Source organism: Rhinatrema bivittatum, unplaced genomic scaffold (assembly GCF_901001135.1).
Source record: "Rhinatrema bivittatum unplaced genomic scaffold, aRhiBiv1.1, whole genome shotgun sequence".
In the NCBI taxonomy this organism is placed as follows: domain Eukaryota; kingdom Metazoa; phylum Chordata; class Amphibia; order Gymnophiona; family Rhinatrematidae; genus Rhinatrema; species Rhinatrema bivittatum.
This window is the reverse complement of record NW_021821266.1, coordinates 18,403-88,176: the sequence shown is the minus strand read 5'-3', so window position 1 is coordinate 88,176 and position 69,774 is coordinate 18,403. Positions and strand designations below refer to the sequence as shown.

At 42.2% G+C, this 69,774-nt stretch overlaps 1 protein-coding gene across 1 annotated transcript; it reads left to right on the top strand.

Moving 5' to 3' along the window:
* Positions 1 to 16,098: 16,098 nt before the first annotated feature.
* Positions 16,099 to 40,219, top strand: LOC115082563 (cytochrome P450 2K6-like; the record flags this gene model as incomplete). The annotated part of the gene is given in 4 exon segments (XM_029586779.1): positions 16,099 to 16,237; positions 27,890 to 28,074; positions 37,882 to 38,044; positions 39,324 to 40,219. Coding segments are annotated over 4 exon segments (669 nt in total), but the record flags the coding sequence as incomplete, so codon positions are not given.
* Between the last annotated feature and the right edge of the window lie 29,555 nt (positions 40,220 to 69,774).

Sequence of the window (69,774 nt, the reverse complement as noted above, 5' to 3'; positions counted from 1 at the left end):
CACCATTGGATAGAGAAAATATCATGAAGAAGTTCTTACAAAATAGATCTGTTTTATATCTAAACCAGAAGGTATGGATATACCCTGACGTTTCTAAGGAAACACAAAGAAAAAGGAAAAATTTTTGACATTGTTACCTATAGCTAGAAGTCATGGAGCCCAGATTATTCTGAGGTTCCCATGCAAATGTGTTATGAAAGTGTCCGGGAATAGATATTTTTTTATGAGCCAGATCAGCTCGGCAATTTTATACAATCACATCAGTGGACATTAGATCCAGGCTGATTCAGCGAATTAATATATAACTGCCTAACTCTCAGTTTTCCTTTTCTTTTATAGTTTGATAAATTGCTCTAAAGTGGAAATGGATCTCTCTCATGTTGTATAAAAGTAACAAGAGCAATAGTATACTATATTTTAGTTTTCCATCTCTGTTCTAAATATAGTCTTCTTAATTTGTATCTGATGGCACTATTAGAGATTTGGATAATTGTAAAAAGTTACCTTAAATAATGGAAATATTATGCTCATTTGCTGGAACATGTAAAATGTTTTGAGTTATTGAAATTTGCAAAATTAAAAAATTTAAAAAAAAAAACTACTCAGGAGAGAAAAAACATTTTCTTGCAATGTGTCATGAAGGCCTTTCTTTGGGTGCTATTTTTCTTCTTAGATATACATGCAAGTGTATGGTTTCATATGCTGACAACAGATGTCACATTTTGCTTCCTGACCAGCTTCATTTCTTTTTAGACCAGAAGAAATCTCTCCTCTCAGCATCTACAGCATCTAATGGCTGCAATTGGCAAATTTAATTTCCTTCAATCTTAGACATTTTTTACTTTTGGCTCTCCCTTACCTTTAGGTCCATTTCTTTTAGTTGTAGACTAAGGACTACTGGAGATGATATGTTTTTGCTTCAATAATGACTTAATTGATATTTTTTCTTTTTTTTTCTTGTGCACTGTTCTCCTGCCTCTTTTACCATTATTATGGCTATGTAATTATAAATGTTAAAATATTTATATATATATATATATATATATATATATATATATATATATATATATATATATATATAATGGTCCAAATTTATGTCGTGGATCTACCAGATAGCTAAGGTAAAATTCCCTTGGATCCAGCCACAGTGTTGTTAGGATATAACTTACATGTTCTTAGTGTGGGTTCCACTCACCATCATTAGTTACTTACTGTATGTAAACTTGGTAGCAGCAAGATGTCTTATTGCTTTACATTGGAACTCTCCTTCTAAAACTTCCTAGTCCTTATGGTTCCAAAATTAATAGCATATTTATGCTATTGAGAGGTTAACACAAAAAGGCAGAGACTATTATCCTGAGGTCCCTAAAATGTGGAGACCTTTTCTGGATATGGTAGATAGGAAGGGGATGGGTTATTCCTAGGGATACTGGTTGGCCTCATTTTTGTCCTCAGTTCCAACAATATTTTTTTATAATGTATATTGTTTTGGATTTAAGAACGGACTTTATTGTGTTGGTATCTGTCTAGGATTCTATGCAGTTATATATATTGGCTTTTGTTTAGTTTTTTATTTTGTATTGGGTTTATATGTTTGTTTTGGTTTTATCTCTATTCTATTCACTTTGGGGCAGATTTTTAAAATTACGCTACTCGGATTTTTAAAATTACGCTACTCGGCGCGCACAAATGTACACCCAATTTTATAACATGAGCACGCTGGCGCGCATGTTATAAAATCCAGGGTCGGCGCGTGCAAGGGGGTGCACACATAGAAACATAGAAATGACTGCAGAAGAAGACCAAACAGCCCATCCAATCTGCCCAGCAAGTTTCGCACTTTTTTTTTTCTCATACTTATCTGTTACTCTTGGCTCTTAGTAACCTTTTGGATCTATTTCCCTTCCGCCCCCACCATTAATAAGAGAGCAGTGTTGGAACTGCATCTAAGTGAAATATCTAGCTTAGTTAGGGGTAGTAACCACTGCAATAAGCAAGCTATACCCATGCCTATTTGTTTACCCAGACTAAAAACTCAGTCCTTGTTGGTTGTTGTCTGCCTTTAGATCCACCTTTCTTCATTCCCCCTGCCATTGAAGCAGAGAGTTATGCTGGATATACATTGAAAGTGAAGTATCAGACTTTCTCCCCTGCCATTGAAGCAGAGAGCTATGCTGGATTTGCTTGAAGTATCAGTCTTTCTCCCCTGCCGTTGAAGCAGAGAGCTATGCTGGATATGCATTGAAAGTGAAGTATCAGGCTTATTTGATTTGGGGTAGTAACCACCGTAACAAACAAGCTACTCCCCGCTATTTTGTGAATGCAAATCCTTTTTTCCCCATTTCCTCTTGCCGTTGAAGCTTAGAGCAATATTGGAGTCGCATTAACCATGTGTGTTTATTGAATAAGGGTATTATCTCCAGGTAGTAGCCATCATTCCCGCGAGCCACCACTCTTCATTCACGTCCTCTAGACTTTATGGCTCCACAGTGTTTATCCCACGCCCCTTTGAGCATGTTTATCCCACGCCCCTTTGAACATGTGCACCTTGCGCACGCCGAGCCCTAGGGGAGGCCCAATGGCTTTCCCCGTTCCCTCCAAGGCCGCTCCGAAATCGGAGCGTCCTTGGAGGGAACTTTTTTTTGTTCCCCCCCCCCCCCACCTTTCCATCCATTCCCTATCTAACCCACCCCCCAGCTCTACCTAAATCCCCCCTACCTTATTTGTTGAGTTACTCCTGCCTCTGGCGTAACATGCACGCACCTGCTGTCTGCCGGTGCGGCAGGCCAGACACAGGCCGCTGTGTTGGGGCACTCGGCCATGCCCCCATACCTCCCCTTGACCGCGGCCCCACCCACGCCACACCCATTTTTGCAAGCCCCGGGACATATGCGAGTAAAATCCGCCCCTTTTGGTTTTTGTCTGTGATGATGTTGGTTTTTCTCTTTTCACTAAAACTGTTTAAAACCTTGAAAAAAAAATAAGTGCTTAAGGAAGCCCTATGTTTTGGACAATGGTTTTGCTATTTTTGGTATCAGTATATTTTTAGAAAACTGAGTGTAGAGACCCTGTTGGTATCCACTACATGGCTTAGTTAAACCTTATATGGGTAGATTTTCAAAGGGTTGCGTGCGTAAGATACGCGCACAACCCCTGAAAACCTCCCCCTGTGCGTGCCGAGTCTATCTTGCATAGGCTCGGCAGTGCGCACAAGCCCCGGGACGTGCGTAAGTCCAGGGCTTGAAAAAATGGGCGTTCCGGGGGTGGGGCCGTGGGCTGTGCGCCGGCCTGGGGGCATTCCGGGGGCAGGATCGAGGCCTCCGGAACAGCCACCGCGCCGGTTTGCGAGAACAAATCTATGCCCTCATGCATGTTATAAAATCTGGCCCTATGGGTACAAAGCTTAGGAAAGTGGCATACAGCTCCTGAGGAATAAGGGAAAGGAGTTTAGGTTGTGGCTTAGATAGAGATTCTTTTTGAAGGATCAGAAGTGGTTTGGGGATTCTCTCCAAATTTAGGCCCCGCCTAGATCAAGAAGGGAGAAGCATTGCCCTGCCAGACATATTTATATTTATATGCTGCCTATATCCCCCTCCCCTCAAGTTTTGAGAGGGGTTTTTTTCTGTCAAATATCTGTGCCATTCAGGAGACTGTTTCCCCTGCCTAAGGAAGCCATGAGGGATCTGTATAGCTCTTTACCCAGATCCAAATGGGTTGCAATGAAATCCAACTGAAGAAAGAAGTTTTTTTGCTTTTGTCTTCTTGAGTTTAGAGGAGGAAGTTTATTCTGCTACCTTTCTTTACTCTAGCAGAGCAATATTAAAAACAGTCTTCTTAAAGAGAGGCCTGTTCTCCAAGAAGGTCTTCTGCAATCCGTTTTTGAGAGGAGATCCATAGAGAAAAGAAGAGTTTTGACATCTGGAACCCTCTCAAAGGAGTCTTCTCCTTGGGACACAAGACACTGATGGGAGTTGAAGTTATGGAGTACAATTTGACCTCAGGTTTTGGTCCATTTCTATATCTAAGCCACCCCAGCCAATTTGGGACACTTATTCTACTTCCTGGAGAGTAAGCAAGTCTCAAGGACCCAGTACTAAGGAACACTTCCACAGAAATAGAGAGACCTCAAATCTGTACTCCAATGAGAACTGTTAAACCTAGATGTAACTGGAATTCATCTTGTTTATACAACTTAATTATTTTTGCACCAAATCCAGTAAATTTTAATTTGAACACCCAGTGAATCCAGTCTGTTCAGTCAGTGTACCTTCCTCAAAGAGCTATAGTAACACATAGAAAAGGCATTCCATTCAATCTCTGGGCCTTGAAGGACATCCTTCCACCCATAGATCAAGAACTCACTCCTCAGGTTAAAATGACTAGTGGCTGTTACATTAGGTTTCAGCCCCTGGATTGTTATGGCCCCATTAGAATTCAGACTATACCCTAAATTGGGGTTACATTGATAATAAGAAGGGAGAGGGAACATGGGTATTGGATTTAGTGTTGGTGTTGTAGAGATCCATTCACCTAGTAACTCGAGGTGAAGTTTAGGTATTAGTGTAGGGGTTAGGGGCCACTTTGACATTCAAAGTGAGACGTACGAACAGAACAGTGCTCTCTTCTCAAAACTTGATGACCTTCGGAGTGAGGAAACTCACCCAAAGATGAGATTTGTGCAATGTTCTCTCAACCTAGCTTGATGGACTCTCTACCTAGGTAACATCAAACTAGGTTGAGAGAACATTGCACAAATCTCATCTTTGGGTGAGTTTTCTCACTCCGAAGGTCATCAAGTCTTCAGAAGAGAGCACTGTTCTGTTTGTACGTCTCACTTTGAATGTCAAAGTGGCCCCTAACCCCTACACTAATACCTAAACTTCACCTCAAGTTACTAGGTGGGCCTCCCATAGAGATATAAATACCTGTCTAGTGTGAGGGCATTCATTCTCTCTCTCTCTCTCTCTCGCTCTCTCTCTCTCTTCTCTCTCTCTCTCTCCTGAAAACATCACAACACATGATAAAGCCCTATTGCATGGCTTTATACAAATAAAAAAGGAATAGAGTTAAAGTCATGTGATAAAACGTTGCATGTGAAAAACCCATATAGTACTTTGATAAATGACCCCCTAAGTTTGCAAAGTTATGGATGGTCAGGACAAGAAGAAAAGGGGGCAATATTGTAGGGGAAGGGAATTTGGCAAGAACTTTGAACATAGCTGGAGCAGTGGAGGAAGTACCCTAAGGTACCAAGACTGGCTTGGCGGTGCTGGTAATTCTTAAAAACTGGAACGATAGAAGCAGAGCAACACAGATAGCTTTAACACCCCCAAAGGCAGTTCTTGCACATGCTTAGAGTAGGGGAGCTAGCATTGCAATGTGGCAAGACTGGCTTGGAATGATGGCAGCAACAATGGTACTGATAATTCTTAAAAACTGGAATGGTAGGAGCAGAGCAACACAGTGAGAAGGTTAGCCATAATACTTGCATAGGTGTACTTGAGTCAGTTTCATGTAGCTTTTGGAAAATACCTCTGCAAGCAGGAAATATTGCATTCTTAAGGACTGCAAAGTTTATCTGAGATTATTAATGATCCTGAACCTTTCTAATACTGTTTTCAAATGAGTAAGATAAGATATGCAAGCATGGCCATAACTCCTACAGGTAGACAGCCTCCTTACTCCTTGGAGCCCAGTCCAGGGCCTACTTCACTACTAGGTAAAGGGTATGAGCAAATATCAGACACTCTGAAATCCCCATTGGATATTGCCTTTACCATTTTTGAGCCATTGTCAGTCACAAAAAACCTGCATTTCGACTCCTGGCTAGCCCTCCAGCACCTAATGGTTGCTAACGTATTGACCCAAATATGACCCAAATCTGCACCCTGATACTCGGTCCCTTCTAGAGCTATTGTCTACCCCTGCCTCAGCCAAATCCCATCAGTGTGCCATAAGAGAAAGGAAAGAGTGTGAAATATTCATAGTGGTAAAGATGTCACTGGTGAAATGTGCATTGCTCCCCTCTGCCTTGTCCAGCAGAGCCTGGATGTGACTATGGCACTGGATATACAGGCTGGGGATGACCTTACTACTAAATATGGCCCTGGAAGTGACTTTGTAATTTGGGGATAACACCTGCAACAAATGCTTGAAACCCACACTCTCAATCCCTACAGGGGGCTGGTCATCAAGAGTAATCATTTCCCCCAGTACTCCTGGTTACCACTTTTGATATTGCCTGCATCTTTCCCTGGGATAATGCTACCAGTCACCACCCCATTTCCTCCCTTGTGGGTTGTCACTTCTGATGTATGGCAGGGGGCTCCTGGCCTGCCACCTGGCTAGTAGATGGAGCCAAGGGCATAGGAGCAGCTTGGCGAACACTCTTCCCCTTTTCAAACAGTGTCTTCTGAATGGAAGAAGGCATTCCCCCCATTTGATAAATGTCTCACTTGCTTGCCTCAGCAGATACCCTCGGCGCAATAATTATACTGAGCTAAGCATGGGTCTTCTCTGAACTGGAAGTGCCTCCAGATCAGCTTTCTTTCATTTTCCCTTGCCTGCATTCTTGGGGATGGATGCTGCTGGCACTGGAGTAGAGGTGGAGGTGGGTAGACCCTGATAAATAGTGGCAGAGGTATCACTTAGGCTCTGTAACTGCACTGTCACCTGTTCTCCCTCACCATCAACAGTTTCTTCTCTCTCCTCCATCACTGAAGTGGAGGTTAAGATACTGCTAACTAATCCTCTAAAATTGTCTTCAGCTATTAGCTGTCTGATTTCTTCTCCAGGAAATCCTTTAAAAGGTGATTTTCCTTTGATTCTGACGATGCTGATGCCAATGCTGCTTCTGCTGCATCTTCGAGCACTAACTAAAGAAGATTGTGCCGCTGGTGATTTTAGGACTTGCATTTCCACCTCTATGCCTTGCTGCTGCTGCTACTGCCTGCCCTTTCTCTCCCCTCAAAAAACAACAGGGAGAGAAACAGGTGGAGATGGCACATCCTCTCCATATTTCAGTTTCTTCCGGCTGGAGCTGTCTGCCTTTCCTGCCATATTTGATTTGAAAAAATCCCTCTGTATTTTAGATGGTTCCCTTAGCCTTTACCTTTTCCTGCCATGATATGATTTAAATTGTCTCAGCAGCGCCTACTGGGGATTTGCATAATAGGGATTTTTTTTTTTTTTTTAAATCTTTATTACTTTGAATGGAACTAATTGTGATTAGTGTTAGTGTACAACAGTACTGACTGTATCACACAGTTTAAGAGTGAACTATGTATGCAGCGACAATGCAGTGTTATCCTCTTCACTAGTGCACACACAGCACAACTGAAACTGCTACGCTCTGTGCACTACTGACAGCCACAGGATCTACAAACAAAGTGGCCACCTGCCTGCTTTCTTGCTGCAGTGCACGCTGCAGTCCCGGGAAACACTCTGTACTGGCACTGTGGCAAAGCTGAACCACTGCAACTGGTCCCCAATCTCTCCAACCCTGCCTGCCCTCACTCTACCAGAATGGAGAGGGAAAAGCCTTGCCAAGCAGCCTGTCACAAGCCTTCCCTTCTCGTTGGTTAAGTGTGACAGTAAGATCTCAAGACCAGTGCAGAGGAACAGCAGCCAAAAGAGTTGTAAATGTTTCTAGTGTTTTATAAAGGCAAAGCCTGTCAGGCCGATGCAATAAAGTGTGCCCAGCCTGTCGCACAGCTTAATCATGAGTGGTTGGATGCACGTTTTGAATGCGTGTTCATAACCCCCGATGCAATAAGGGGATCAGCGCTTCCAAAAGCGAGCCCAAACAAAGGCCTAGCTAATAGCGCTCATAACATGTAAATGCAATATAGGTGAGGATATAAGCTATTACACCACAATGCAAAAAATCCCCTTGGGCCGAGGAGCATTTTTTAACCCTTAACATTTTATGTCTGCCCTGCAGCAGGCATAAAGTCTTCCCGCAGGTCAAGGACTCAAAATAAAAAAAAAGTTTTTTTAATATACGCTCCGGGCCATGTATATTGTGTGTAGGTATTGTAACAGTAAAATAGCTGCAGCAGGAAAAAACGGACGCTCGTAAATTGAGCATATGTTTTCCTAACCCACGCACAGTCACATCTCCTGAGCACCCAATGCCATGAACATACTAGGGGCGCACAATTTATCCCTAGCGCATCCTTTTTAGTGCGGCAGCTCATTTTCTTATTGCATCCAGCACCCAGGAGAGGTGATTGTTCACGTGTTAAAAAAACATGCGCCCAGTTTGGACAACGTTTTTAGTGCAGCAAGAATGCATCAACCTGTGTGAGAGCACAACCAGAAGCACACCCTTTCCAGAAAATCTCCAAGAAGAAATGCACTGTCTTGAGTCCTCTCTTTGCACATGCTCAGATGCCAGGAACAGCTAAATTGTAAAAATATTTCACTCTGATATGTTGGCATTCGGGTCTCCTTATTGACACATCCTTGCAAGGAACTCATTATTTGAGCGTCCCTTTTCCTAGCCTGACCGCCCACACACTTTAAAAAAAAATGTATTTTTTTTACCTAACTCCTTTTTTCAGTTCCTCCAATTTAATATCACTCCTGACCAGGTGTTAATTTCTGAGATTAAAAATGTGCTTGTCTGGTGCACATTATTTTTTTGCATCGGGGTTGGATGCGCATTTGGATGTGCTAATCCCCTTATTGCATAAGAGGTTGTTGACTCGTGTCCAAAATGTGCGTCCAACCTTCGGTTAACCAGTACGCTCGGCTGAGCACACTGTATTGCATCTGCCCAAATGAAGGCTAAACCTGAGGAATGAATAAGTTATGTTTCACTTCCGGGAAGTACCCCATTCATTTCATAGTCCCCACAAATAAAATGAATGGGGTCCTTTTTTTTTAATTTCTCATTCATTTTAAATAAATGCACATTCATTTTGGCTAGTTATAACTTTTTTCTGTTCCGTATTTGTTTCATCAGTCTCGCATTGCTTCTCTAAATTGTAAATCCTTGATTGCAAAGCATTTGCTACTAATTGCTGGCTCTGTTTTTTTCTCTTGTAACAATTTATTGACTTTAACTGTTCAGTAAGGACATTTCTTTCAGCATTTAAACTAGGGATGTGCAGGCAAAACGTTTTTGTTGCGTACGTGATCCGTATTCGTGGGGGTCAATTCCGTTTCATGCGGAAGTATGGAGAATGAAGTTGTCGATCTGTAAATACATTACTACTAAATTAACTACAACCCCCCACCCTCCTGACCCCTGCAAGACTTACCAAAACTCCATGGTGGTCCAGCGGTGGGGTCCGGGAACTCACTAAGATCCTCGGTGCTAGTTTCATCACGGCGCCGATAGCCTTTGTCACAGGGGCTACCGGTGCCATTGGTCAGCCCCTATCACATGGCCATCGGCACCATCTTGTGCTCCTACCATGTGACAGGGGCTTACCAATGGCACCGGTAGCCCCTGTGACATAGTATGGGCAAAGGCTATCGGCACCATTTTGAGTCCGGGACCCCAGTTGGACCCACAGGGACTTTTGGCCAGCTTGGGGGGCCTCCTGACCCCCACAAGACTTGCCAAAAGTCCAGCGGGGGTCCGGGAGCGACCTCCTTTCACGCCAGCTGCCCGATCCCAATACTCAAAATGGCGCCGATCGCCGCCATTTTGAGACTCAAAATCGCCGTCCCGCCAATACTCAAAATGGCGCCGATCGCCGTCATAGTGAGGGCAAAGGTGATCGGCGCCATTTTGAGACTCAAAATCGCCGTCCCGCCAATACTCAAAATTTTTATTTAGGCCGAATTAAACAGAAATCTGTTTAATACGTGGGGAGTCACGATGCGTTTCGCCTCCCCACGTATTTAACAGATAGCAAAAATAAGTTGCGGATTACAAATACGTGGAAAACGGATGCACACTTCTAATTTAAACTATCCCATGAAGCAATATTTAAATCCATATGAATTATTTAGCATTTAAACCATTCATTTTATCCTCAAATTCATTTATTCTTAGTTTCTGCCTCTATTTTTTATTTAGAACTTATAGAAAAGCAGTCTGTGAGCCAATAGACTTCATCTTGTGTTGTTACTTAATTCACTAATTTCATCCAGTGCAGTCTGCAATTTTAATTCAAGTGCTGTATCATTGACAACACCTTTCATCGGTTCTAATTCAACAATTAGTTCATTTTTATTGCCATTTGCTCATCCAGAGAAGCAAGCTTAAGCTAGCTATTCTTGCAAAATCCCATTTTATCTGGGTTTTTTCTGCATCTCGCTCAAACTGACATTTCACCATCTCATCTGCATTTGATCTAAGATTCAAAACTTCCTGCTTCGTGATTCATTTAATGCTAACAATGTACAATGCCATTCCTCAAAATTTCTCTCAAATATGCAACACAATTGCATACTCCAGCACGGATTACTGTAATGCCCTGCTGCTAGGACTACCAAATACCGTTAAGACCACTTCAAATACTTCAGAACACAGCAGCTAGAATACTAACCGGAAAAAGGAGGAGGGACCACATAACCGAAACCCTAGCGGAACTACATTGGTTACCGATTGAACACAGAATTAAATACAAAACCCTATGTACCATCCATAAACTAATTCATGATGAGAAATCAGACTGGCTAAACACAGCATTACGGGTACACGTCCCACATAGAAATCTTCGATCAGCAAATAAAGCACTCCTAACCATCCCTTCAGTTAAAATAGCAAGACTAACCCAAGTGAGGGAAAGGGCCTTATCATTAGCTGGACCCACAATTTGGAACACAATGCCTCCAGAGATCAGATTACAAAGTGATCTCAAGGCATTTAAGAAAAGTTTAAAAACATGGCTTTTTAAACAGGCATTTTACAAGGAGACGGGAGAATAGAAATTACTCAGGAATAAGCAGATAAGCACCGACACACAGTAATTAGGACAATACAGTAGAGTAGTCTATGAACCCCACATCACAACTAGCATATTTATAACACTATGTATAATAAATTTACCCGTAAAAGTACTTTCAGTACACTCGGTCATGACCCACTTCTCTAAAACTTATTTTGTCTAATGATATATTGTAACCGAACCTTTGACGGCACCTGTTAGAATGTACTATAGTACACTTTTACCTACATTAAATATGTGCCTACATGTAAAACCGTTGCGATGGTATATAACTTAGCAACGGTATAGAAAAGATTTTAAATAAATAAATAATAAATAAATAAATAAATAATACTCAGCCTGTATTTTAAGATAATGCTTTGGCTTAGACAAAACATTTGAAAAGTGAATACATAAAAACTTTGGGCCATTCAATTCTAAATATATATTTTGTAAATAATCATGGAATATGCTGTGAGACATGTTCCTTTTTTACAGTATACTGAGGCTACTTCGCTCAATGCATCATATTCCAGCTTTGATAATGCTTCCTGACTAAGCTCCATTTTCGTTACCCAAGGATAATATAATCCTTGCTGGAACATCCATATGTAGGCAATTATTTTACATATGTCATAAAATATTAAAGTTTAATTGATATAAGAGTAGTTCAGAATAAAAACTTTTGGTTAATGGTTTTCTACCACTACAAATTTGTCACAAGAAAAATAATGGTTGTCAGTATTAAAATGATACTTATTCAGAAATTGTTACAAATAAGAAAAATATACCTTGGTGTGCTTTTCGAATTAAGTCACTAGAAAATTAGATTAACTTAAACTTGCACTTTCCCAAATTTAAACAGTCTATCCCAACTTTCATGAGATTAAAAAGCCCAAATCTTATAAATGCGTTCGGTTGTCAGGAATGCATCTTTCTGTTTCCTTCTCCATCAGGACTCACTCCATCAGGCCGATACAGTAAAATGGCGCAGAAAATGGGTGCTCACGCTTTCCTAACACGCGCCCAGCCACACCACCTCTCCTGGGACAATTGTGTACCCCTAGTGCGTCCATGGCAGTTCCGGAGAGGTGTCTGTCAGCGGGTTAGGAAAACAAACGCTCAATTTTACGAGTGCCCATTTTTCTAACGTGCACAGCCATGGGTTAGGAAAATGGACACTCATTAATTGAGCATCCCTTTCCCTAACCTGACCACCATCAATTTTTTAAAAATGTTTTATAACCTTTTGGTTCCTCCGACTTAATATCACCATGATAATAAGTAGGAAGATGTACAGAAAAGCAGTATTTTCTGCTTTTCTGTATCCTTTTCTGTATCCTTTTTCTGAGCTTACAAATATGTGGATCAGAAGCACATTTATTTTTTGTATATGGGGCAAATAACCAATAGCCTCATCAACATGCATTTGCTTGTGATGAGCGCTATTAGTTTCGGGGGTGGGGGGGGGGATTGAAAATGCGTTTTGACACTCTAAACCCCTTATGGTATAAGGAGTTGAGGACAGGTCCGTCTAACTACATGTTAAACAGATGCTTTACTGCATCGGCCTACAAGAGTTTAAGAATGTATTACAGCCCCACCTTGCAGTGCTGAGTTTCTGTCTTGTGAGAAAAGCAGGGGCAAACAGCATAATAAGGCTGGGAAGAGAAAAAACATTTTCTGTAATGTTCAGTGCTGCCTGTTGGTGTTCATTCTTTTGTTTTTACCTTTTGAAAAGCCTTACATTTGTATTTTTCAGTTTATTAATGCAAATTAATAGGCTACAAGATGAGCAGTATAATAATTGGTTCAGTCTTTTTTTTTTCAAACTGCTGATTCAGCTTCTGAGCAAACATACATTTAACATATGGCTGCCGGAGATAGCTCATTGATTAGTTTACCATCTGGGAAAGACTCAAGTTGAGACTATCTGGTGCTGTGACTGTCTGGTAAGCAGCTAGACAGGTTTTTGTTTTTGGTTCAGAACCATGGTGAAGTATCCCAGACTTCTTTGGGACATGACTCCATGTTTGGTCAGTACACAAGTCTGAATGTTTGTTTGTTTAGGCATTGCTCCTACAAATATGCATCTCCCTATGCTTGGTGCCAATCCAAAATGCCCAACAGCTCCAAATCACCTTCGTTTTCAGTTTTTATTTTTCTTGGGAATTTTAATGTTATTGACAAAACAAATCTGTGAAAAAAAAACTTTTTCAAGGAATTTTCTCCTGTTTATTATAACACGAAAGTCTTAAGTATTCAGAAAGAAGAAAATATCTTCCTCTCCAATAAATCTGAGAGTCGAAAGCAATAATCAATGAACAATTTATTTATAAATTGTACATTGACTGTGAGGTTCCGTCCATCATTTTAATGATTTAAATAACCAGCTGGAGGAAGCCAAGAATTTAGCCTTCCATTTTGCTTAGGTGATAGCTAGCACCACCCAGCCACAAATATTTGAATGTTTATTTTTTTGTTAAGATTTTCAGGGGTCCTTTATGGTTTATCTTAGTGTCTATATGCTGGTGGTGTGTGCATCCATGTGCCAAGCCTAAGTGCAGGAATGTGAGTGGCTCTGTGCAGCATGGATGCTGGTGGTGTGCATGTGAGATGAAGTGAGAGTAAGAACTATGAATGGGAGAAGCAAGTTTGGAGGGAGGCAGATGTTTGGAGATGATTGTGTAGGAGTTAGGGGCACTGACTGCTGCTTTGAAAGACAAGTGCTGTAATATGCCGTGACAATAGCAGGACTGTCTCTTTTAAAAGCATCAAGACACAACTCACAGGGGTCAATTTTAAAAGCATTAGTTGCACAAAAAGGCCCTTATATGTGAGTATGCGAGCTGCGCACGAACAGTGCAGATTTTAAAAGCCGTAAAGTATGTGCCTATATGTGCGTGCATGAGCAAAAAATAGGGGGGTGGAAAAGGGGCGGGGCCATTGGGCATTCTGGGGCGGGGCCAACAAGTATGCGAGTAACTCCATATTTTAAAACCAGAGGCTGCGGCGCATGGCGGCTTGTTAGCCGTGTATATTTACTGCAGCTCTTAATGAGGAACAAGTCTGCAGAAATCACATTTTAAGGTTTCCATGACAAGGCGAGGGTTTTTAGACAAGTGTGGGGGAGTGCAGGAAGAAGAGCCAGAGTTTGGATGTCCTCAAGATTGAATGGACAAACAAGTGGACCGATTGGACGAACACGGAGTGTCCCTTGCACAAGTATATGTTAAAATCTGCTTTATATATGTGTGCCAACAACCTCCTAGTCAAGATATCTGAAATAGGTTTGCTCGAGCAACTGCTTAAAATTAGGAGCAAACCTATTTCAGATATCTTGACAACCCTCGCCTTGTCATGGAAGCCTTAAAATGTGATTTCTGCAGACTTGTTCCTCATTAAGAGCTGCAGTAAATATACACGGCTAACAAGCCGCCATGCGCCGCAGCCTCTGGTTTTAAAATATGGAGTTACTCGCATACTTGTTGGCCTCGCCCCAGAATGTCCATGGCCCCGCCCCTTTTCCACCCCCTTATTTTTTGCTCATGCACGCACATATAGGCACATACTTTACGGCTTTTAAAATCTGCACTGTTCGTGCGCAGCTCGCATACTCACATATAAGGGCCTTTTTGTGCAACTAATGCTTTTAAAATTGACCCCTGTGAGTTGTGTCTTGATGCTTTTAAAAGAGACAGTCCTGCTATTGTCACGGCATATTACAGCACTTGTCTTTCAAAGCAGCAGTCAGTGCCCCTAACTCCTACCATCATCTCCAAACATCTGCCTCCCTCCACACTTGCTTCTCCCATTCATAGTTCTTACTCTCACTTCATCTCACATGCACACCACCAGCATCCATGCTGCACAGAGCCACTCACATTCCTGCACTTAGGCTTGGCACATGGATGCACACACCACCAGCATATAGACACTAAGACAAACCATAAAGGACCCCTGAAAAACTTAACAAAAAAATAAACATTCAAATATTTGTGGCTGGGTGGTGCTAGCTATCACCTAAGCAAAATGGCGTATTTTAAATCATACACATGCAAGTGCGCATATGATTTAAAATTCCAGTGTATCTCTGTATACCCATATGAGCGCATATGGGCACACACACACATTTTAAATTAGCCTGTAAGATTGGACTTTTTATTTTTTACTTTTTCCAGAGCTGTTTTGTAGCTTTGATTTCAATGTCATGGGATGGAATGAAAAAAGTATGTAAGTCACTGTCTGCCAGCGTTTCCCATGGGAATTTGAATTACCCCTTTTTATTTTAAAGTTGCAAATAACCTCTGTTTGTAATGTTATTCTAATATGGTGTAATCCACTTTGGGTGAATCTTATGTCCAAAATGATGGGTAATAAATCCATGTGATACGTAAATAAACAAAGAAAAGTGGAAAAATTCATTTTTCCTCCCACAGGAAACAATGGAAGAAATTTGCTCTGAAGGGATGCCACCTAGATTTACTCCTGCCCTGATCAGAAGTAAATTTACCGTATGTGGGGTGGAGGACTTAGGGAGGCAGATAAAATCAGCACATATGTGAAAGTGAATCACCATTTGTGCGTGGCAACAGGGGCAGAACTGAGCACCACCTCTTGCATGACCTATATATGTTTTTAAGGTCATTCTGAATACCTTTATGGAAGTTTGAAAACACATTGACCAAACATCTTATTTTGCAACAGGAGATATATCTATCTATCTATATATAGATAGATAATATATAAAATCCTGCTTTGTGTCTGATATTGAGACCAGACCCACCAGGAGCTTGTCACATGCTTAAAGTAGCAAGCCCTATACTGTAGAACATCCTGCCTGAGGATATCAGGCAGAAAAGAATCTGCTCCACTTTAGGAAAGCTTGCAAAACCTTTTTTTTTTTTTTTTTTTTTGCAATGGCATTTTCCTCTTAAGGCCCCCTTATAGAGTCATAAAACAAGTTGGACAACCATAATTGTTAGACAGGACGCTTTTGTCAATTCCTTGTAATTCTTATTTTTATATGTTTGTGAAGTGTTTTCTAAGTTGTTTGCTGAATTATGATTATATATTTGTAATAATCACAAAGATTTGCAGATTACTGGAATATAAATTGCTCAAATAAAGAAATTATATGATGCTGATAGATTAAAAATTTATTTTAAATTATTCCTTAAAATAATTTAATTATCTTTGTTTCAATTTATAGGAAAAGTCTAACCTTACATATTTTAATGAAGAAAATTTAATTAATATTGTACAAAACTTGTTTGCTGCTGGAATGGGTACTACTGCCTCTACTCTTCGCTGGAGTCTTCTGCTAATGATGAAATATCCAGAGATTCAAGGTAAGAAACGTAATGCAAAACTGTCATCTAGAAAGGAAGTGATGGAAAATAAAAGTCCTTCTAATTTATAGAAGCATTATAATGTACAAAAATGATTTAAAGCAGGCAAAAGGTTTATTTCACAAACACATTAAGAAGGCTGAAAATCATCATAATAAACCATTCAAAATTGTTTCAATTGTTTCTTATCTATCAGAAAAGAAAAGAAGTACAACTTCGAGCAATCTGGTGAATTTTTCAACAGATATGTTGACTAATTTCTTTGCCAAAAGATAGCCATTGCAAATATCCAAAGAGAATTTTCATCTTTCTCATGCAGAAGGAATTAGATTTGGAGGATTTTGAAATAGTTGATCTTGCCTTCTACATTTTTGGAAGAAAGCCTTCATTTTTAACAAAATTTCAGAATTGAGTGTCATGGGAATTCTAAAGGAAGTGGGAACTTCTACATCATTATTGGATCCAATGCCCTCTAAACTAATCTTGCTTCCTACTTAGTTCAACGATCAATGCTAATTTGAAACAAGATCTTGTGCCTTTTGATTTAAAGGAATCCTGATTATTCTGCAAATTATTTTATTTTATTTTATTTGGGCATTTATTAGTCTACAGTCATCTATTGGGTTATTGCTATATGGTCTTTCCCAGGGTTCAGTATTAGCCCCATTTTGTTTAAAGGTGCATTTTCAAAGGCTTAATCTTGCAAAAAAGGGCATATACATCTGTATATGGCCCAAGTGTGTACAATCGTTATTTTAAAAAGGGATAGCATATGCATGGATATATGCAAGCACAAGTAAAAGTACATACATAAAAGGGGCAGTTCAGAGCATTCTGGGGCGGAGCATCATTTACTCATGTAAGTTGCTATTTTATAAGCAATTTACACATGTAGATTTGGCAGTTTACTCGCATAATTTACACCCGCTCTATATCTAGAGTAAGTGATAGTAAATATCTTAAAAGTAAAATGCTGATGGGTGGGGGAATCTTGGTGAATTGAATTGGGGTAGTTGAAGCTGAAGAGCTAGGAGGGTCTCAATGATCTGCAGATGGTCTGGGCAAACTAGTAGACTAATTGATAAAACTGGTACATGTTAGAAAATCTGCCTTCTTACACACGTAAAACCTGATTTACAAGGGTAAATGCATGTAAAATATGCTGGCAAATCTCCAATTATATATTTTTAGAATTAGACATAAGAAAATGTGGGTAGGTATAGCATTTACGTGCACTTATCTGAATACGTTTTGACTTATCCAGATAGGTCGCTCTATTTAAGACTTATCCAGCTAAGCAGCAGATAAATACCTTCCCCTTATTGATGGTATACTTGTATTATTGTTGCATCCATCAATCTTCGATGGCTTCGCCTCACCTACCTCTCTCTACTCTCGACTCCTCCCGCTCACCTTGGACTGATGGCCACCGCGGCTGCTTGCCTTTCTCTCCGGCTTCCCCGGACCGGCTTTGGTGCTGCCTCCCACCATTCTCCTTAAAGGTACCTCTAGAGCATGCTCGCGTATGCCGCCCACATCTATAACTCTATGTTGGAGCGAACCTCAGGGGCGTCCCCCTGTTCTGACATCATGACCTCCGGGTATATCTGCCTACAGTATTTGCTAGCTCGTTGAATTAGCAACAGGATTCGTACGGATGGGATTCACTCTCCGTTCCTAAGCTACTCTACCACTCCAGCGCTATCTGGAGCTCTTACTACCCTTCGGGGTCTCTAACGGGGTACCCGATCCTTGGGGGCCTCTCTGCTTCTTTCAGGTGCTATCAGGAAACCGGTACTTGCTCCTCGAGGGCCCATGTTCCCTGTGTCACTGCCTGCAACCTATACCCTTATTTGGAAGAACTAACTTACAGTTACCATCAGAGAGTACAGAAACCATCTCTCTCCACAGTACTGCTTCACTGGAACCAGGTACTCGCTCCTCGAGGGCCTGCTCTCTGCTCCGGTGCCAGACCTCTCATCTAGTGGAATCTCTGTTACTGCTAAGTGAGTACAACACCACTGTGTCTCTCTGCTCTAAGGGATCAGGTACTCACTCCTTGAGGGCCTGCGCTCCCTGTCTCAGAGCTTCTCCTATTTCTACATTGAGACTCTGTAATTAATCTTATTGTGTGCTCATAACTCTCAGTCTCTTTCCACTACAGCACTGCCTTGCAGAGGATTCACTGTTCCTGCGTACAGTGTGAGACACGCCCAGCCAGGCTGTACAACCAGTACTCACTACTGCCACCTCTGGTGGTCACTTAAACTGTCTAATAAAAGATTCAAATCTGTGTTTGTCTGTCCGGAGTCTAGCCTTACACCGTGGTCCCTCACGGGACTGCCCCCCGTGGGTGTGGCCAGCTGCCACAGTGTCCAAGGATCCACCCAAATACCATTAACCATAACAATTATATGTATTCATCAATGTGGAAATGGTTTGTGCTGGGAACTCTAAACTCACTGCTTGAAAAACACCTAAGCATTCATCAGGTTTTGTGGATGTACACAATTATAAGACATTTTATAGATTAACATACAATATAGGCATTACATAATAATCTAGCTCATGCATATTCATTGTGGATATCCAGAAAACCTGAATGCCTAGGTGTGTCCCAAACACAGGATTCAATTAAAGAGAAAACTATGTGGACACCAACAAGTTTTATGTCTCAGAGCAAATACAACTTCATGTTGGGAATATGTACATCATAGAATGGTGTCCCTCAACAGTGGCCCACCTTATCTTCTCTGCATGTGTGTGCTCCTGCCCCTTCCCATTCTTCTGGCCTCTTTAAAATGTTAGGATGCGAAAGAGATGCTGAGAATGACACTTCACAAAACTCTAGCTGTGAGGTTTGCTGTAAAGATTGCCTTCAGTCAGGGAACTTGGCCTCTCCTTGCCTTTTACCATATCTGGAAGAGCTTCAGGTATGCAGATCATAAGATCAGCAAGGAATGGCAGCTGTAACAGGCCAAGGAAAGCTCTGAAGGCTGCATAGCTCTGAAGGGTAGCAGACTCACAGAACCAGCAGGGGGCAATTAGAACTTTAGAGGGCTGTGCCTAGACAGGAAACATCACATTTGAGGGTTGTGCCTAAGCAGAAGAGACTCTGTTCAAGCATCTCACTAACAGATAAGGAATATTTCTGATTTCTACTTATTTCAGAGTACTTTGTGATAGAATATATTGCTGTCTGTACTTTCATATTTCTCCTCTCCCTCTGCTTTTACATATTGAGGTTGTATATTAATTTGCTGTGGGTTAATTGTTTCAAGACAAAAGATCAAAAACAAAAAAAATCCTCTTGAGATACTCTTGTCACTCTACACTTTAATCTCTATCTTTAACTACATATAGCTGTTATAAAAAATCACTGTTTGTCTAGAGATAAACATTGGGGCAAAGATTGATGTGGAGTAATTTTTAAGCAAAACTGAAAGCATTGCTGAAACAGCCTTGCTCTAACCAGTGGGCAGCAGACTCACAGAACCAGCAGGGGGCAATTAGATCTTTTGAGGGCTGTGCTCAGCCAGAATACAGGAAATACTAAAGCTTCTTGTGTCCAGCTACGTAAAAAGTTTAACATAGTAAGCCAATTGGGGGAGGCTATTATCAAACGCAATAGCAGATACAGGGTCCTGAGAGCAACCTTGATTAAGGGTAACTGTTTAACTCCCTCCCACCCCTGGGGTTGGGTTTCTGATATAATCTGCCTGAATACATAATTTGTCAACTATAGGCTGGTAATTTGGTAATTCCTTAAGTGTTATACATCATATTTACCAAAATGAGGACTATCCAATGCAACTGCTGTGGAGCCTTTATATTGAGGGTAATCATATGGAGACTTAAGGCTTGCCCATTTGTTCAGAACTCTCTACCTTGGAAAAGGAGCTGGCTGAAGTTAAAGCTGAATTACCTTCAATAAAGAAGTCTCAGCCACTTTACATTATTCAGGAATTAATTTCCATTACCACAGAATAACCAAAAGTCAAGGAAAAGAGATTTCATGTGGGCTCAGGTAGGATAAGACCTGTGACCCACAGACACCTGTTATTGATAGCTGTGCAGCCCACAAACTCTACCCCCTCACACAGGGCATTAAGGAACTAAAAAACAGTATTACAGTGGGCTCTGGTAGAATTAGACCTGTGATCCGGAAACACACACTGTATCAAGTGCAACTAGTACAAAATGCTTCTCTGTATTAAATACTGAAGAAGTTCTTGAGAAAAAGATTGAAGTGTTATCTGAAAAGAGAGAAGAAACCCAATGCATACAGAAATTCCAGATCAGAAACCAAAGAAAAAAGCTCACTGTGATGGATGACTGTCATCAGAGGCACTAATTTTCCCTTGCACAAATGCAAAGGGAAAAGTGGATAACAAAACTCAACTAAAGAGGTCACAAAAGGAGTCCAGGAACAGCAGTAACTGAACGAAGAAAGCTGGAAAGCTATGAGCACAAATGCTCGTAGTTTGGGCAATAAAATCCCAGATCTGCAAGCCCTAATGGTGGAGGCGGACTTGGTTGTTGCTGTCACAGAAACGTGGTTTACAGAATCTCATGACTGGGATACGGCAATACCAGGCTATAACTTGTTAAGGAAGGACAGAGAGGATAGGAAAGGGGGAGGAGTGGCTCTTTATGTCAGAAACAATATCCAAGCATCTGAGCTGCAAGGAAGATGGGGCAATGAAGAAGAACTATAGGCCGACCTAAAAAAAGATGGGGCATCCATTTTTATTGGAGTGGTTTACAGGCCTCCAAACCAAAAGGAAGACTGGACAGAGATCTGGTTGAAGACATCCAAAAGATAGGAAAGAAGGGAGAAGTGGTGATCGTTGGAGACTTTAATATGCCAGATTAGACTGGAGAATCCCATCTGCAGAATCTAATAATAGTAGAGAAATAGTGGATGCCCTGCAAGTAGCTTTGTTCAAACAAATGGTAATGGAACCCACGAGAGAAGGAGCTATACTCGACTTAGTGCTCACTAATGGAGATAATGTCTCTGATGTCCAGGTGGGCGCCCACCTCAGTACCAGTGATCATCAAACGGTATGGTTTAATATCACAAAAAGGATACGAAAAAGCACAAAGACCCAAGTTTTGCAGTTCAAAAACACGGACTTTGATGAAATGGGGAAGTATCTGGAGGAAGAACTAAAAGGCTGGGAGAACGAGAGAGATATGGATCAACAGTGGACCAATCTAAAAGGAGCAATTACCAAGGCAACTAATCTATATGTTAGAAAAGTAAAGAAAAGCAAAAGAAAATGAAACCTATCTGGTTCTCAAAGGAGGTGGCTGACAAAATAAAGGCTAAAAGAACAGCGTTCAGGAAATATAAAAGACGCCAAAGGGAGGAGCACAAAGAAGAATATCTGGTAGAACTGAGGGAGATGAAGAAATTAATCAAGACAGCAAAAAGTCAAGCAGAAGAGAGGATTGCCAAGGAGGTAAGAGAGGTGACAAAACATTTTTCAGATACATCAGTGAAAAGAGAAAGTTCAAAGTGGTATAGTGAAATTGAAAGGTAGAAAGAATCAATGTGTGGACAGAGACAAGAAATGGCAGAAATATTAAATGAATACTTCAGTTCTGTGTTCACTAAAGAGGACCCTGGAGAAGGACCGTTGCTAGTTAACAAGAAACTGGAGGGGAGTGGAGTAGATGTAACTCCATTTACAGTAAAAAAAAGTATGGGAAGAGCTGGAGAAACTGAAAGTGGACAAAGCCATGGGGCCTGATGAGGTTCATCCCAGGATACTGAGGGAGCTCAGAGATGTACTGGCAGGTCCGCTGTGTGAGACCTGTACAATAGATCCCTAGAAATGGGAGTGGTGCCTAGTGATTGGAGAAGAGCGGTGGTGGTCCCGCTTCACAAGAGTGGGAACAGAGAAGAGGCTGGTAACTACAGACCAGTTAGCCTCACTTCGGTGGTGGGAAAAGTAATGGAGTCACTGTTGAAAGAGAGAATAGTGAAATATCTAGAATCGGGAGAATTGCTGGACCAGAGGCAGCATGGATTCACCAGGGGAAGATCCTGTCAGACAAATCTGATTGACTTTTTGACTGGGTAACCAAGGAATTGGATCAAGGAAAAACACTCGATGTCATCTACTTGGATTTCAGCAAAGCTTTTGATACAGTCCCGCACAGGAGACTAGTGAATAAAATGAGAAGCTTAGGAGTGAGTGGCGAGGTGGTGGTCTGGATGCAAATTGGTTGACGGTCAGAAGACAATGTGTGATGGTAAATGGAACTCTATCTGAAGGAGAGCAGTTTTAAGCGGTGTACCGCAAGGATCGGTGTTGGGACCGGTCCTGTTCATATCTTTGTGAGCGACATTGCGGACGGGATAAAAGGTAAGATTTATCTTTTGCAGATGACACAAAGATCTGCAACAGAGTGGACATGCTAGAAGGAGTGGAGAGAATGAGATGGGATATAAGAAAGCTGGAAGAGTGGTCGAAGATATGGCAGCTGAGATTCAATGCCAAGAAGTGCAGAGTCATGCATATGGGGAGTGGAAACCCGAATGAACTGTATTCGATGGGGGGGGGGGGGGGAGGCTGATGTGCACAGAGCAGGAGAGAGACCTTGGGGCGATAGTGTCTAATGATCTAAAGTCATCGAAACAATGTGACAAGGCGATAGCTAAAGCAAGAAGAATGCTGGGCTGCATAGCAGAGGAATATCGAGTAAGAAAAGGGAAGTAATTATCCCCTTGTACAAGTCCTTGGTGAGGCCTCACCTGGAGTACTGTGTCAGTTCTGGAAACCATTTCTCCAAAGAGATAGACACAAGATGGAGGCAGTCCAGATAAGGGTGACCAGAAAGGTGGATGGTCTTCAGCGAATGACTTATGAGAAGAGATTGAAGAATCTAAATATGTACACCCTGGAGGAAAGGAGGAGCAGAGGTGATATGATACAGACTTTCAGATACTTGAAAGGTTTTAATGATCCAAAGACAACGACAAACCTTTTCCGTCAGAAAAAAAATCAGCAGAACCAGGGGTCACGAGTTGAAGCTCCAGGGAGGAAGACTCAGAACCAAAGTCAGGAAGTATTTCTTCACGGAGAGGGTGGTGGATGCCTGAAATGCCCTTCCAGAGGAAGTGGTGAAGACCAGAACTGTGAAGGACTTCAAAGGGGTGTGGGATAAACACTGTGGATCCAAAAGTCTAGAGGATGTGAATGAAGAATGGGTGGCTCACGGGAATGACGGCTACTGCCTGGAGATAATACCCTTATTCAATAAACATACACATGGTTAATGCGACTCCAACATTGCTCTAAGACTCCAACATTGCTCTAAGCTTCAACGGCAAGAGGAAATGGGAAAAAAGGATTGCATTCACAAAAAAGCAGGGAGTAGCTTGCTTGTTATTACCCCAAACCAAATAAGCCTGATGCTTCACTTTCAATGCATATCCAGCATAGCTCTCTGCTTCAACGGCAGGGGAGAAAGTCTGATACTTTACTTTTAATGCATATCCAGCATAACTCTCTGCTTCAATGGCAGGGGAAATGAAGAAAAGTGGATCTATATACAGACAAGAACCAACAAGGACTGAATTACATAGTCTGGGTAAACAAATAAGCATGGGTGTAGCTTGTTTATTGCAGCAGTTACTACCCCTAACTAATTAAGCTACATATTTCACTTAGATGCAGTTCCAACAGTGCTCTCTACATTAATGGTGGGAGTGGAAGGGAAATAGAACCAAAAGGTTACTAAGAGCCAAGAGTAACAGATAAGTATGAGAAAAAAAAAGTGTGAAGCTTGCTGGGCAGACTGGATGGGCCGTTTGGTCTTCTTCTGCCTTCATTTCTATGTTTCTATGTTTCCTCCGGTATGGTACAAGTGGACCTGGAAAGGTATGCTTTTTATGGCTATTGTTTTAGTTGCTCTCTTAAGGAATTTCTTCTTGTCATCTGTCTGCTGTATTGTTAGGCCTTTGCATGAAGACAAGCCCTTGTGAGGCAGGTGAGAAGTAGACTGAATACTGTCCCTTTACGGCAACTAGGCCAAGCTACTGAATGGAAACCAAACTGTTGCATTGATTTAGTGTCACATTTGTAAATCAGGGGACATTAACTGTACTTTATACATCTTTACTAATACCCTTACAGATGCAGCACAGTAAAATTACTGGTGGATGAGAATGCAGAATTTGTGGATTCAGGGGGAGAAAGACAAATAGGAGAAAAGTGATATGTGTTTTGTACCACATATTTCCACCATCTCAATAGTGTGTCTATAGCCATAAGTGTGGCCCCATTTCCCTGCACTGATCTTCCATGTTTTCCCTTCTTTCCTTAATCTGTCTGCTTGACCACTTCACCACTACACTAAATCTTGTTCCTTCTAATTACTCCCATGACCTAAAAAACAGCAAATACCCTTCCTGGTGTTCTTCTTCACATATCACTCTGATGCTATATTTGTTTTCTCCAGCCCCCTTCCCCAGATGTACTACCCTTTTTTCACTCTCAGCCTCATAGTCACCAGCAACATGGGCAGCAGGGCCTGGTATATAACTTGAAAAACATGTAGGCCACAAGTCCATATTAGCTGAAGCTGAGGTAATGACGTAGTAATTTCCTTCAAAGTTCCAGAGTAAAGTGAAAGCTCCTCGTCTGAGGAGGACAACGTCGATGAGGAGTTGTTTCCTGTGAAAACAAAAGCAAGTGTGTGTATCATATTGGAAGCTCACATGCTACAGAGAACGATGCACTGGATGAGTGAGACACTTAAAAAAATTGCTTTTTGAGGGAGAAGTGAAAGCAAAGGGAAGCATTGTATGGGCTAATCCTGTTATCAAGGTGCTGGCTAATCCTGTTATCAAGGTGCTAATCCTGTTATCAAGGTGCTGGCTAATCCTGTTATCAAGGTGCTGGCTTCCATATAGATAGGTGAATGGGCATCCAGATGATTGGTGTGAGCAGGAGATACATTGATGGAGGCCACTGTGTGCTAGAGGGTGAGGGTAATGTGCGACAGGGTTGACAGTGACCACTAGAGGTGTACATAGCAAGGCATGTAGATTTGTGATGCTACACATTGTTCTACTGGACCAGGGCTCAGTTATTTACATGGAAATCCATGTAGGAGTGGGATTAAAGTCCCCAAAGGAATGCTACCTAGGCTAAAGGGTGTCTTCCCTAAACTCTTTCAGGATAGTGGAGCCTGTGACAGAGAGACATGTAAAGGACAGTTAGTGAAAGTGAAGACCATTTTTGGCAGAGCTGGGGGGTGATTAGTGTGGTACTTGGCACAGAGAGGACATAGATAGAACTAATTGAATATTCCAAGTTGGCCTGAAGAATATCTTACTTCTAACCCCAACTCACTGAGTGCACAGCCAGTCCTTACAGTGCTGCCACTTCAGGCATACCTCCTGGGCCTTCTTCTTCAGGTTGATTTATAGGGCAAAAAGGATGACGCCCATTAATAGTGCACTGTTGCATTCAATGTGTCATATTGATATCTTACTATGGATTGTTAATCTTTAATGTAGGACACTCATTACCTCCTCCAGTAGCCCCCCCCCCCCCCATGCATGGCCTCACCCTCTTCACCCCCATTTTCCCCATTCTACTTACACCATGTGGTAATGAGGGACCGCAATTTAAGGCGGTCCGCAACTCCCACTAGGCAGTTGTGTTCTGCCGCAGGGTCCACCACTCTCTGGCACAAAAATGAGGTTTCCCTCATTGGCCACCACCAGGAATGCCAGCAGGTGGATGTCCCTGGTGGTGAAATTGGCCATGAGGGAGTTTGAACGCCCCTAAGGTCCGGAAGTTGTGTGTTGCTGAACCGGGCACATAACCCGCTTGTGCACACGTTCAAGCGATGTGTGTTGTGCGCGCACCTATGCACAGATGATATGCGCACATATTTGTGCATGATCATACTCACATTTTCATAAGTATGCATATAATTTGGCGCACCACTGAAATTTCCTTTATTTCCCCGCATCGCCCACTTAAGTGCGTATGTGTGCACACGTGCTCATTTTAAAATCCGCCTTTTTGAGGTACTTTGCCCAATGTCCTAATCTCTTTGCATGGTGTATTATCTTACTAAGGACCAACAAAAATTATGCTGTTGTGTATATGAGCTTTCGAACACTAAATGGGTCCTTTCTTCAAATGTGACTGCAAAACTGAAAGAATTGCAGTTCTACAGGAAAATGTTATTCCTTAGCCCTGGAATTTAGAAATCTTTTGCGTGGCTTAGGAAAGATGATGAGAGAGATGGAAACAACTTATAAATGCTGAGTTAATCTAACTTTGATATTGCCTTTATAATATTTAATATACAGTGAGATCAATTTCTAAAAATCCAGAACACGGATAAATTATCCAGCTAAAGCTAGCTGGGTAAGATATCAATGATATTCAATGGGGTAAACATCCTGCTGAATATTCTTGAATAAAGTTATCCAGATAAACCTAGCAGGATAACTTTGAAACCCAACCTGTTATGTATGAATATCACTAGTTTAGGTTTCAAAATTATCTGGGTATGTGTACCTGGATAACTTTAAGCTAAGCCAGATATATTCTAAAGAACATATCCAGTTAAGTGGTGATCTGGCTTTAAAAAAAAATAACAGCCTAGCGAGTCTGCCACTCTGATTCCCAGAACCCTATTCCCGTGCTAAACAATGGGCATTCAAAATTGAAACACCCCCCTATTCCAGTCTCCTCAAGCCCCTCCAAATTTCAATGTAAAGGTTAATGGGTACAGAGCCAATAATTGCCCATCTGCACAACTCCCTCCAGCCTCTCCTGATTCACCCCACCAGACATCCATCCAAACCCTTTTATCACTGCCAGAACCTTGGTACTCTCATACCACTCCCAGTAGCTTCCAATACTGCTGTCATAATAATACTTTGACACACTATGTCTGCCAGCTCTGTCCTCCCCAAACCCAGCTCTGCTCCTCTGTGGTGTCAGTAGAAGAACCCTTCTCTGTGAAACAGTACAGGTACAGGTACAGGTACAGTAGAGGTACTTTTAACCACAGAAGGGGAAGGCAATTTTCAGCCCCCATTTTTACCTGGGTGTTTGCTGGGTAACATCTTTTGAAAATTGCCCACTTAAGGGGTAATTTTGTAACAGCCTGCATGAAGTGGACAACAAACACTCATAAGTTACACCAGTTTTCAGAGCATAATTATGCATGTATATTTGCTTTGAAAATTGTCTCATCAAAACTACCTGTACACAATTGCACCTGCAAATATGTATGCAAACATTTTTTGGGGAAAATTTACATCCATACTTTTGAAAAGACAAAAGTATGCATGAAAGTGCAAACCTACTCCCCAAACCCACTCTGGAAATACTTCCTGTCAGTCTGGCAAAACTTAAGCATATACAGGATAAACACAAGTAAAGTAAAAAAGCATTTCTTTAGTAAAGCACTGTTTGAAAATCACCCTCTTAGTAGTTAGTGCAGTTGTTGGCATGCATGTTAATAATAATGTATTCAGGTACTTTTTTTTGTTTTTTTAGGGTGAGGATTATTCTCCACTATTTTATTTATGAGTTACATTTTCATATAAATCTTTATTTGGCATTTTATTCTTTCCATTCATTTAATTATTTTATGATTTATTAGAAAAAGTCCAAGAAGAGATAGAAAGAGTCATAGGATCCTCTCAGCCTCGAATTGAGCATCGGAAACAAATGCCTTACACTGATGCAGTCATTCATGAAATTCAAAGGTTTGCTGATGTCGTTCCAATGAATCTACCTCATGAGACTACTACAGATACCAATTTTAGAGGTTATTTTATCCCAAAAGTAAGTTTGTACTCTTTTTTTTTATACATTTCTTTTGGGTGCTAATTCCATGTAATTTTACTTTTCAAAGATACTCAGTGATGTTCCAGTGAGATCGATATTTGTAAAACATACAGGGGGGGGGGCAATTTTCACACTGACTGTCTAGGTGAGAAATCTATGGGTAATTTGTAGAGATGTGAATCGTGTGATCGATCGTCTTAATGATCGATTTCGGCTGGGGGGGGAGGGAATCGTTTCGTCGCGGTTTTGTTTTGTAAATATCGTGTAAATCGTAAATCGGGGGAGGGCGGGAAAACCGGCACACTAAAACATCCCTAAAACCCACCCGACCCTTTAAAATAAATCCCCCACCCTCCCGAACCCTCCCAAAATTCCTTAAATTACCTGGGGTCCAGAGCGGGGGTCCCGGTGTGATCTTTTACTCTCGGGCCTGCGGTGCATTGTAGAAATGGCGCCGGCGCTATCTTTGCCCTGACAGGACAAAGGTAGCGCCGGCGCCATTTTGTTTTTTGTCCACCAACATCAGGAGCGTAGGAGATCGCTCCCGGACCCCCGCTGGACCCCCAGGAACTTTTGGCCAGCTTGGGGGGGCCTCCTGACCCCACAAGATTTTCCAAAAGTCTAGCGAGGGTCCGGGAGCGCTCTCCTGCAATCGAATCGTTTTGCCGTACGGCCGGCGCCATTTTGCGCAAAATGGCGCCGGCCGTACGGCAACACGATTCGACTGCAGGAGGTCGTTCCCAGACCCCCGCTGGACCCCCAGGGACTTTTGGCCAGCTTGGGGGGGGCCTCCTGACCCCCACAAGACTTGCCATTTTGTGCAAAATGGCGCCGGCCGTACGGCAACACGATTCGACTGCAGGAGGTCGTTCCGGACCACCGCTGGACTTTTGGCAAGTCTTGTGGGGGTCAGGAGCCCCCCCCAAGCTGGCCAAAAGTCCCTGGGGGTCCAGCGGGGGTCCGGGAGCGATCTCCTACGCTCCTGACGTCGTTTTGCCATACAAATGGCGCCGGCCATATGCCGTATGGCCGGCGCCATTTTGTACGGCAAAATGATTCGAGTGCAGGAGGTCGCTCCCGGACCCCCGCTGGACTTTTGGCAGTCTTGTGGGGGTCAGGAGGCCCCCCCAAGCTGGCCAAAAGTCCCTGGGGTCCAGCGGGGGTCCGGGAGCGATCTCCTACACTCCTGACGTCGGGGGACAAAAAACAAAATGGCGCCGGCGCTACCTTTGACCTGTCATATGACAGGGCAAGGTAGCACCGGCGCCATTTCTACAACGCACCGCAGGCCCGAGAGTAAAAGATCACACGGGACCCCCGCTCTGGACCCCAGGTAATTTAAGGCATTTTGGGGGGGTTCGGAGGGTGGAGGATTTATTTAAAGGGTCGGGGTGGGTTTTAGGGTTGTTTTAGTGTGCCGGTTTTTCCGCCCTCCCCCTTCCCCTCCCCCCGATTTACGATTTTTGACGATAAATCGGGGGAATTCCTATTGTATCGCGCTTCTAACGATTTTTGACGATTTAAAATATATCGGATGATATTTTAAATCGTCAAAAAACAATTCACAATCCCTAGTAATTTGTGGCCATTGACCTTTTTCTCTTCCTTCTGCTCCACCAGTCCCGAACCTAAGGATTATATCTCTCTCTTTCTAGCACATGAAGGCAAACTTCATTTTTTTAGTATGATGATATCACATGCATTTACGTCATATTTAGGATATATTTAGCTAGTGTTTCACTGCCTTGGTGTGTGTAGGTCCATTGGAGGGCTGAGCCTGCCTTGCTCCTGTTCTAGTTGTTCCTTGCCTTGTCTTCAGTCCAGCCTTGTTTCCTGCTCTGCCTGTGCTGGTACTCCATGATTTGGTTCAGTTCATCCGACTCATCACCCTTGAAAACTGTCTCTGGAACCGGTATCCTCCCCAACAACCTCATTAGTAAACAGAAAAGAAAAGAATTCATTTAGCCTTTCCGTGATGGCCTTATCTTCTCTAAGTGCCCCCTTTAACCCCTCAATCATCTTATGGTCCAATTGACTCCCTCACAAGTTTCCAGCTTCAAATATTTGTTTTTTAAGTTTTTATTATGTTTTGCCTCTATGGCCAAATTCATTTCAAATCTCTCTTAGCCTGTCTATCAGTGTTTTACTCTTAACTTGCCAATGCTTATGTTTTTCCTATTTTCTTTAGATGGATCCTTCTTCAATTTTTGAAGGGTTTATTTTTAGCTAAAATAGCCTTTTTCCACCTCACCTTTTAACCATGTCATTCAGTAATCATTTGACCTTCCTTCCACCTCTCTTAATGCGTGGAATATATCTGCTCTGCATTTCTAAGTTAGTATTTTAAATAATGTTCATGCCTGTTTTACACTTTTAATCTTTGCAGCTGCACCTATCAGTTTTTTTCTGTTTTCCTCATTTTATCAGTTATCCTTTTGAAAAGTTAGTGTTAGAGCTATAGATTTACATGTTGTCCCCCTTCCAGTCATTGGTTCAAAATTGATTATATGCTCACTATTGCCAAGTGGCCCCACCACCATTAGCTCTCACCAAATCCTGTGTTCCACTAAGAATTAGATCTAAAATAGCTCCCTCTCTCATTGGTTCCTGAATCAATTTCTCCATGAAGCTTTCATTTATTCCATCCAGGAACTTTACATCTCTAGCATGTCCTGATGTTACATTTACCCAGTCAATATTGGGGTAATTGAAATTTCCCATTACTACTGCACTGCCAAATTTGTTAGCTTCCCTAATTTGTCTTAGCATTTCATTATCTGTCTCATTATTTGGCCAGGTGTCAGTAGGATACTCCTATCACTATACTCTTAACCCAACACACACGGGATTTCTACCCATATAGATTCTACTGTGCATTTAGGGGTAGATTTTCAAAAACGGCGCGTTCGTGTACTTTTGTTGCGCTCCAGGCGCCAACAAAAGTACGCGGGATTTTAGTAGATACGTGCGTAGCCGCTAAAATCCTGGATCGGCGCGCGTAAGGCTGCCTATTCCGTGTAGCCAGCACACGCCGAGCCGCGCAGCCTGCCGCCGTTCCCTCCGAGGCCGCTCCGAAATCGGAGCGGCCTCGGAGGGAATTCGCTAACGCCCTCCCCTCACCTTCCCCTCCCTTCCTCTACCTAACCCACCCCCCCGGCCCTCTGTCTAACCCCCCCTACCTTTGTTGGGGGATTACGCCTCTCAGAGGAGAAGTAAATCCCCGCGCGCCAGCGGGCCGCTGGCGCACCTAGACGCCAACCCGGGGGCGGTTCCGGAGGGCGCGGCCACGCCCCCGGGACCGCCCTGGACCGAAACCACGCCCCCGGCCCGCCCCCGAAATGCCGCTCCTGCCCCGAAAACGGCGCGCCGCTCGGCCCCGCCCCCCGACACGCCCCCCTCGGAAAACCCCGGGACTTACACGAGTCCCGGGGCTCTGCGCGCGCCGGTAGGCCTATTGAACATAGGCGCACCGGCACGCAGGGCTCTTAAAATCCACCCCTTAGTGTCTTGTATGATCTTTAACCTATTGGACTGTATGCTCTGATGGACTTAAAGCTCAGATGCCAATTATATCTATCTCAACATTCACTGCTATACACTCTAATTCTCCCATCTGACTTCTTAGACTTCTGGAATTGGCATACAGACATTTCAAAGGGTGTTTTTGTTTCTATTAACAACCTGCTTTTCAGTTAATAGGGATAATTTAGGAATCCTTTAGCTCAGGTGATTCTTTACTTATAGGCACATGGACTAATTTTGCTTTAATTGGAACCTCTCTGATGGGATGTCCTAATTCTCCTGTTTCACTAGTATCCTTCGAAGATACCTTGCTGCAAACCATGCACTGCTGAGTGACTGTCAACTTTCCTTAAAAGCTGCTCTATCACGTTTTTAAAAATAATGCCAGCAGTGTTGCATTCCTGCTTGCGGCAGGGCCGTGAGCAGGCTCTTACCTTTTCTTCAGCCGGGTTGGCCCGACCCCTGACGTCATTACCGGCATAGCAGGAGCTGTGCCAGGGTTCCTAGAAGTGGCAGGAGACAGCCATTGTGCCAGCGCGGCAGGAGCCGCACCGGGGATCTCCTTTGCGGCATGGAGCCACTTCAGTCCTGACTCCTTGGTCCTGGGGCCTCCATCTTACTGCTCCTGTGGCTGCCTGAGGCTGATCCTGTCTCTTTTGCCATGGCAAGGAGCCACGGACTTCAGTGCCTCTTCGCGGCCCAGAGGCCGCTGCCAACATTAGTCATCTAGTGGCCTGGAGGCCGCAGTCCTCGGTGTCTCTTCGCAGCTGGAGCCACCCTCCCACGTTGGGGCCTGCACGGCCCAGCTCCGGTTCCTCCCCTGCCTTCAGTGTCAGCGTCTGCAGGGCCGCTGTCCAGGGTCCTGCAGACTTCCTCTTCCTGCCTTTCCTAAGGCACGGGGCCGCCTCTTTCTGCACTTCTTGTAGGGCCAGTGAGGGAGTGGGTTCTGGATGATGTCACTTCCCCGGATCTGCCTCTTCAGCCTACAACAGGCTCCTCAGGTCAGTCCTTCGTTGCCTTTGCAAGGAGAAAGTCCTCCCTAGGACTCTCATCTGCTTCTCCTCCTAGGCACTCTGTTCTGTGTGGGATCCCGTGTCCCTCATCAGTGGTCCTTGTTCTTGTCTCTGCTTTGATGTCTTCTATGTTCCATGATGTCCAGGTTGTCTGCCCATCCATGATGTCCAGTTGACCGCCTGTCCCATGATGTCCAGATGTCCGTTTGTTCCAGATGTCCTCAGCTCTGCCTGACCCGTCCCTCATGGTTCATGACCAGCCTGTGTGGGCTGGTAGGGCTCGTAGTGGCCTAGTGGTCCGGGACCATCCCAACTGGGGTGTGTAGGGCGCTGGTGGGCTTTTCCATCTGATGGCGCCAAGGAGTCATCTCTTCCCTCGTCAGTCTGCCTTGATGTCCATAACCTTGATATCTGCCTTGCTTTGATGTTCTTGCCTGATGTGTCCTTCCTGGACAGGTCCTGTCCTGCAGTGTGGTTTGCGACCAGTCCAGCTGGACTGTGTAGGGCGCCTGAGGGACTGGGTTGCCTGCCTGTTGCTGTCCTTGGATTTCCGTGGCTCTGATGCCTTCTCATGTGGTCTACGACTCTGCCCGGCTGGGCTGAGTAGAGTGCCAGAATGGACATTGTCTGCCTGGAGGTTCCGGACTTTTAACCATTGGTTTTAGTCTTGTCTTGTCATGCCATGCCTGTCTTGCCATGCCTTGCCCTGCCTTGCGTTGCCTGTCTGTACCTTGCCATGCCTTTCCATGTCTGATGTCTTCATCAGTCCTGTCATGCCTTGAGTCTTTGTCTGCCTTGCCATGCCTGATGTCTTCGTCTGTCCTGCGCCTTGAGTCTTCGTCAGCCGTGTCACACCTGATGTCTTCATCTACCTTGTCCTCTGTCTGGTCCGCTGCTTCCTGCCACTCTCTAGTGGCAGTCCGAAAGGGCTTGGAATGGTCGGAGGACCATTCAGAGACCACCATTGCGTTGGTGGTCTCAAGGAAATGTGCAGGTCCAGTCGAGGCTCAGGGTAAGGACGTTTCACCGCAAGAGCACACATCTCGTCCTGCGCTGGAAAGCGCCCCTGGTGCTCTCTTCCATCTGCAGCGCTACAAGCAGCCTGGTTCCACTCTGGTTAAGGTGGAGCACATCCTTTTGGAAAAGACTTCCTCTTTCCTAAAAGGTTGCCCAGTTCCTTGCAAAAACTGACTCCTCCTTCCCTGCACCATCGATTCATCCATGCATTAAGACTCTGGAGCTCTGCCTGCCTCTGGGGACCTGAGTGTGGAGCAGAGAGCATTTCAGAGAATGCCACCCTGGAGGTTCTAGATTTCAGTTTTCTATCTAAAATCCTAAATTTGCTTCCAGAACCTCCCTCCCACATTTTCCTATGTATTGTCTCCTCCCCAGCACTGTCTAAAATCCTATCTAGGTGGACACATGAGGTCCACCACCTTCGCATCAGGCAAGTGCTTTGTAATCTACTTTATACCTGCAATTGCTGGGAAAGGCAGCATATACATTATGAAATTAAATTCAACCTTTCATGGCACTCAGTACTTTTACTGGATCTGTGCTCCAACAGCAGTTCCTTCGTAGGGTCCTGCAGGATGTCAGTTGTCAAATGCAATCATATCATCCAGCTTAGTTTACATAACCATTAACTTTATATTTTTTTCTCCTAAGTATATAGATTCAAAAATAGGAGCTATATACAAACATTAATACATGTTCTACAATAACCTGTCACAAGACAAAAAGTAAAAGCCAAGCAAACTGCCCTAAAACAATCAACCCCAAATAAGAAGGACAGAGAAACTAATGTGCTGTGAAGCAAACTTATCTCCATTAATTTAATATAGGGTAGATTTTGAAAGGTCACATGTATGCATCTCGCCACGCACAAAGATATGTGCTATTTTATAAAATACTCTTCAAGTAGAGAGAAAGAGAGAGAGAGAGGGAGACTCTTTGTAAGGCTCAGTCTGATACTCTGTATGGACCATTGAAATGGGGCACTTTAATTCAAGGTGAGTTTTCGGGAGGTGGGGTGTAGGGGTGGTATTACAGAAACATTCAGAGGTATTCATTGTAAAATTGTCCTCATTAAAGAATTTTATAAGTGATGAAAATTCTAACAAGAGAAGTTGATTTGTGCACTGCAGTGTCTGCTAGCTGCATTGTACAAATCAACTCCTTTTCATCACTTATAAGGTCTAAAATTCTTTACAGATGTCAGTTTTACAATGAATACCTCTAATTGTGTCTGTAATACCACCTTGCCCCTAACCTCAAAGCACCTCTCAAAAAATCATCCTGAATCAAAGTGCCCCCTTACAATGGTCATATATAGAGTATCAGACTGAGCCTTATAAAGAGGTTCTCTCTCTCTCACCTACCAAGGAGTTGTAGCAAAGTAGTGATGCACATAACTTATGCATGCCAGTTGATGAAAATTAGAGTTTACACTGGCTTCACCCTTTTTCTGAGCACATGTACATTAATGTACGTGCACCCTTTCCGGCTAATAAAATTTGTGTAGCTCCCATGCAGCTCACTTATGGACGGATGCGGCTGTTTTTGCACATGCAAGGCTTTTAAAATCTACTTCATAGTCTTTATGAGTATCAGGAAGCTGGGGGTATTTGCAAAACTTCTCAAACATATAAAAGAAGTATCCCAGACCTCTCGATCATTCACACATGCAGACCAAAAAGGATACCAAAAAGTATACCGAATATAAGCTAGGTTAAGAGAACATTATAGAAATCCTATTTTTGAGTGAGTACTCCAAAGTACCTCAAATCTTCACAAGAGTCTACTGTTCTGTTCGTACATCTCACTCTGAATGTCAAAGTGGCTCCTAACCCCCTACACTACAACCTAAACCTCACCTCGAGGTACTAAGTGGGCCTCATAACGTATTATAAGGGTCTCTCTCTCTCTCTCTCTCTCTCTCTCTCTCTCTCTCTCTCTCTCTCTCTCATCAATTATGGTACTTAATGTAGAAAAGTTATTGCACTCTGTGGTAATACCTATGTGAAGTGGTCAGATAGCACACTTTGTGATAAATAGGCTATTACCATAAAACACACCCCTTTTCTGATCACACATGATAGGCTCGGTGGCGCACAAGCCCCGGGACATGCGCATGTCCCTGGGCTTTCAAAAATGGGCGGTCCGGGGACGGTCCTGAGTTCTCCGGCACAGCGGCTATGCCGGAGGTTCGCGCACGGGCAGCCAGCCGGTGTGTGCAAGTTACGCCTGCCTTGGGCAGGCGTAACTTTGACAACAAAAGGTAGAGGGGATTTAGGTAGGGCTGGGGGGAGGGGTAGGGAGGGGTAGGGAGGGAAAGGTGGGGGGGGAGCCGAAAAAAGTTCCCTCCAAGGCCGCTTCGATTTTGGAGCGGCCTTGGAGGGAAAGGGGAAAGCCATCGGGCCTCCCCCTAGGGCTCGGCGCGCGCAAGGTGCACAAGTGTGCACCCCCTTGCCCGCGCTGACCCTGGATTTTATAACATGTGCGCGGCAGCGCATGCATGTTATAAAATTGGGTGTACATTTGTGCGTGCCGGGTAGCGCGCACAAATGTACCCTGCGCGTGTAAGAATAAAAATCTGACCCATATTGAATTGTTGGAGACAACTCCACTTGACAACATATTATTTTCTCTGGCCTACAATAATCGGTAATAGAAAGGTGATGAAGAATCAAGTCTTTTTTTCTATTCATGTAACAGATAAGTTCTATAATGAATAGATTCCAGAATACTGTACTGAATTTTAGTCTACAAATATATATTTCTAGAGCTATTCTTGCATCTATGTAGAAACTATCGAATTTCAATAAAGATCTTTGCTTCACCAGAAATCTTTTAGAATTCTAATATGCAGTAATTCTGAATGTCCACTTCTAGGAAATGACTGGGAGAGCTCCCAGTTATACTAGTTCTTTTAAGAAAAACTTTGTTTTCTTATGAAGGATGCAATTTTCAAATGGCCCACTTTGATGTAAAGTTCATGAATACTTTATATCACTAATCTTTCCATTAATTTTAAAGTTAAAGCAAGCACATACTTACACTTTTAACATTCCCACAGGTACAAAGTATCCAGAGACATCTGCACCTATGGATACTTTTCCCATAAAAAATAATGAACTTAGGGGCCGATGCAATATAAAGCGCAGAAAGCAGGTGCTGAAAAGTCAGTGCCCACTTTCCTAACACGCGCATGGTGCCCGCAAGGGGGGCGCCATGCAATATCCAAATTAGAGGGTTGGGCTGGAAGGGAGGCGCTAGGGTCATTTGTGTGACCTTAGCATCTCCTTGCTAACGCAACCCTGCCGCAGCTGCCAGTTATGAAGACCTACGCCCGTAAACTCGACATCGGTTTTCATAACTCGGCGGTCTGCCGACTTTTTTTTTTATTATTTTATACTTAAGAAAAGAAATACAGAAAAGCAGTTTTTTCTGCTTTTCTGTACTTCTTTTACCTGTGCTCAGCTATTAACGCCTGCTCCAGGCAAGCGTTAATAGCTGAGCGATAAATGTGCGTCTGAGATGCACATTTATTTTTTTGCATGCGGAGTGAATGAGTAATAGCCTCATTCACATGCATTTGCATGTGATGAGTGCTATTACATTCACTCCGCATCCGACAAGGGTTAAATAGGCACTAATCCCCGTATTGCATTAGGGGGTGGATTAGCACCTATTTAACCCGCGTCGGAGTGCGGGTTATACAGTGTGCTCTGCTGAGCGCACTATATTGCATCGGCCCTTTAGATTTGAAAATACAATCTAAGGGGTAGATTTTATAATTTAGCGCGAACGCATACTTTTGTTCGCGCACCAGGCGCGAACAAGAGTATGTGGGATTTCAATAGATAAGCGCGTACCCCTTTGAAAATCTACCCCTAAGTGTGTTATTTTTCTCCCCCATCTCCTACTCTTAATGCAGCTTAAAGTATGTGCAGTATTGAACCTCAAAGTGTAGGGTGGGCAATTTTGAAACAGCCCTTTTACCCAGGGAAATCTACATTTATCCCAGTAAATGGTTTATGGAATTTTCCCTCAAAATGCCTGCATTTGCCTTGAAGAACAGCTCAGCAGTTTTGTATGCTGCCCCATTGTTTTCATCCTGTAAACGATTTAACATCCTGTACCCACATGCCTTCCGTTTTTAGGGGCACAGACCTCCCCAGGCAATAATCTGTTCTTCCTCCTCAGTGTGAGCTTTCACTTTGCAGCACTACATAATAAGGCTTTCCTTTCCTTTTTCCACTTTTAGGGAACCCTTATCATCCCATTGTTGACATCTGTGTTAAAAGATAATACTCAGTTTGAGAATCCGGAAGAGTTCAATCCTCAGCATTTTTTGGATTCAGATGGAAAGTTTGTAAAGAAAGATGCATTCATGCCTTTTTTCCGCAGGTAATTAACATTTCTTGCTGGTATATTATTGTTTAATTCAATCATGCTTTCTTTTTTATAGGCCTTTTATCTCATTTTTCTACACAGCACTTTCTGACACTCGCCTATCCACAGGGAGCTCACAGGCCACTTCCCTTTCCCTCAAGTATCTCATGGTCTTTTTCTGGTATGACTATCAGTAACCAGTAATAATTAGATCGTGCCCCTCATCTCAGTGTGAGTTTTCACTTTGCAACACTATATAATAAGGTTTTGCTTTTTCTTATATTCAATTTTCCATTTTTTTGCCTATGAGCAAAAACAGATTAGTGAAGTCACCAAGATTATACTATAAATACAACACTTAAAAAATAAGAGTGGGAGATAGATAAACAGCATAAAATGAGACACCTCCCATCACTTATCCCAAATAATCTTTTCAAGATCTGTGTATGTATGTCACAGGATATCTGGGAATATTAGGATAACTGGAGCTATGATATATTGTAATCTTCTGCCTTGGGTATTTTTACTTAATCAATCATAGATTTGTAAACCATGCCTGTAACTCATAATGACCTTTGATGAACATAAGTATACAATCTGTTAGGATTACTGTGAAGTCCATGCTGAACTGAGGGCTGTTCTGTTATGTTCAGATAAACTTAGCCTCCGCTGTGCCTCTGAATATTTATGGCTGGGTTTCCAGCCAATAGTGCAGCTCCGCAGCATGACTAAAGTCAGACAGATAATTGAGTCAGGCGTTATTCGACTAAGTTATCCAGAAACTTAACCACACCCCATAAAGCCTCCAATTTATCTGGATATATTTTATCTGGCTGAAAACCTACTTGAATAAGTCAGAGATGGTCAGAGCAACTGGAATTTTGTATCCTGTGGTTTGTCCTGTGAAGCCCCAAACTCAGGAAAACTGTTTCAGTATGAACTTCTAAATGGCATATATTAATGTCTCAATAATTTAGTAAAATTCATAAAACGACACTGCTGGAAATGTCCCCATGAATAAAGAGTCGTCAGTAGTGTATATAAAATATCAATCAACAGGAAAAGAGAAGCCATACATGCTGGAATAGCATAAACTGCAACCGTTGTACTAAACTAAGCTTTTGCCCATAGACGTAGGTTGGGTGAAAAGCCTTAGTGAATCAGGCTCTAAATGCAAAAACAAAGCTTGCTAGTATATCTGTAAAAATGATTTAGATTCTACTCATTCTGAGGTATTTTATTTTTATCTTATGTTATAATCATAAAAGCACCATTATTTCTAAACATCTGAACCAAGCATGCATTTTGTTCCAGGCCGGAGAATCTGTATCGGTGAGACGCTTGCCAAAATGGAACTTTTCATTTTCTTTACAAGTCTTCTGCAGAAATTTACCTTCCATCCTCCTCCTGGTGTAACAGACTTGGACCTCACCCCTGTAAGTGGGATCACAACCCCACCAATGCCGCACCTGATCTGTGCACAGCCACGTTCCTGAACAGACACCGTACATAACTACACAGTTACACAGCTATTTAGGAGAAAACAATATAAAAACAAATCCCTCAAATGGAGCCATCTTCTGATTGCTTTGTCTGTCTCTAAGCTGTAATCTAGAGGATAAAAGAGAAACTGTACTTAAAACCTGCATCAGTCATGCTTATTCTTGGTCCATGTTTTTTGTATAATGATAATCTATGGAGAGGTTCAGTGGCTAGACCCAGTCTCTGTTTAAACACTTTTTAACACAATAGCTGCCCCTTCCTTCCAAGGCCTGATTTCTTAACAACCTTTTCTAATTTTTAAATACTAGTAATGACATACTTAGAATTAAATATTATTATTTTATCTTTATTGAACACTAGTATTTGCAATAGTTGATAATAAACATCAAATATAGTTTTATAGCAATTGCCATTATGCATACAATTGATAAACCTTGCAACTTAATATGTCTTCCATCGAATAAGCAAAAATTCCATACCCATGAATTTTAGACTATTTTTGACATAATTTCTCTTTGAGAAATGGAATGGAATGGAATTGGTTGCAAATAATAAAATTGTCAATAACCTTTAATCCATAATTCTTTTTTAATCATTTTTATTTTCTCAGTCTGGCACTGTATTTATGATTTTTTTTTCAGTATAAACTGTATATACTTTATCTGAATGAATCAGTCCAGTAGTATATTGCATTCATTTGTATATATGTTGTTCTACAGCAGACTTTCTCGATTATGTCCTGGTTACCCTCCACTAGGGATGTGAATCGTTTTAAGACGATTAAAATTATCGTCCGATAATTTTAATATCGTCTTAAACCGTTATGGAACACAATACAATAGAGATTCTAACGATTTATCGTTATAAATCGTTAGAATCGTGAGCCGGCACACTAAAACCCCCTAAAACCCACCCCCAACCCTTTAAATTAAATCCCCCACCCTCCCGAACCCCCCCCAAATGACTTAAATAACCTGCGGGTCCAGCGGCGGTCCGGAACGGCAGCGGTCCGGAACGGGCTCCTGCTCCTGAATCTTGTTGTCTTCAGCCGGCGCCATTTTCCAAAATGGCGCCGAAAAATGGCGGCGGCCATAGACGAACACGATTGGACGGCAGGAGGTCCTTCCGGGCCCCCGCTGGACTTTTGGCAAGTCTCGTGGGGGTCAGGAGGCCCCCCACAAGCTGGCCAAAAGTTCCTGGAGGTCCAGCGGGGGTCAGGGAGCGATTTCCCGCCGTGAATCGTTTTCGTACGGAAAATGGCGCCGGCAGGAGATCGACTGCAGGAGGTTGTTCAGCGAGGCGCCGGAACCCTCGCTGAACGACCTCCTGCAGTCGATCTCCTGCTGGCGCCATTTTCCGTACGAAAACGATTCGCGGCGGGAAATCGCTCCCTGACCCCCGCTGGACCTCCAGGAACTTTTGGCCAGCTTGTGGGGGGCCTCCTGACCCCCACGAGACTTGCCAAAAGTCCAGCGGGGGTCCGGAAGGACCTCCTGCCGTCCAATCGTGTTCGTCTATGGCCGCCGCCATTTTTCGGCGCCATTTTGGAAAATGGCGCCGGCTGAAGACAACAAGATTCAGGAGCAGGAGCCCGTTCCGGACCGCTGCCGTTCCGGACCGCCGCTGGACCCGCAGGTTATTTAAGTCATTTGGGGGGGGTTCGGGAGGGTGGGGGATTTAATTTAAAGGGTCGGGGGTGGGTTTTAGGGGGTTTTAATGTGCCGGTTTTGCGATTTTTAGATTTTTAGATTTTTTCACGATTTTTTCACGATTTTTCACGATATTTTACCCCCCCAAACGGCAACAATACGATTCCCTCCCCCTCCCAGCCGAAATCGATCGTTAAGACGATCGAGGACACGATTCACATCCCTACCCTCCACAGCCAAGTCAGTGATGCTAATTATTCCATGTAAATGCCAATGTAACTCATGCATATTCATTGTGGATATGTGCAAAGTCCAACTGTCTTGGGGTCACCAGGTCACCTGTAGAATCACCAAGATAATGTATTTCACAAAAGTAATGCATGAGTACCTGCAAATTTTGTTTAAATGTAAACCGATGTGGTATGTAAAATCGAACACCGGTATATTAAAAATAAATAAATAGATAGATAAATAAATAAATAAGTATGGGAAGCCTTGTTATAAAGGGGTAATTAATCAAAACTGGTACATTTCTGGAAATTTTGTAGTGATTTTTATCCAGGGGAATTCTACTAATAATGATTATTGATATTTCCTAAGGAAACTTTAAGCACATACATCTGTATCTGCTGTATCTGCTTATAACATTTTTCAAAAAGGAAAAAATCTCTCAATTGTTGGAACAAACTATGGAATACAGTTTATCCACCAACGGGAAAAAAATTTTGGGGAAGAAGAGGAAGGTTTCATACAATTTCATATCATCGCATCCAGCAATGTATGGCAATTTTTAATCATAAAAAGACCTCCTCCAATCCGTGAATATTTTTTTATTATTTTTAAGCGTGATTAAATTTAATGAATAGTGACTTAAAACTTTTTCCTTGAAATTATTTCCACCCACAATTAGGCTTTTTTTTTTTAACTTCTTCAGGAAACACCAAACAATTCTCAATAAAGCCGACACGTAATTATTCTCACATACGATCTTATTGTAGGGAACTTCCCTGTGACTTATCTGTATACTCTCAAAATTTAAAGTCCATGTCCATATCCCTATGGACAAAAAAAAACCTAATTGTGGGTGGAAATAATTTCAAGGAAAAAGTTTTGTCACTATTCATTAAATTTAATCATGCTTAAAAATAATAAAAAAATATTCATGGGTTGGAGGAGGTCGGTTTATGAATAGAAATTGCCATACATTGCTGTATGCGATGATATGAAATTGAATGAAACCTTCCTTTTCTTCCCCAAAAATTTTTTCCCGTTGGTGGATAAACTGTATTCCATAGTTTGTTCCAACAATTGAGAGATTTTTTCCTTTTTGAAAAATGTTAGGAAAATTAACAGAGTATTGACTGGAGGTGATATCGGGTTTATATTTCTATCAAATCATGCAACACCCACCCTACATCCCCTCCTAAATATAAAAAAAATGTCCTGGGGTCCCCTGTTGGCCCCCCCACACCCCCTTCCCAGTTTCTAAATATAGCAAAATGTGGAGCTGCTGCCAGACCCTCCTACCCCCCATCCTATTTCTCTCCCCATCCTCCCGAAAATAAAAAATCCCTGCTGGGAGCGGGCTCCAAAATTATCCCCTGTCAGTGCTCCAGGGCATTTTCTAACATGAGCTTTGCTGGTAGCATACAGTATACACATTTTATGCTTTGTTAGAATTATTCTGCTATCTCTGGACATGCTTCAGAGGTCTAAAGTTATCCAGAAGCTAACTCAACATTTCCCAATTATGACCCTGGAATGACCCTACATACAGGATCATTTTTCAAAATGAGTTAAGGCCAAACACGCGTTAAATAGGGTCTAATGTACGCTGCTTGCGAGATAATTATCACAACGCAAGGTAGATTGCAAATATATTTTGAATAGGGAAGTGGGAGGAGTTAATGCAAATAAGGGTCTCCTATTGCAAATTGCAGCAATTCAACACACAATAATGCATGATTTATTGTCAGAAATAACTATATATTGAGGGAGGGAGGCCCAAGCCAGCGTTGGGTGAGGATGCTATGTAAGAGCACTCCAAGACATTGCCTTTCTTACTTTCTCATGCTTTTCGAGATGGTTAAATGATGTGGAAGACTTCGAGCGGAGCCTCCTGCCCCTTCGTTAAATGTCTTACCATGTCAGTCAACAATCCCCGAGTTACTCTGTACTTAAACTCCATCGGGGCCAGCCTTCGTGGCCGCCATCTCCAAGGGAGCGGAGCTTTGGCCTGAAGAGGTTCTGGATAACTCTCTTAGCCCCGACGATAGATCTCCACCTTCCCTATCACAGCTGCAGGAAATGCCATTGTCCATCAATGTAACTCTGGACTGGGACAGCTCAGATTTTGATCAAGGGTTGCCGACGGCGATTGTCTGAAGCCAAGATGAGCAGGGACATGGAGCAGGAATATTGCAGACTTATCAAGGCTCAGGATCATCTCAGCCTTCCTTTGGATCTCCAGCCAAAGTCACTGAGTCTGTTGCAGGTGGAATTTCAATCAACTAACTATTATCTGAAAGATTAAATAACCAATTCACATTTACCCATTCTAGTTCTCTCATGATTTTATAGATCTCTATCATATCCCCCCCCTCAGCCAACTCTTCTCCAAGCTGAACAGCCCTAACTCTTTAGCCTTTCCTCATAGGGGAGACATTCCATCCCTTTTATCATTTTGGTCACCTTTCTCTATACTTTCTCCAGTATTTAAAGCCTACGATGTTTGCTAGCCTTTGAGTTAGCCCATGTAATCGTGGCGGGAATTTTGATAATTACCTCCTACAAAGGGAACAAAAGTGGATTTATTTTTTTTGATACAGTGTTTCTGAAAGGTTTGAATAAAGAGTTCGATTGGTCAGTTTTTTAATTAAACTTTGATCATTGTGTTGCATATAATCAGTACTGGCAGTGGTGTTTGGGTGACTGGATAAAGGATGTGCGAGTGGACTTAGGTTCTATAATTGGGTTGCATGATGGGTTATGTAGTCCGTAGGGAATAAGTTAAACCGTCGTTTCCGGTGATGTGTACCGGGAACGGAATTTAAACCCATATTTGCGAGTCTGTGTAGACAACTTAGACGCTGTAGACAACTTAGACGCTGAGACGCCATGTTGAGATCTTTTAAGATACATTGAGTATCGTTCGAGTGAGTTTCGGATTCTGCTTTGGGTGTTACAGTTCACTGTTGAATGAGTTATGTAGTCTTTAAGGATGGGAGTTAAAACATTGTTAATTTGTTACTGTGTAGCCACCTGAAGCGTATCCATGATTTGAGATGTTTCAGTGAAGGTAATTAATTTGAAAATGGATGCTCAGTGAATGTGTGTGTTTGATTTTATTAATTATTTTGTATTTTGTGTTTTAGGATCTGAGAATATTTTGCCTGTATTTCATGAAATAAGATTTCCCCTGAAGAAGACTGTTTTTCAGTTGAAACATGTGCCATGTCTAGAGAAAATTGGGAAAAGTCCAGTTTGGGTTTTTTGAGTGATCAATAGGGATGTGAATCGTTTTAGGACGATTAAAATTATCGTCCGATAATTTTAATATCGTCTTAAACCGTTATGGAACACAATACAATACAGATTCTAACGATTTATCGTTATAAATCGTTAGAATCGTGAGCCGGCACACTAAAACCCCCTAAAACCCACCCCCGACCCTTTAAATTAAATCCCCCACCCTCCCGAACCCCCCCCAAATAACTTAAATAACCTGCGGGTCCAGCGGCGGTCCGGAACGGCAGCAGTCCGGAACGGGCTCCTGCTCTGAATCTTGTCGTCTTCAGCCGGCGCCATTTTCCAAAATGGCGCCGAAAATGGCGGCGGCCATAGACGAAAAAGATTGGACGGCAGGAGGTCCTTCCGGACCCCCGCTGGACTTTTGGCAAGTCTCGTGGGGGTCAGGAGGCCCCCCACAAGCTGGCCAAAAGTTCCTGGAGGTCCAGCGGGGGTCAGGGAGCGATTTCCCGCCGCGAATCGTTTTCGTACGGAAAATGGCGCCGGCAGGAGATCGACTGCAGGAGGTCGTTCAGCGAGGGTTCCGGCGCCTCGCTGAATGACCTCCTGCAGTCGATCTCCTGCCGGCGCCATTTTCCGTACGGAAAATGGCGCCGGCCATACGCGTATGGCCGGCGCCATTTTCCGTACGAAAACGATTCGCGGCGGGAAATCGCTCCCTGACCCCCGCTGGACCTCCAGGAACTTTGGCCAGCTTGTGGGGGGCCTCCTGACCCCCACGAGACTTGCCAAAAGTCCAGCGGGGGTCCGGAAGGACCTCCTGCCGTCCAATCTTTTTCGTCTATGGCCGCCGCCATTTTCGGCGCCATTTTGGAAAATGGCGCCGGCTGAAGACAACAAGATTCAGAGCAGGAGCCCGTTCCGGACCGCTGCCGTTCCGGACCGCCGCTGGACCCGCAGGTTATTTAAGTTATTTGGTGGGGGATTTAATTTAAAGGGTCGGGGGTGGGTTTTAGGGGGTTTTAATGTGCCGGTTTTTCGATTTTTCGATTTTTCGATTTTTCGATTTTTAACGATTTTTAACGATTTTTCACGATATTTTACCCCCCCAAACGGCAACAATACGATTCCCTCCCCCTCCCAGCCGAAATCGATCGTTAAGACGATCGAGGACACGATTCACATCCCTAGTGATCAACATTTGGGCTAAGTATTTGATTTTTAATAGTTACTAGCTTTATGCACACTTCACAATAAGAGATGCGTTAATAAAATAGATTCTAGCACTTTAATTAAAATTAAATTTTTAGGATGGTTTAAGCAAGAGACAATAAATGATTATATGAGATTTGCTCAAAAGGCTGAAAACTGCCTGGGGCCCATTGCGGGCGAGAGACAGCAGATTATAACATAGAAACATAGAAATGACGGCAGAAGAAGACCAAACGGCCCATCCAGTCTGCCCAGCATGTTTCGCACTTTTTTTGGTTTTTCATACTTATCTGTTTCTCTTGGCTCTTAGTAACCTTTTGGTTCTATTTCCCTTCCACCCCCCCACCATTGATGTAGACAGCAGTGTTGGAGCTGCATCTAAGTGAAATATCTAGCTTAATTAGTTAGGAGTACTTAGGAGTAATAATTGACATGGAACTCAGCCTGAAGCAACACATATCACAAAAAACTAGAGAAGGATATGCCAAACTAATGGTCCTCAGGAGGCTTAAACCCCTATTAACCCAAGAGCACTTCCGAACAGTCTTACAAGCACTTATATTCTCCAGCACAGACTACTGCAATACTCTATTTCTGGGACTACCATACTCAACAATAAGACCTCTTCAGATATTACAAAACTCAGCTGCCAGAATACTGACTGGTAAAAACAAAAGGGAACACATCACTCAAACACTGGCCGAATTACACTGGCTGCCAATAGAACAAAGAGTGCAATATAAAACACTATGCACAATTCACAAACTGATTAACGAAGAAAAAGCAGACTGGTTAAACACAGCACTACGCTTACATGTCCCACAAAGAAATCTTAGATCAGCCAACAGAGCTCTACTAACCATCCCCTCAGTCAAGACAGCAAAACTTACCCAAGTTAGAGAACAAGCCCTTTCCTTGGCCGGACCAGCAGTATGGAACTCATTGCCACTCGAAACAAGATTACAAAGTGATTTAAAAAGCTTTAAAAAAAGTTTAAAAACATGGCTTTTCAAAAAAGCATTCTACAATATGAATGGGGACCAAGACGTTTAAAGGATTACGCGAATGAACAGCTACACAAAGCTACAGTCACCCTATTAGCATAATTGTATATCCATCATCATTATAGAATAATTTAAGAAACATGCAGTTTAAAGTTCAATTATTATATGATTTCCTATTAATCATATAAAAGACAAGATCCAGATCTCACACTATATACCTTAGATTATGAAAATTGTTACCGTTAAATGTTTTGGCACTTTGTTAGTAAGAATTTAATCAAATATATATATGCGTGCCACCCTGTAAACCGTTGTGATGGTGCAATACTAAACGACGGTATAGAAAAGATTTTAAATAAATAAATAAATAATTAGTTAGGGGTAGTAACAGCCGCAGTAAGCAAGATACACCCATGTTTATTTGTTTACTCAGACTATGTAATTCAATCCTTGTTGGTTGTCTGTATATAGATCCACTTTTCTTCATTCCCCCTGCCGTTGAAGCAGAGAGTTATGCTGGATATGCATTGAAAGTGAAGTGTCAGACTTTCTCCCCTGCCGTTGAAGCAGAGAGCTATGCTGGATATGCTTGAAGTGTCAGACTTTCTCCCCTGCCATTGAAGCAGAGAGCTTTGCTGGATATGCTTGAAGTGTCAGACTTTCTCCCCTGCCGTTGAAGCAGAGAGCTATGCTGGATATGCTTGAAGTGTCAGACTATCTCCCCTGCCGTTGAAGCAGAGAGCTATGCTGGGTATGCTTGAAGTATCAGACTTTTTCCCCTGCCGTTGAAGCAGAGAGCTATGCTGGATATGCTTGAAGTATCAGACTTTCTCCCCTGCCGTTGAAGCAGAGAGCTATGCTGGATATGCATTGAAAGTGAAGTATCAGGCTTATTTGGTTTGGGGTAGTAACTGCCATAAAAAGCAAGCTACTCCCTGCTTTTTTCTGAATGCAAATCTTTTTTTTTCCCCACATTCATTTACGTCCTGTAGACTTTATGGATCCACAGTGTTTATCCCACGCCCCTTTGAAGTCTTTCATACTTCTGGTCTTCACCACTTCCTCCAGAAGGGCATTCCAGGCATCCACCACCCTCTACATGAAAAAATACTTCCTGACATTGGTTCTGAGTCTTCCTCCCTGGAACTTCAAATCGTGACCCCTGGTTCTGCTGATTTTTTTCCGATGGAAAAGGTTTGTCGTTGTCTTTGGATCATTAAAACCTTTCAAGTATCTAAAAGTCTGTATCATATCACCTCTACTCCTCCTTTCCTCCAGGGTGTACATATTTAGATTCTTCAATCTCTCCTCATAAGTCGCCCTTCTCTGGCCCGCCTCCATCTTGTCTCTGTCTCTTCGGAGATATGGTCTCCAGAACTGAACACAGTATTCCAGGTGAGGCCTCACCAAGGACCTGTACAAGGGGATAATCACTTCCCTTTTCTTACTCGATATTCCTCTCTCTATGCAGCCCAGCATTCTTCTGGCTTTAGCTATCGCCTTGTCACATTGTTTCGCCGACTTCAGATCATTAGACACTATCACCCCAAGGTCTCTCTCCTGCTCCGTGCACATCAGCCCTTCTTCCCCCATCGAATACAGTTCATTTGGATTTCCACTCCTGTTGGAGCATGTGCTAATGATATTGTCTCTTGTCTTATAACAACCTTGTGGTAATAGGATTACATCCTATGTCCCTCTCTTTTTTGCATGTTCTGGAGTGATTAATACGAGAGGAGGTTGCTTCTGCGTTTGTGATAATAAATAAATAACTACCATTAAAGTCATGTGAATAAGATTTTTAAAAGGCTGCTATTCTGAAAGAGCTTAAATTTTCTAACAAAGGAAAATAGCAAAGGTATGCTGTACAAGAACACAACTGAAAAATCTTGCTCAACCAGTTACTGGTTGTTTGTGCTTCTGGTGTGTCACAAGATATAGACATCTGCAGTAATTATAACTTTGTTAGGTGAAATTAAAGGATGCTTAATCTTTTCTTTGTCCTTGGCTATTCAACAATGGGAGAGAAAAAAAAATCACATTCACAACACTCACTTATGCAAACATATAAGCTCTTAATAGGAAGATTTGAATAACATAACTACTGCAAGGTTTTTTAATCACTCAAATTACATGGCTGGGAATCAGTTCGGTAGTTCTGGTGAGCTCTTGTCCAAGGCGATAAGGAAAGGGGCTAGTTTTATCATAGCAGCCCCTATTGTCAAACGATGGAGCTGAGAGCCCTCCTTAGGGGAAGCTATATCTCTGCTCCTCAGGCTGATAAGGGTTCCTCAGAACCACCTGAGTATGAGATGTTGAAGATGGAGGTTGAAAAAGGGAGGAAGAACACAAAAACATTATAAAGGAGAAATAGAATTGAGGAAGAGAAGTTTAGCAATTATAACAGTGGGCTACAAACCAGGGATCAAAACCTGCTGCCAGTCCTTGTGACCTTGGGCAAGTCACTTCACTCTCTGTTCTTCAGATACAAACATAAAGGTGAATTTTAAAAGCTCAATGGACACATTAATTAAGGGATACGAAAATATGTTGGGCTCATGTGCGAGGAGCAGATTTTAAAAGCTACCGAGATAAGCGCGTATCTCCCAAAGCAAGTACATCTTGGAAGTTTTCAAAACGGGGTGAGGTGTGAATGCGATCTGGGTGGGACGAGGGCATTTCAGGGCATAAAGCTAGGATATGGACATAAATACTTATGCACTCCGGCACACGCCAATGTCCCATGCCATGTACTTTTGCTGTGGATGCCATGTAAGTTATAAAATAAAGATAAATAGGCCGATCTGCGTGCAAGTAATAAAATAGACGTGGCCCTGGGCATGGGCCAACAAACGTGCACACATGTGTGCTCGTGCACCAGTTTGAAAGTTACCATCTTAGACTGTGTTTCCTCTGGGAACAGGGAAATATTTACACTACCTGAATATAATCTGCTTTGAAGTGCCTGAAAATCAGAATATAAATCAAAGAAATATATTTTTAGAAAAACATCCTTTTTGTTCCAAATGTAGAGATTCTTCCTCCTTAAGTGTGAAAGTTTGCAGCTCTGTCTGTGACCTATGGCGTTTGGTACTGGGGTTCCTGAGCACACCTGCACACACAGACTAGCTGCCAAAGATAAGTTATCTGCATTAAGATGTGCATCACTTTTACAGAATACTATGCAACAGAATTTGGAGACTTGCTCTATTTTTGAGAGTACTAGAAATTTGAACCTCAGATTAAAACAAATCTAAGCTCGTTGATATTTGAGCTCTTTGCACCAACCTTTTAAAGAAAATGTCAAGATTCATATTCAAACTTGTCGGTTATCCAGATAAATGCCAACTTTTGAATATGCCAGAACTTATCCAGCTAAATTGACTTCATCTGACTGGCAATATTAAAATATAGCTGGTTAGGTTTAAAAGTTATCCAGGTATATATACCTGGAAAACATTATTCTTTCTCCTTTCCTTTTGTGCCAGCATGTTATTTAAAAGTAGTTCAAGGAAATCCAGACTATTGGATCTACCAGATCATGATGGCCAGAATAAATCTATGCCCTAATGTAATCAGAAGAAAAAGGGGGTTCTTTTCCTTATCTTGGGGGGCACTCTGTGCGCCTGTTGGTTGCCCCTGCCATTGGGAAACCAAAGGCGCAAGGCTACTTCTATGGTTTTAGGGAAGGCTGGCTGCAGGACAAAGTAGCCCCAGTCTTTATTTTTGGGTTTTCTTATTTTTTTTCTTATTCTGTCACAGCTTGTGTTGCTGTTGGAGCCCACAGTATGAGCAGAGGCAGAACCAGGGCCAATTATGATAAATGGTGGAGGCATTCAAGAGATCCCACGCAAAAACCATTGGAAGGAGAGTAGGCCAAACAGAGGCAGCAAAAGCCATGGGAGGCTTGCAGGCTTGTTCTCACTGCTGTGTATATACTAGGGCCAAGTCTGAGGCTATGATGTCAGCAGTGCTGTGGTGAACCCAAAAGTAAACATCAGGTCCCATCGCTGCATTCGGCTAAAGACAGAGGCAACAGGCAGGACAGGAACACATGTAAATAGCTCTCGGCTCTGCTGAATAGGTCCAGAGGGTGTGTTTAATACTATGGCAAATCCAGAAGTAACGGACACTGTATAAAAAAACATAGGAAAAGAGTCATAGAGTTGCAGGAAAGTTGGCCAGTGCCAAAGGCATGTTGCTCCTGTTTAGTGATTCTGGGAACAGGAGGGCCACAGAGAAAGTTATAAATTAAAACTTTAGTAACTTGGGCTGTTACTACCCGATTCTAGTGAATGAGGGCTCATTTTGAATCTTCTGAGGAGCCTTATTGAATGAATTTACTTTTAAGTGTATTTGACTAATTAGAAAAACTTCAGCGATCCTATTGGAAATGGCACACATAAACTGTAATGGGGAGATCCTGAGAAAAAGATGTTCCATATAAAAATGGGAGTTTCATTTATCAAATCTGTCTTCAGTCTGCTTTAGTAGTTGGGTATTTCTTGCTTATTTTGGGACTAAAATTGAGATGTATAATTTTTTTTAGCTTTTTAAAATTTATGTTAAGTTCAAGGTCCTCCAATAGTTTTTAATGGGAAGGAAAGAAAGGTGGCAGTTACATGTCAGTTACTGATGGAAAACTTCACTCAGCGCTAGTTCAGAAATGAAGAGAGTTTGATGGTTCAACGTAGTTTGAAAGATAACCTAAACTTTGGGAAACAACATTATGAGAAAATTTAGAATTGTAATTCATTTCAATTTGGTCTAACTTAGCCAGATTTGGATATGAGGGCTTATTAACAGTATGGATATAAAAAAATATTCTGCGAAATAACACATACTGAACCCAATATTATCATTTTTATCATTTTCAGGAACCATGCTGACTGCAGCCTTTCTCAAGTTTACCAAACTTGAATACATAAAAGAAGAATTTTATGTATCTCCTCCCCAGAAAGGCACATAAAATGAGAGTGGGTCTGGTGCCTGTTTTGAAGCAAAAGTACCAGCCTCTTAAGTTGTTAGCATTCATTAAATAATGGGTCAGGCAGATGGTGTAGTGGACCCGGGACCAGAAGCAAAGGGTAATTTTTCCTGAGCAGGGCAGGGAAAACAAACAACCTAGGTCTCCCCTCTATAAACCCTTTGACTGCTTTCTCATCTTTTTCCACAGATACTTATACCAATAGATAAAATAGCGACTTACCCCAAGGTATTTTCAAACCAATTAACTTGCATTTTCTGGTGTTATCAGCAAGGTTACAAAAGAGTTTCAAAAGCACTGATAATTCAGGAGTACATAGGTTTACTTAAACTGTAATATTACAACTGTGCCTTTCATTAACTTAATCTTTATTCAATTATAGATATTAGTTACAAGATGACCTTGGGCAAGTCACTTTACCCTCCATTGCCTCAGGTACAAACTTATAGGGTCATTCACTAAAGCTTTATCGCGTGCATTAGGGCCCTAAAGCATGCAATATAATGCTAATTAGGGGGAGGGGAGGAGTCGGGGCAAGGGAAGGGAGGAGTTGGCGGTGACTTCACTGCCGGCGAAAACGTTACCAACGTTATCGTCAGCAGTAGTGCACCTTTCACGGTGGTGCTATTCGGTGTGAAAGCTGGCAGCGAAGACACTGCGGTGGTGTGAAGGCTGCAGGCTTTCGCAGGCCCGCCCCCCACTTTGCCCCCCCCCCCCCCGCCCCCCGTTTTCGCTGGATTCATCATTCAGCGATGAATGATGAATCCAGGCCTTAGATTGTAAGCCCTCTGGGAATAGGGAAATACCTACAGTACCTGAATGTAATCTACTTTGAAGCGCTGAAAAAAGTGCAAAAAGCAGAATATCAATCTAAATAAACAAAATAAATAAAAATAAAATAAATGCCATTTGCAATAGGAAAAAGAAGCAGTGAGAGATTACAATCACTAAATAGAAAATACACATCAAAGGAGAAAAATAACCCTCTCAAACCTCTTTAAGTTCACATGTTGAGAAGGGGTTCTAAGACTGATGCAAGAAATATAAAGCAATAACCTCAAGGCCATATCCAAATTTGCAGTTAGCACTGGCCAGTTGAGGTTTTATTGCTGGAAAAATGAATAATTGAGAGGGCATAGTGAATATTTATCTGATACCTTGAAACTTAATTCAGCATTTACAAGGGAATCTTAAAAAGAAAAGACCACCCAATTGCATAACCCTTAACTTCATTAAAATGAATTGTTTCCTCCTGTTTAGGGTTTCCTGGAAACATCAGGAAGAATCCCAATACAATTCATAAACAAAACATTTTTCATCTTGAAGAACTAATCTCTACCAGTATCTAAAGCACACAAAATAATCATTATAACCAGGGTCACCTTATCTGTTTCAAATCCTTTCAGAAGCTCTGTGTGACAGAGCATGTACCCATGAGCCCCAGAACACCTTAAGGAGCAGCTCTAGATATCTGTCCCAGTCCATCTTAAAACTGAGTGTTTCAAGGGATTATGGTCCTAGGGAGGATCCCATACCAGAGGATAAGAATTAGTGCCTTAGAAGGCTTAGTCAAGCCCTCAGTACTCCAGAAGGCAGCTTCTGTAACACTGCTGACCTAATTGCTTGTGAAGTTGAAACTGCATGAGTACAAAGGGAATAGGCAGCCCCTTATAATAGCTAGCCTGAGATTGTGGTTTGGGCTTGTGGGGCTAAACTATGTGATTAAGCAGTACAAGGCAACCCCTGAAATATAGTTGATCTGTTTTGGTTCTTTAAATGTGAAATGCTGATGTTTGACACTGTAAATAAAAGTACTGGAGAAAGCCTTGACCACTCATATTTTTGCCACATATGGTGTTAGCGGTGGGATTTTATGCACTAAGCAGTGTACAGCCAGAAATCCACACCTCAAGAAGAAGCTTGTGTTACCTAAAATTTCTGAGGGAAAAAGAGAAGAGAGTAAAAATGTTTGGGATGCAAGAGCATCTGGACCTAAGCAGGGCACAGCCAGACAAGCAATGAAGCAGCACAGAGCAGTGCTCAAATCAGAAAAAAAAGAAGACAATTTCCCAGAGGCCTGGGAGCAGTAGTATTATAAAGGGTTTAAACTTACACTGGGCTAAAGGAAGTAGCCTTGCCCTGGGTAGTCAGGTGACCAGTGACAAGCTGGACAAGCAGTTGGTTTTTTGCCTTTTTTTTTTTTTAGATTAAAAAACAAAAGGCAAAGAAAGTTGGTTTTATGTGTTTGAACAGGGTGTGGCACATGAAGGAAAGCCTTCTGTTGCCGAGTGGTTCTCTGAAAGAAGAGAGAACAGTTGGGACTACAATGTGTTTTTTGTCTGGTAGCAATTCACCTCTCTGTACTTTGCAGTTTCAACTTCACAAACAATTGGATCAGCAATATTATAGGAGCTGCCTTCTCTTGGAGTCCCAGGGACCTGCCTAATCCTTCTAGGCCCTGATTCTACACTCAAGTTTCAACATGGTTCTAAACACTTCTTGAAGTTTAGATTTCTAGCTGTGTACTGCTTAATGCAAAAAAAGCCCAATGCTACCACCATATGTGGCATGAACATGAGCAGGGGAGCTCATTCCAAAATGCCCCCTCCCCCCAGCAAAAAAGCCATATTTCTCAGTCAGGGGTTTGTCAGGCTGGCCACCCTTATTGTGGCCAATGAGGATCTGCTCTTCCCTATCAGAGGGGTAAGGCGCAGTAGCCGGCATCTGAGCCAGGTATGGCAGAGCCTGCACCTTGAATTTTTTTATTTATTATGTATTTATTTAACATTTTTCTATACCGACCTTCATGAAAATTTCATATCAGATCGGTTTACATGTAACAAAGGGTGTAACTTAAACAAGAACAATTCACTAGAAGCGGAAGTTACATATAACAGGGGTGGAAAACTTGGGGCTAGGCTAGTCAGAGGTAAAGGACAGTGTAACTGAGGAGAACTAGTAAAGGCTGTGAAACAAGAAACGGCGGCTTAATTATAATGTCTAAAAATGGTGGGACATTATCCGGTAAAGCAGAGTCCTGTCCGGTTGACAATTAATGGTTTAAAAAGTTAGGGGAAGGCCTGGAGGAAGAGCCAGGTCTTAAGTTTTTTTCGGAAAGTTCGAGGGCAAGGCTCTAGTCTGAGGTCCGTAGGCATATTGTTCCAGAGGGTTGGACCCGCTGTAGAGAATGCTCGTTCCTTGGTGGATGATAGTCACGTGGCTTTTGTTGGGGGAACATGCAGGGTACCTTTGTACGCTTCTCTTGTAGGTCTTGAGGAAGAATATAATTTGAGAGGGATCTGGAGGTCTAGTTGTTGCTGATTGTATATGGATTTATGAATTGTGGTGAGGGCCTTGTGCATTATTCTATATTTTATTGGCAGCCAGTGGAGGTTCCGAAGTATGGGAGTGATGTGCGAACCTCTGTTGGTGTTGGTTAGGATTCTGGCTGCCGAATTCTGGAGCATCTGTAATGGTTTGATAGATGAGAAAGGGAGTCCGAGAAGGACTCCCTTTCTCATCTATCAATACTCTCCTATCGCAGCTCCCCACGAACCCCACTGTTCCATTAACTACTCCTCAACCCTCAAGCAACTACACTCGGTTAGAAGAACTTGACACAATTTCATCCGCTGAGATCCAAGGAATTCTTAGGAAAATGAAACCATCCTCTCATCCCTCGGATCACATCCCAACCAAACTACTACTAGCAATTCCAGAATCTATCTCCAAATCCCTGGCAGACATCATAAATTGCTCCCTCACACAAGGACTCTACCCGGACAACCTCAAACTTGCCTCACTCAAACCCCTTCTCAAAAAACCAAATCTCGACCCAAACGATCCTAACAATTTCAGACCGATAGCTAACCTCCCATTCATAGCCAAGATAATGGAAAAATTGGTAAACTCACAACTCTCAAACCACATTGAAGACAACAACCTTCTATTTCCATCACAATACGGATTCCGTAAAACCTTAAGCACGGAAGCCCTCCTCATCTCTATGACTGACCACATCATCCTAGGATTAGACAAAGGACAAGCCTTCCTTCTGATACTACTCGACCTCTCGTCTGCATTTGATACGGTCAATCACTCCCTTCTCATCAACCAATTATCAGCCATAGGTATTTCAGGCACTGCCCTATCATGGTTCAGAACCTTCCTCAGCAACAGAGGTTATAAGGTCAAGATTCATAATAAAGAATCCTCTCTACACCCCGCAGCCGTAGGAGTCCCTCAGGGCTCATCCCTGTCTCCTACCTTGTTTAACATTTATCTGTTACCCTTATGTAAACTTCTCACTGACCTCAATCTCAAACATTTTCTCTACGCTGACGATATTCAGATTCTGATCCCCATCGAAGAATCGCTCGCAAAAACAATGTTGCACTGGGAATCCTGCCTCCAAAACATCAAACAACTTCTTACAAGTCTCAACCTGATACTAAATTAATCAAAAACGGAACTTCTACTCATCACTCCAGAAAACAGCTCCATCACATACACTCATCCTACCATACCAAGCACTACACAAGTGAGAGATCTAGGAGTTCAAATTGACAATCACCTAAATCTGAAAGCTAACATCAACAAAACCACCAGAGACTGCTTTTACAAGCTCCAAGTGCTGAAAAGAATACGACCTCTCTTCCACACACATGGCTTCAGAACGATCCTACAATCAATCATTTTCGCAAAGCTGGACTATTGCAACACCATCATGCTTGGTCTCCCTTCATCACACACCAAACCATTACAAATGGTACAAAATGCCTCCGCCCGTATACTCACCAACACCAGGAGAAGAGAACACATAACACCTATCTTGATGGACCTCCATTGGCTGCCCATCCACTTCAGAATAATCTACAAGGCCATTCTCACCATTTTCAAAAACATCCATCAATTAGCCCCAATCGATCTCCATATTCCCCTCCGATTACACCATTCCACAAGACCGACAAGAGATGCTTACAAAGGATCACTTCAAGTACCTCCAGCCAAGACTACCAGACACATCACGCTTAGAGATCGGGCATTCTCCACAGCCGGTCCAACATTATGGAACTCCATTCCCCCGGATCTTAGAATGGAACCCAACATCTCAACATTCAAGATAAGACTCAAAACGTGGCTGTTCACGCAGGCCTTTCCTAACTCCAACCCCATCTAATCTCCCTTCACACAACAAGCTCCGCTAGTATTAGCGTTAATAGCCACCTTTCAAAATGTTATTTATACTTATATTTTACTATCTAATCTTCATTTCCCTTCTCATTCCAAGTTATTGTTTTCCCTTGTTTTATGTAACTGCTTTTCTGCACTTTTGTTAAATGGTAAAGTTTCACCCCTGTTTCTTGTGAACCAGCATGATGGGACCACCGTCTTGAATGTTGGTATATAAAAAACTTAAATAAATAAATAAATAAATAAGGAGAGCGTTGCAGTAATCTGTTTAATTGTGGAGACCTCTATCCCAGGGAGGTAAGTGACTAGAAGAAAATATGAGGTCATAAATCAAATAAAGAGAGGGCAACCAGGAAGTATGTACAAAATATGAGCTAGGTAGAGGCACTTGCAGTCTGTCTGAAGTTTTGTTCAGAAGCCAGGGGAAAGGTTTCTGCCTTGCCATACTAAGAACTGTGAATTTTTGTAAATTTGAAGTGTTTCTTAAATTTGTTGCTACTGAACTGTGGACTGCGGGGGATTTTTTCTGTCATTTTGCTAAAATTGTTGCGGTTCTGGCCGTGAGTGCCGCGACCAGACCCTTACCTCCATGTTTCTGGACCTGTTCCCGCTTTCACTGGCCTGGTTCCTGTCCTGTTCGGTGGCGTCCCGGCGAGGGCCATGCCACCGGGGGGCCTTCCATGGACGGCCTGTCTCTAGGCGCGCGCGCGTGCGCGCCACTTGGGTACTCTTCTAGGCCATTTCCTACCAGTGGTGACTCCACCCAATTCCTGACATCAGACGCCGCGGCTTTGATAAGCCGGCCGCGGCCACCCAGTCTTTGCCTTGCAACGGGCTTACCTACCGGATCCCTGTTGCTCTGTGCCCCGGAGCGTCCTGCTTTGCTAATCGCTCCGTTCCTGCTTGCCTGCTACAGTACCTGCTTGGTTCCTGCCTGCCTGCTACAGTACCGGCCTGGTTCCTGCCTGCCTGCTACAGTACCTGCCTGGTTCCTGTTTACCTGCTACAGTTCCTGCCTGGTTCCAGTACCCGAGTCTTGCTACAGTTCCTGCCTGGTTCCAGAACCCGAGCCCCATTACAGTACTGACCTACTGTCCTAATCTGGTTCCCGTTCCCAGTCCTGATCCACTACTGCCTAAGTCCCAGCGGCCGGGCCCCTATGGGCTCCTCCCGTGGGGGGCTTCAGCTTCCAAGGATGAAGCCACCTAAGTCCCAGCGGTTGGGCTCCTATGGGCCCCTCCCGGGGGAGTACCAGCTTCCAGGGTGAAGAGCACCTCTACATCCAGCCTGAACATCTGCCTCCCGGCCTGTGGTATACTAGAGACTTTTGAATACCTTTCCCAGTCTCCTGCAGGTCGGCCCAAGGGTCCACTAAACTGACAACCCATAACAAAAAATGGTTAATTTTCAGTAAACTATTTTTTTTTGAACCACAAATCATTTTACTACACTATTTTACTCTATTTTATGTAGGATGCTGTATTTTTATGCTATTTGTTTTAGTTATGCTATATTTATGTATGTATTCTGTAATCTTTTAAAAAAAGATATAAACCGCTATGACCGTGCGACTGAATAGTGGTATAAAAATCTTAATAAATAAAAAAGTATTGTTGTGGATATTCTATTTCTTTTGTGGTTTCCTTAGCCTGGTTTGGTCTTACAAGTGAACCTGCCTCCAGCCCACAAACAGAGAGTATTCCCCACCCTGACAGAGCTGGATAATTATACCCAAGAGCTATGTGGGTCACATATAGATGATCCAAAAATTACCACCTCAGAAACAACTCCTCCCCAAATATAACAAAAATTAGAAAAAACGGAGAGGGAAACAATAATTCTCCCAAAAAAAAAAAGATTAATTAAATTTTTAACCCACCTTACCTTTAACCCACATTAAAATACCAAATACTTAGCTCCAATCATCAGGCATTCAAAAAATTCACCCAACATGGACCATGTTTCGGCCATCAAGCCTTCATCAGGGGATAGATTTTGAATCAATCAAAACTAGACGCCACTGTTTCTTCACACACCCATACCCTTCATTAGATGTGCCGCTCTAATAATGGCACTCCTGATGATTGGAACTAAGAATTTGGTATTTTTAATGTGGATTAAGGGTAAGGGAGATTATATGAGGAAATAGTTAGCTTTTTAACAAAGATATATGGTTTTTGTAATTAGTAAGTGAGGAATAAAATTATAGATATTAGTAATTAAAATATCTTATGAGGGAGATGGTAGATGATTACAACTGTAGTGCCGGTGGGGCTGATACTGACTGAGGCCCATTGCGGGCGAGAAACAGTGGATTAAAAATAGGCACCCAGTCCTGATACCGTCTTTCCTCAAAAAATTATTTGCTTTCTTTAAAAATTTCTTAATTAATCTTTTTTTTGGGAGAATTATTGTTTCCCTCTCCGTTTTTTCTAATTTTGGTTACTTATAGATGTACAGGTAGCAGATCTTTTCAACACAAGCTGTCTGCATCAAGTTCTAATCATCCACCTCTATCTCCCAAATGCAGTAAATGTGAAGAAAATTAGTAGGGCTCATATCTAGTCCTATACCATGGTGACCAAAGTAGAAAGATAAACAGATGGCTTGAGTAACTAACTATAGGTCCAATCCTCACCATTACTCTGCATACACTGCCTCCTCACTCTGGTAGGAATGAGCTTTCTACCACAAAGATCTCTGTTCATGACTAGAAACCCCTTCATCACCTTTCCAGCACAAACATCTCAAGATTCTCCACATATCTATGGATGTCTGCTAGCTCTTAGAGCATTTCCCAAAAAACTCCAGGCCTCGGCAAAGGGGCGGTCCAGGGGGCAGGGAGGGGTGCTCCGAGGGGGGTGGGGCGGGGCTGGAGGCACCCGGTACAGCGGTCATTGTCGCTGTGCTGGGGGATTGTGCGCGTTGCTGCTCCTTTGCAGGAGCAAAAGGTAATGAAATAAAAAATAGGGATACCTAGGGTAGGAATAGGGGGCGGGTAGGATAGGGGAAGGAGAAGGGAGGTTAGGATAGGGGGTAGGAATGTTCCCTCCCAGTACTCTCCTTAATTGGAACAGGCTGGGAGGGAACTGGGGAAGCCCGACGATGCGTCGCCGAACAATTTTTGCGTTTGTCTGGCCCCCCCTTGCGCGTGCCGCCCGCGATTTTATAACATGCACGCACTGGCGCATGTTTTAACATGGTGTGAAACATGGCTTTTAACATGGTGTGAAACAGCCAAGGACACATTACTGCATAAAAATGTGACAGGAGTATCAAAGCCATAAGTATGCTCTAATATCAGGAGGTCTGTTTTTGTTAAATTTAAAAGATAGTTATGCGTCATCCAAGATTTGACTGTGGATATGCAAAGAAATAGTAATCTTGATGTGTCATCCCAGAAAGGTTGCAGTTCAATGTAAAACTGAATGCCATCTGCATAGATTTGATATCCCATACAGAGTCCCACAAGTAATTTGCCTATTCGTGCTAAAAGGTAGGGCAGAAAGAGCAGAGCTTTGCAGAACTCTGGTGGGAATATTGTACCAGGAGGAACAGTTGGTATTGATTCTAAATTGGAGCGAGTGATCAGACAGGTAGGTCTTGAACCAAGAGAGGACAATATCAGACAATCCAATCTCTCTGAGACGAAACTGTAATATCTAGTGATCCAAGGTGTCAAAGGCAGATGAAATGTCTAGGAAAACCAGCAGATACTTCTTGCCACAGTGTAAAGAAAAGGAATCTATTAATGATGTAAGTAATGTTGCCATACCAAGGGACTTGCTAAAACCAAATTGAAAAGGGTCAAGAATACAATGATCATCAAGAAACTTATTTACCTGTTGGAAAACAATTAACTCAAGAATCTTCGCTTCAAAAGGAAGTGAAGAAATCGGTCTGAAACTGGGTAAGTCTGAACAGTCCAAGCCCTGTTTGGTTTTTTCAATTGGTCGGACAATTGCTGTTTTAGGACTCTAAATAGTATTGAATTAGGGGGAACTGTTCCTTCACTTAGAGACAGGTTTATAATCTTAGCTAAAAGTGGAACAACTTGCTGTTTTAGGACTCTAAATAGTATTGAATTACAAGTGTTTTGTGTTATTGTGTTCTTGGAACTGCGGGAAATCTTTGTTTCCTGTGGTTCTGACCACTTTTTTTTCCGGCTGTCCTGAGCCGAAAAATAAAAACCCACCCGATCCTTTAAATCTAATTATTTAGAATCCCCCACACTCCCAACCCCCCAAAACTTTCCTAAAGTACCTGGTGGTCCATAGGGGGGTCCCGGGAGCAATCTCCCGCTCTCGGGCTGTCGGCTGCTAGTAAACAAAATGGCGCCAATAGCCCTTTGCACTTACCATGTGACAGAGGCTATCGGTGCTATTGGCCGGACCCTGTCACATGGTAGGAGCAATGGACGGCCGGCGCCATCTTAAAAAATGGTGCGGGCCATCCATTGCTCCTACCATGCCAATGGTCAGGATGGGTTTGGGTTTTTTTTTTCTGTGTGCCCTTTCTTCAACACCCCCCCCCCCCCCCAAAAAAAAAACAATAAGACACCACATGAAAATTTTGTGGGGTTTTCCTATCACTTTCGGGGACCCCCCGATACTTGACAGATTAAAAAATATCATACGATATTTTCATCCGTCACAAAAACGATGCACATCCCTACCTTACAGTATAAGGGGTAGTGCAAACGTGTTGAAAACATGCGTCCAACTGCATGTTTACTGTATCAGCCCAGGAGTGAAAGAGAGAGAGAGACACCACTGCCTGGGCCATAAGCAAGAGATTCCCCCCACAAAAAGGATCCATCCTTGGGAGAGAGAGCTGTGAATGGGAGGAGAGCTAGCCGGATGTATGTCCCAAAGAATAAAAATGTTTGTATGCCCTTGAGACCTAACCCACTCATCCCCCAAGCAAGGTTTACAGAAGCAAAGTGAGAAAAAAATAACATTAAATGAACTGAAAAACTGGAAAAGCAAAATGAATTTTTTTTTTAATGCGCAGGCTTAATATTTATTGACAGAAGCTCTCCTGGTTGCGATTGGGAGTGCAATTTTCAAAAACTATTTACCTAGGCAAAAAGGCTTTAAATTGGTTACCCTGAATGCAAGTAAAAATATACAGTCTGTGCCACAATGGATGTACCTTTACCATTGCAGTGGAGGCATTTCTGGGGTGGGATTAAGTTGAGAGAAAGAAATGCAGTTTTGTATTTTTTAAGCTATGCTCACTTGTTTGGTCCAAAGACAAATTTGCAAAGAAAGGAGCTGCAAATCTCTGCAGGTACATTTTGTTTGGGCAATTCTCAAAGGAAAAAGTATGCAAGTTCTGAAAATTGCCCCTACAACATTTACCCTTCAAGTATTGCTCCTTATCTTTTAAAGTAATAGACACAGAGGTTTCATAGTGGTGTGCAAACAGTTTCTAAGATATTGACATGCTCATTTCTCTCTTTGCTGTGGTTGGTCAATCCAAGGAGCATTTCAGGCATTCAGAGATTTCAATTTGAAAAGTTGTTTCTTGTTATTGTTTTTGGCCCCAGCCAAGGGTTATTTTCAGGGGTCTGGAGGGAAGGGACCCAGGAAGGCTTTGGCTTATTTGTGTGTGTGTGGGGGGGGGGGGGGGAGGATGAAGCAGTGAGGCCCTAGAGGGGCCAAGTCGTGTTTGACAGAAGAAAGGGGGCCTGGGGAGGCTCTGTGTGGCTTTTATTTTTGTTTTGGGGTTTTTTTAATGTATTTCAATTCAAAATAAACATTAAACAAAGCAAAAAAAACAAATAAAATAACCCCTGAAAAAAAATGAACTGAAAAACAATTCATGAAGTTTGTATAACAAGAGAAAAAATTATAGAAAAAGAAATATATAATGATAAGAGCTATATTAGGGAAAGAACTCTATACAAAATCCACATAGACATCAGAAACTTGATCGGCAACAATGAAACCTTAAAAACCTAAACCATAAATTAAATATAAATATGTGGTTCTTATCTGTCCTATATTCAACTGGGCAGTGGTATCCAGAAAGTGCACTTCCTGTGAAGACTGCTCAAGTTGATGGTGAGGTGAAGTTTGTTAAATCACCATATACCAGAAACCCACGGACTGCCATACATATGAAGAGATGCCCTTACTTTGCCTTCTTTTTGGGTTATGGAGTACAAGAGATCTGGGTGATAAGACCAGGGAATTATCATTGCTGTCAAGTTTAGAAGAAATGTTAAAAAGTTTCATGCTGCAATACCATTAAAAGACCACTGGGTGGCAGTGTGTGAGCACTAAGCAATAGTTGATAATGTGTGTATGTTTCCTTAAAAGTTTGGGTTTTTTAGATTGGTTGCTTAAAGGGAAGTGAGAGGTAAAAAGGTATAGAGTTTGGCAAGTTTTTATCCTTTTCTCCCCTGCCCTTTCCAGTACAGAGTGGCGATTAGGAACCTCCACCTCTGTGATTGACTGGAGTTCATAATCTGCAGGCTGGGAAGCCCAAGGATCCTACAAAGGGTAGTGACACCCTGCAGGGCAGAGTGGGACACTGAAAATTTCCCTGGACACAGCACAAACAAGGATGTCTTGGGGTAATACCTTAGTCAGACTCACCCCTCAAAGGGGAGAGACCCAAGGCTAAGAAGAACTGTAGAGGAGGCAATCGCCCCTTCAAGGGGTTTGGACTGGAGTGGAAAAAAAAGCGATCATGGCTGCAGAGTGGCAAGTAGTGGGGGGGGGGGGGGGGTTCTCTGCCCAGGGGAACTAACCATGCAGCAAGGAAGAGAAGTGCAGGAATGGGATGAGTTCTCTGAACTGAGAATGCCCCAGAGTGTTCATTGGTTTGACGTGCGAGGTCAAGGGAACTAACAAAAAAAAAGGAAGAAGGGTTTCCCCTTCCTCAGAGGAGCTTACCGGAGTGGTGATATGGAAATGACCAGTGGCTGGGTATGTAAAATTGTGGTTTTCCTCCTCTAGAAAACCTCTTTAAAACATGTGTTCATCAGTGGGGTAAATCTGACTAAGGTATTACCCCAAGATGTCCTTGTTTATGCTCTGTCTGGGGATATTTTCACTGGCAGGACAGAAGTGTGATGGAACTGAAAGGGTCCAAGATCTTATGACATGACTAATGCCATGGAGAAAGTGATAGTGCATTGAAAATTCTATGGAAAATGTGATGATATACTGTAAGTGGTGCCCATTGGATTAGTGTTTTGATATGGGACTTTAAAATTCACCCCTAAGATGGTAACTTTTAAACAGTTGCGCAAACATATATGTATGCGCATATACCGGCTCTCACGAATGGATGCGGCCATTTTATAACATACACGCATATATGTGCGCATGTTATAAAATCGGCTGCAGGTACATACAGGTGTGTGCACTTTTATATGGATGTGCACATGTGCATGCAAATGCCACCTCTACTGCTCAAGTGGGGGGAATATTAGTAGATACGCATGATGATGTCATTGCACTTTTTCGACAGGAATTCCTAACCGTCCTAGCTAGACAGCCTCTCTTTTATCCTATTAGACCTGACCCTTCAAACCCCACTGACTACACGCCATCCATAGGAGAAGTAAAGTTACATGATAAGGGAACCCAGCATGCTCTGGTGCACGTAAATACTAACACGCATACTTCAGATTACAGAACCAGAACGCTCATGTCCCACATAGGCTCTGCACCGCCCCGCTCCCTTTTTTAACTTCCCGATTTGTGCGTTCACTGGGAGATAAGCGCGTACTCCTGCGCCTTTTAAAATCCGCGCAGGGTGCATGAGCGCAACTTCTGCACATATCTCCCGGCTTTGGTGCGCATAAGGCTTTTAAAATCTACCTATGAGGTTGTAGTTAATAGATAAAGCCCTTTCCAAAGCTTTTGGAAATGCAAAAAAGAAGTTTAAAAAAATAGAAAAGAAATAATCAAACAATTCAATGCAACAAATAATTAGAGGAAAAAAGTACAGAGTGGGAGGGAACAGAAGAAACCAAAAAATAAAAAATACAATTAGGAGAAAGAAAGATTGAAACAAGGGAGGAGATGGCAAAGGTCTTAAAATACAATAAAAGTACAAATAAATTCAACATTAAAAGTGCAAATTAAATTACAAATAATAATTCAGCAGTGTTAAAATAATGCAAAATTGAAAAAAAAAGTGAATTTCCTTCTTTAAAGGGAATAACATGAGCTACCAATTCATAGATGCTATGGGGGTAAAACCAGCACTGAATCAGTCTCTCTTCAAAAAATGGAGGTAGCTGCTCACACTGCTCATTGTACTGCAAGTGGTTGAGAGACCTAGATGCTTTGCCTATGTCATAAACTGTGACTTTTACAAGGAAATAAGGTTCTGCTCTTTTTCAGATGAATTTGAGTCAGTGGAATGCAATGCTCTGATTCTTATGATCAACTTTTCTGTTGTCAGCTGTTTGAAATTCTATAGGTAAGGAATTAAGGGTGGTGGCAAGAGCATAATAGCTGAGATAACGCTGTAATTTCACGCCAAACATTTCCTTGATTTAAATATTGCATTGCATTTTCTTTGCCATTTACACAACTTTGCATCCTGAGAGAGAGAGCTTGTGTTAGAAAAATGTGTTTGTCATTTCTAGTTGCATTATCTTTAGTGGCTGTCCTTACTCTTATTTGTTCTGTAAATGGCTGGAAGAAGAGCGTCCAAAAGAATTTTCCACCAGGACCCAGACCACTTCCAATTATTGGAAACCTTCACATCATGAATCTGAAGAGACCTTACAAAACTTTCTTAGAGGTAAAATTAATTCCTCGACTGCTTCGCTTGCTATCTAAAAATGAAGTAATCCATTTTGTTTTTCAAAAAGCTGAAAATTTCATGTTAGAATACATAACACAGCTTATTTTGGGACATGTTTTTAAAAGCATATGTAATTTTATGTAAAATATATAATTTTATCAAATATTTTTCCTCAAACTAAATCTGTTTTGAAAAATCTTCTACAGGAATAGTGAGATGGAGAAATCACGGGAGATAACTGAGAGATTTAAGAATTAAGCACTGTGTAATGTTTTGGAATGATCAGAACCAAGGAGGTGTGAAGCCCCTGGTGAGAAGGGAGGGAAGTTTAATTTTGCTGACAAAATCACAGCAGATTTAATTAAATCAATGTAAGACAAACCAGCTCTATAAATTCAGGTCCACCTACAGGACCTGATATAATAAGGCGTGCTGAGCTTTGCACACCGTAGGGCCAATGGGAACAATTAAATAAGCTGCAAGTTTAAAATGTGGGCTGAAATTCAATGCATGGTTTCATAATGTGTTTGCTGAAAACAAGTTAACTCCCAAATATAGTAAGCAAATGATATGCTAATGCATCAGGACTTTGAAAAAGCAAGCTAACTCAAAAATGTGTGCAGGAGACATGCTCAGCGCATAAAATACAGTGTATGCACTGTAATATTTTGTACATATTGTCTTCTATGCTTAAAGCATGATTTACATGCACAAAATATTTATTTTGTTTAACACATTTATATACTGCATAATAAGCTATAGGTACAAAAGTGGTTTATAGAAAAACATATAAAAACATATATAATAAAAGATGATTTAGGAGCATAAACCATCATTTGTATACATAAAAGTTGAGTGTACAAAACCTGAGTTAAGAACATACAAGTTGTACTCCTAACTCATGCATACAGATCATGTTCTGCACACAGTAATGTGCACCAACCCTATTTTATGTGCAGAGAACATGATATGTGCACACATCCTTGTACCATGAACTCTAGGTTCAGCCCCATTAACTAACACCATTCCCAGAAACTATAGTCCAACTCTAACCAGGATTTAAATTTTCAGCATTAAGAAAACATGAGTTGAGTGAAGCCTATTCACTTCTATGCATTGGGGAGCAATAGCTGAGGCCTTGATTAACATGGGGTTTGTATGGCAGAGTGCTAATTATACATGATCATTGGCCCTGTCTGTTCCAGCCAGTTATTATTCATAATTATGTAATAATTATGTAATAATTATGTGGAGCTGAATTTTGTTAAGCTGATTTGTGGTGCATTGCATTTAATTAATGCTGCTGTGGAACAAAGGCTCTGATTGCATCAGCAGAATTCAAATTTCTTATTGGAATGTTTTCTGACCTTATGAGAGAGGGAGAGAGAGAGACTGGAGGTGGCATCATAGTAAGCAGCTATTTATGCTACTGTAGGAGGTGCACCTGGTAACTCGAGGTGAGGTATAGTTAGTAGTATAGGGGTTAGGGGCCAGTGAAAGAACATTGTACAAATCTCACCTTTGTGTGAGATTCCTCACTCCGAAGGACATCAAATCTTCTCAAGAGTGCACTGTTCTGTTCGTACTTCTCACTCTGCATGTAAAAGTGGCCCCTAATCCCTACACTACTACCTAAACCTCACCTCAAGTTACTAGGTGGGCCTCCTATAGTAGCATAAATAGCTGCTTGCTATGATGCCACCTCCTGTCTCTCTCTCTTTGCCACAATATGCCCATATCACACAGCTTAATGCAATTGAAAAAGGTATAGTTATTTTCGGCATTATGGCTTCACAAAGCCAGGCCACCCTGGACTCCTCCCTTTTAAAAATTAGCATCGCACCATGCATAATGTTGCTTAGCGCATACATTAAGGTGTTTTCGCATGTGAAAATGCCATAATGCGATTTGATTAATGACCCTATATGCTAGCTAGTTCAACATGTTCCGCTTTCCTTCCTTCCTCTCCTCTTGCTTCTGCGAATCTCGCTTTTCCCAAGCTCCATCCACTCTCACGCTATTCTCAGATTCAGAAAACTTTATTGGCATTGTACACAGGATACCAGATTTGATGAACCATTGGTCTGACCTACTATGGCAGTTATTACAAGAATTCGTACATGTTGCCAAAGTAATATTTAGAATTATTAAAATAAGAGGCAGAAAAAAATTATATATGCAACAGTGAAAATAACAGTAAGAAAATTACAGAGCGCAGAATGGACAATAACAAGAACAATTCCCAAGTTCTAGTGGTAGTCTGTATTGCCCTGATCAGTTTACATTGCCAGCCTGTTGAAAGGATACAACATATGCTGTTGCTGTTTTTCTATTTTCCTACAGGATTATATGTAAAACAATTTTTCCTGCTCATTCTTTTGTGGAAAGTCTTTCGATTTTCTCTTTAGTCTTAGATAAAGAATTGTGGTTGCTGTGTCAACCCACTTGGATACGTAGAATTAAGGGTCAACATACTCAGTAGGTTTAGACCAAGTGCATCCTGGTTATGAAAGAGTTAAGAGATTTTAAGGTGAATTTTAAAAGCCTAACACTCACCAAAATTAGGGGATGCGCTAATATGGCACGCACACATGAAATGTTTTCAAAAAGGAGCAGTACGGACGTGGGCATTGTCTGGGTCCCCTGCAACGTAACATTACTTCTGCTATGATGATGTGTAAGTTATAAAATAAAATAATCTGGGCAGATCAGCATGGTTTTAAAGGTCAGAACTAACAAGGGAGAAGGGAAGCAATTAAACTGGGGGGGGAGGTTGTAACTCCTATCCCTTATCTGGGCGAACTGGGAATGTACTGGGAAAACTGGCAATGCCATTGGCGCCCGTGCCTTTTAAAATCCCCCCACTTACATGGTAGAAGTGGCATTTGCGCACACAGGTGGGCATCCACTTAAAATTGAGCATATCCGTGTGTGCGGTCAGGCTATTTTATAACATGCACACATATAAGAGAGTATATTATAAAATAGCTGCACCCCTGAGCGCGGGCCAACGAACGCGTGCACATGAGCGCCTGTGCACCCTTTTGTAAGTTACAAACTTTATTAGTGGCCTTTCTAGTTAAAGCACAGCAAAGATTTCCCCTTCTAGATTCTTTCACATTAAATTGTCCTCACCATGGCACCTAGACTAGGGATCTAACCTACAGGGGCTGCATACACTGGACCCTCCAAGACAAATCATTCTATATTAATTTCTGGGAGATGAAGATTGTTCTAAATGCTCTAAAGGCCTTCAGAAATCTGATGTCCAGCAAGCATGTTTTTTGGGGGGTGCTTATATTTATATTTATTAGAATTTTCAAAATAAGTATAAACTTGTACAGAAAAAAACATGAGTTGGCTGAACATAATTACAAAGTATTAAGCACATTCAAAAGCAGTATTATAAATCAGTCAAACAGCTCAATTATTTGAAGCAAATAAAAATGGAAGCTCAGGATAAAATGAGCAATACAAATGAAAAGCAAAAAATAGAAGAAATAAGAGAGACAGTGTTCATGATAATCACAAACCAATTATAGTCAAATGGAGCTAAATAGAACAGATATGAACATCAATATAAGACCTCAAATGAGCAGGGTCATAATAAATAAATCTAGATCCTAAATAGGAACATATACATGTACAAGGGTAACGAAGCATAAAAATCGCACCCAGGCAATACCTCACTGTGCATTGCTAAAAAACGTTTACATCACTCTTGGGTTGCAAGGGTAATATCCAGATATATCAAGATTTGATGACTATAAAATTTGCTGTTTTGTAACAGGAAAACATTCTAAGAACAAAGTCATGATCCTGACAGAAAACAAAAGAAGCAAGCAAAGTCCCATATCTACTGAAATATCTGCTGAAGTTTCCAGAAATTCTGTTAAATTCAAATTTGGATCTTGCTCTTGCTCTTGACCATCAGGGTTTGTTATAATTAGTGAGGTTTGGATGGACCCTTGGAC